The sequence below is a fragment of the Cyphomyrmex costatus genome, unplaced genomic scaffold (genome assembly GCF_001594065.2).
Source record: "Cyphomyrmex costatus isolate MS0001 unplaced genomic scaffold, Ccosl1.0 scaffold137, whole genome shotgun sequence".
In the NCBI taxonomy this organism is placed as follows: Eukaryota; Metazoa; Arthropoda; class Insecta; order Hymenoptera; family Formicidae; genus Cyphomyrmex; species Cyphomyrmex costatus.
The window spans coordinates 1,069,934-1,142,022 of record NW_017275358.1 but is presented as its reverse complement, the minus strand read 5'-3'; the positions used below and the strand labels follow the sequence as shown (position 1 = coordinate 1,142,022).

Sequence of the window (72,089 nt, the reverse complement as noted above, 5' to 3'; positions counted from 1 at the left end):
TTCAAGCAGCTGTAACTTCGTTACGGATGAACGAAATATAAATTAAAAAAGGGTTTTAAAGTTTAAAATTTCTACTCTCGAAAAATTACTGTGCCTTTCGGTTTTTGTGAGTTTAATAATTTTCACATACACAGAAAACTACGAGCTAGACAAAAAAAATTTTCTCCTCACATTATGTGGCTTGTCACGTGCTTAAAATAAACTTAAGAAAATTTTCGACTTCTTAACGTGAAAGCTTAAAGTTTTCTCTACAAAATCGTCTTTTAAAAACGTTCCTGTACGATTTTCCGTTACTGATTTATCATGGATTAAATAAAAGGAGCATTTTGACTTTGATTGTTTATATTTCCGTTAAAAATCATTGCGCACATATTCCGCAATTAAAAAAACAGATTTTGGAAGCTGAAACTTTGCCTTATCAGAATGATACAGTTGCTAAATTTTTTTAAAAACATATTGACATGATACAAATGAATTTACGAACTTTTGTTCTGACCCAAATAAAATACAAAATCGTTAAGCTTTTTGAAAGGAAAATCGATCTCAGTTGATTAGCGAATATCGTTTTACGGTGCACTAGTTACGTCGATTGTGAAAGTAATACAATTATAATGAACGGTAAATGAAGCTATACGCGCGTGGGTTCTTTAAAGTGGAATCGTTAATTAACGTCAAAACAAATTCATTAATTTTCTTTATAAATGCCAATAAACGTTGTGCGCGAAAGACGGAGACTCGGCGGCACGGCTCTTTATTATCTTCGTGGTATTCTCATCTCTATAATTTCCCTGGATCGGAATGCTTTCTCGGAAAGAAGCGCCCGCCGCTGCGAATGTCGACCGATCGATACTCATTAAAGGCGAATCCCGATAAGCCCGTTCATTCGTTATATTTAGCGGACTCACTTGACCGTTTCTACCACCGCCCGCACGTACTTTTGGAAGCATTCACACATTATTGGAAACAACGTCGCTAATTAGAATTGTCGAGTTTGATAGTGGCGATTGCAATTAAGTGAAAATCTGCCGGAGACAGATTAACTTGTCTGTTTTTTCATCGAGAAATATTCACAATCGTATTCCTCTCTCGATAGAACTTAATACATTTGCACAGAGAAACTGGGATAGAGAAAAAAACTTATTAACTTTTTATTGTAAAGTAGAAGAATTACACAGCAAAAAATTAGTTAAATTAACTTAAAATGATTATATGATAATCAGATCGTTCGATAAAATATGAACGATCCCTAATTTTGGTTACAATAATCAGAGAGAATTGCATATATTCTGATTAAGACAATTAGGTACGTTTGATAAAATCTAGAAAAATAATAAAACTTTTATAGTTTAAATAATTTTAGTTTTTTAAATAATAAAAATAATATTATTTAATTATAATAATTAGACGTTCTGTTTATTTCCATCAAAATTTGCTTGACTAAATACATCTTGTTAATTTAACTATAATCATTTTTTTCGGATGATATTAACTAAAAATTTATTACGCGCTGAAACAAATTTTTGGTTGAAAATGGACGAATAAGAATTTTCTGGTTTTTATTAGAATTCTAGTTGTGAGAAAAATGGAATTTTAGTTGATATAATATTTCTGGTAAAATCTACTAGAATTCTTATTTTTATCAGACTAATTATATCAGAATTATATAGAATTCTATTACAGTTATCTCAACTAGAATTCTGATAAATTTAACCGGTAAATTCTGATTCGTCCATTTTCCACCAGAATTACTATTTAATCCAACCATTCTTCGCAGTGCACGTGTAATTTTTCTTGCCTATTATAAACGCACTTAATTTACTTAAATATATTTTGTACAGATTATTGCATTATATACACATATGGTATGTACTTGAAACAGTTTGTATTTAATTGCCTGTCACGATAATCACAGTTAGACGGTGGTATTAACTGTTCGTATTGGCTATCAGGTAAACGGAATGCAATAGTCCTATCACGGAATCGATACGATATGCGATATCCTGACGCTCGTTTAGTAATAAGTTATCGTTACCATATATAAACCAGATGATGCCTCCTGATATTCTCGTGTTTGCCTATATATAATTTACTTCATATAGCCATTCATAATGAAATGTTATCTTAATTCAATTTGACCTAATTTTTATAAAATAAATTTATGCATCACGTATTCTCAATGCAACATTTTAATATTGCGTTCAACTGGACCATAAAATTGTGTTGACCCATATTTCTTTGTGTTTACATTTTCTACCAAAAACTTAGATTTTTACTTCGCCATAAATATTAGTTTAATAAATGGCAGAAGGTGTAAGAGATGGATTTAAGAGCCTAGCCTGTGCACGTTTTATATTTCATAAATCCTATCAAAATGACAAACCGATTATTGGTCGCTCCTTATTTCTTCGGTGCGGTGCGATTGAAATTTATTTATCGTTTCTCGACGCGAGCGTGTGCCTTTTCCCTCGTATAAATCTTCGGACCTCGGACTCCATTGGACGAGACGCCGCGCCGGTGTGTACCGAGGTTTAAAGTCCGATATCGGCGGGAACGAGGGTGCGCACACCGAAGAGAGAAACGCCGAAATAAGAGACACCCTCGAACCGCTGTGTAAACGTCGACCTGAATTCGTGCCACCTGGCTTGTATAAGTTATAACACGAGATTTGTCGGCGGCCGTAAATGACTGCCGAAAGATGTATATCGTCGAAGAAAGCCGTATCTACGTGCGTTTCTGTTTGATATAAATCGGATCCTACCACTATCCTCCGACGATCCTATTTAAAACTCTTGTTACTCTGCCCTGGCTTTATTCGCTTGTTATTTCTGCTATATAACCTTCAATGTTCGATCGATATTGCTATGCAAACACAATGAAACCGACGGTTGTGCAATTTTTACGCAAAAATCGACGATTTCTATAACGGGCAGAAAAAAATGCCAAAGCAGCGACGGAAATTAACCATTAATAGCTGTTTCATATTTAATATGAACGTCAGAAAAGGATATATCATGTTTTTTTCTTTATACCGTGCAACTTTTCTCTTTGTCTGAAAGTATTTAATGCAAAAATAAAAAATTATATACACTATTTCACGCAGTAACGAGCGTAATATCAAATAAATCTTTGTAATAGTAATTAATATCTCTCTCGAATGGTAATATCCAATACCTAAATCTTTTAGTAACAATAAAAATTACACATGTTTTATTACGTCGTTGAAACGTAAGAAATATTAATGAAAATCATTAATAGATCTTTAAAGAGGGACGATTTTTAAATATAAGTACTAAAAAAACGTCTCAACTTCAAAGAAGAACTGAATCTTTACAACCTATAATTTGTCTTGTGCTTATAATCATATTTTTTTTACATACATATTTTTTCTTTACTGTTGCAAATTTAATAAAAATAATAATATCTTAGCCGCGAATCTTTATTGTTTTCTGTTACTGATGAAATTAATTAGCATCTTAAAAAACCGTTTATATACCGTTTCACTTTGTTGAAAAATTCCGATATATACGTAGATAAGAACACTTTTGCGATATGTTTCGAATTACGCACCCAATAACAGTACATAAATTATTTTATATGCATTACTCAAACACACGCATATATCATATATGATATATAACTATAGATACAAGTGTTGTATCAGCTTGGTATACGGAAAAACCAGCTATTATCAGTAAAAAATCTATTGTAACCACAACATCCAAAACCGATCCATTTACGATTGAATTAGTTTCCGCTATGAATCGCGGTTATTATATTGGTGGTATTCGGTACCAGGATCTAAAAGCTTTAAAAATCTCATATTAACTCCCTCTCTCTCTCGTTGATCGTATCGCGTGATACGCGCGGAATGATCTCGCATGAATTTCCGTCCGTAATAAAGGATCGCCGAATTTTCGCGTGTAAGGATCGTCGGTGTTCTTCTGGCTAGCCTTAATTTCTCTCCACGCTATCCTCCTCCCATTTTTCCCTCCCTTCTTCGACATGCACGAATCTATTTCCTGTTCAGTCGCGTGCAGGAAATCGAATATGCATCGCGATCGGTACGAACACTCGGCGTCTCGTCGCGCGATCTCTTTGTTAGATAATTTCCCTTCTCTCGCCGTTCTTTTTTTTCTTCTCTCACCCAGCCATTCGATTCCTGACGAAGTGCGCTGATAGGGCCGATCACTCTTATCGCACGTTTAACCCTCGCAACCGAGATTACCCGGCATTCTGATTGCGGGCTTTTCTGCTCGTCAGCTTTTTTGTTTTTCCACGAGAAGAATTTTCTATTTTCATTCTCTCCACTTCTTTCTTTCGATAAGAATATGGACAAACTGTTAAAAGAGACAAAAACTTATTCAGCGCGTAAAAAAGTTCTAATTAATATATTATATTATATGTATATAATATCGTTCTCTCTATATTATTATATAGGTAAAATTAAAAGACTAGGGGAAACGTAAAATGCAAGTATTATAAGTAAAAGAATGACAGATAAAATAAAAAATTATATCAAAGATATAGGCAATCAAATATGTATTCCTTCATATTTAAATTACAATTTAGTAGAACAAATGTAGAAAATTAATAAAGAGTTAACTTAATTCGTAAAAATTCAAGTGTAGGTATTCCTCGTTTATACATTAAAATTATCTCTTATATTTTATCACATGATATAATAATTTGTAAAAAGTGAAACGGTTTCCTTTTGCGTTTCTCGTTTCTCCATTAAAATTATATACCTTTTATATTTTATCATACGATATACTAATTATCTATAATAATATAGCTAAACGTTCTGCAATTATCGTATTCGATCTCGTTGAAATTGCGTCCGCATCAAAGGGCGATCGTTAGCCATAGATACCCGCCAAGGAGGGAGCGCGAGAAACAGAGCGAGTGAATCAGAGAGAGAGAGAGAGAGAGAGAGAGAGAATGGGGTACTCGGGGAGCAAGGGCTTAAACAGCGGAACTTCAATTAGACGTTGTTGTCGATGCTATAATCGGATTCCCTGACGTCAATTTTGGCCATGATGACGATCTATAGGCCTCGCGGAAAGCCCACGCGAGTTTCCGCTCGGCGATCAAAGCCATCCGCGAACGAATCTTCGTCGCATTTCGTACGGTCAACTAAACATCTTCGGACACGCATCGGGGTGCGTAACGAGCCGCGGAGGGGTTCGCTCGCGATCGTTTCTTGCAGAAATACGAGGGCGATCGTTCGTTGGTGTTATACGGGCAAGCGCGAGAATAAATCGTGCCGTATTTTCGCGGGTAATTTGATCTCGAAATATCAAAATTCCGGAAATCCGAATCTTCTCTTCCGGACGTTTCACTTACCTTTCGTGACGTTGAACATGCGCCTCGCGTCGTTTCCAGATCGCACGGAGCTATGAGGCCTCGCAGATCCCCAACAAATCCTTTTTCCATATACGAAATACCAGATTTTCCAACGGTACAACCATATTTCGCGGAATATGCGCCGGGCCGTCGGATTTTCTCCGACTTTTTTCTCCCTTAAATCCCTCGTTCTCGTTGTTCCTTTTTTATCAAAAAGACAAAAGAAATCTCGGCTTAGAAGGATTGTCCGGGGGAATTGAATTAATTACAAGATTACGTCGAATTAATGTTCCTCTTGTAAAGATGAAAATCCATTTGACGGTTTTACGTCGCCTTGTCTTGTGTTATACCTTGTTGAAAATTGTCAATATACACATTAAATAATTTTATGGCTTTCGTATATAAAAAGGAAGTTTTTGCCAAGGAAAACGCTTGCTCTCGCTTTCCACAACTTTTTTCCCTGTTCTCATGAAATTTCACCGCGATAAGAAGCCATGCGCGAATTTTCCTCGAGTTCACAATTCCTTAGCCGGTGTTAGAGGGCGTGTCGGAGAATGAAAAGTTTGGGAATGCTTGATGCGGCGTACGACAGACACGCGCGCGTGAAGTGTCGCGTAAAAACGTGTGCGCGCGAGGAAATATTTTTCCGGCGATCTCGCCACGCTGGAGATTTCTGACCCGCTTCTGAATAGTTTGTTCCTACTTTTGATATGCAAATGGGCGTCGTTGTTCACGACGTCGCCGTACTGCTTTACCGCTGAATTTTAAGCTCGCCCACCCGATGTCACGCAGCCTCCGGCGCGCTACCTTCTTACCGGAAGTTCAGCGTCCTGCCGTTCCATTTAGAAAAGAAGCAGCGAGCTTACGTGGTTCTCACCTCGACCTCTGATGCAGATTTACGTAGTTTACATTACGCGGTGTACTGCTGATTTAATTTGGAGTTTTATAACTGGTCGTGATTTAATCCTTTCATCGGAGTTCATTTAAATTAAACTGATGCGCTTTATTTAATCTTCCATAAATAAGAATTTTACACCTCCGCAAAGTTTTAACTCAATTAATTTTTATTAACCAAAATAAAATACGTTGTTTGTACCGAAGGATATTCGCGAACTGAGAGCTAATAACGATTTTAATCTGCCTGAGAGAACCATAAGTTATGAAATTAAGCAGATAGAGAACTTTGTATTATTTTGAGATGCAAAATATTGTAATACAAATGTTTCCTATCTTTTATAAAATAAATCTGTCCATTTTGTCTTTTCTTTTCTTGCTGTTTTGCTCTCATCTCTCTTCGATGTCTACATTTTTACACGTCTACGTTTGTTCGAGAGAAAAAGTGACGGATAAAAATATCCCCTTGAAAATCGCCGAGGTGGATACCTACCGAAATTATATAATCCACGTTATGGATATTCTGTCGTCTCTACGGAAAGAAGAGGGGACGAAAGTGACTTTGTTCGTGGTGTCGAAGAATCAATTTCTCTGCGGAGAATCCTGGTGCGAAGGTGGTGTCAGTGGTAACAGAACGAGTCGGGTCAGACAAGACAGGTCTCGCTCTAACGAAGCGAATTTCTGTCGTTTTATCGAGGATTTTACTCAGTTCATTTGATTCGTTTGATTTCGTCGGTTGGCATTTGCCGGAGTCGAAAGTGGAGCGTACGTGTAAACGACTAGAAGCTCAGAGAGAGAAAGAGTGGTGGAGGGGGGGGGGGACGGGGGTGTTTGAAGCGCCCAGCGTCCTTTGCGCATCGCTCAAAGAGACTCCTGCGTTTGCCCCGTTGGTATGCGGTATCGCGCGCGCACTTTCCCGGATAGTTTCGGCAAGGCAAACAACAAAGGGCGAATGTCAAAAGGAACGTCGAAAATCGTCGCTTTATTTCCGGTCACGGCTGTCGCGATTAATCCTTCGTTAATAGAGGGCCGAATTCGTACGGCTCGCTTTTGATGATCGACGAGAACGGGATTATAGAATTTTGCCTCTTTGCATTGAACAATTCTCTCTGCCAAAGCAAATAGAGCGAGAAATATAGAGCTCGGTTTTTCACGTATCTTTTTCTTCAATTTTGTATGTGCCCCTTACTGTGACTATTAGAAGATAAGATATAAGATTAGAAAATATGTGAAATAACTTACGGATTCTTTTTAACTATATTTATTTTTTCAATATAATTTTAATTATTTATTTCTAATTTATAATTTTTTAGACCTCTTCTGATCAGATATACAATTGCCTTTAAGGAGGTCAATTTTAGTCCTGAAAAAGACTAGTAATGATTTATTACGACTGTTTTTGTGTAAGCGCTTGTATCTCTGCTCGTATAAACTAAGAGAATGTGTCGGTATATTCTATTATAATATTAAAAAAGAGCAGTCAATGTTTTATACTGTTGTATACATAAAGTTGAATGGGAGCGAGAGAGAAGGAAGGGGAAGGAAACTAAGGAAATAAAGTAGGTTACATATTTTTCAGATTTCCTCGATTAATTATCACTGTGTCAGAGTCACAATAAAGATTTTTATCAAGACGAAAAAGATATCAAAATTCGATAAAAACCCTATTCTGAATAATTACCGGTAAAATATAATTTTATTAGTAAGAAAGCAAATTAAATATGAGGGAGTATATAAAGTTTCGCGATGTAATGGAGTTGTGCTGATGTACCACATTCTACTAACATCTGCTCATTTCAATTTGTAATTCAAATTTATTTGCAATCAGATTATTCATATCTGCGAATACACGTCGAGTTGCTTTATATATATATACCAAAAGCTTTCTAAACTTTATAAATAAACATACTTGAAGTATGAATTGGAACTCGTGCAGTTCAGTAAGCTTAATTATTATTTTCTTGCGCTTATAGTAAAACTTACCTTTGCGATGAGTGAAAAATATTAAGAAATAATAAGTAAAGAATTAAGACTCTGTAATCGTGCTTAACTCTTTAGTGCTATTACTACAACTTTCATAAAAATGGAACATTGTAAAAATGAAAACGCCACATTAAGAAATATAACAGTAAGCAGAACATATCCAAGTAAATATATATATCTGTATTAATAAAAAAGTTATAAGCAATGGAAAAGCATTAGAATAAGAAGAAAATCAATCCAAGTGACACTGAAGAGTTAAAAATCGGGATTTTCGCGCTGCTGGTTATAGAATTACAATCTCATTATTGGTTAATTAATGGACCGACTCTGATTTTACATGCATGATAAATTCATGTAAACCTAAACCGCGCACATGCATAGCGATATTGTATAGCTATACTACACGCTACAGGGGAGAATGAATTATTCTAAGGATGAACTTCCGCCGGTATTATGTGATAAATATAGAAATTATCTGTGCGAAACGCGCCCGACTGAGTGTCATCATCAGACCGTGCTACATATCTAGGTTGAGAACGTTACTAGTTGCCGTTACAGCAGTTAGTTTAATCCCCTAATCTGCGCGCATTAATTATGATGCGTACACACGGCTGCGACATGTAAGCGCAATTTCGCATTCTAGCGTAGCGAATACGCGTTAATACTCTCGTTTCACGTACTTTACCGCTGAGCGCGTAATAGCTTTTCGTGCATGCCGTAACCTGTACGGCTAGTTTTTCTAAACTCTCCTCTTTTGTCAAAGAGAGCATTTACTGCACCTTTCTGTAGCGTTAGAAGTACAAATTGGGCGAAATATACTTCATTATTGAAGGATTTTTATGATGAATACTCTGATTTACGTATATATGTGCTTGGAATTAATTCTGTTTCTTTTTCTTTACACAAAGTTAAATAAATATTTTATTATTTGCAAGTTATTTCGTATTACGCACAAAAATCTGATTCATTTTAAAAATGATTGAAATGAATATTTTTAATACTTGATAACTTATTTTTACAATATCTTTTCATCCAACAAAGTTTTATTATGCGGCATTAGCTTCTTAATTTACTTAAAGAATTAACAAATGTGTGATTGATATTTAAAGATACACTGAAAGAAAGGATTTGCTGCTGCAGCAAATTAGATGGCATAGCATTTTTAATTGGTTGCAGCAGCTAATTTGGTATCGCGCTATTTTTCTACATGATGTTTTTCAAATGTATAGAATTTATAATGCAAACTTCTGAATTTATATAACTTTGGTTTCGGCAGAAGTATTGGATATCCTCCACCATTTCGTATTTTCATAGTACCAGATTTACTCGCACTGTTTCAAGTAGTCACGCTCGCTCCTAATTAAAGTTTTGCACATAGTTAGTAGTTGGTTCTTTAGTATGCGAGAGACCGGAAACATCAACGGTTAACTATATGTTCATGTATATATATTTACACGTGGTATTTTGTTAGGGAAAAGTCAAACGTATGTGTGCGCGATTGAGCAATTCTAATTAAGTCCAACAGCAAAATACAATTTAATTAAAGCACAAAATGGCAAAAGCTCGCCTTTTATCAGAAAAAGGAACATTTTGAGATTTTGAGAAGTCACGTGTCGTGATACGCAGAATCAGAATGTATATGAATTGACACAAGAGAAATATGTATTTAAACATTAAGATTCGCTTCGACTGAACATAGGTGTCTTCTTATTTAGAATTTGATTTGTATTCTGTTTGAATAGAGCACATCATAAAATTATACAAGTTTTACAAATACAACTACGTGCACTTTCGTAACAGATAAAAAAGCAGACTGTATATAAAACATCATTGAGAGTACTTCAATATCGAGGAATTTCGTTTCATATTATAAATGATTGAAAGCTATTAGCAAGTAAAGTTAGTAAGCTAATTCAATAGCGGCAATAGAATATCTCGGTTATTTTTTACGGAGAATGTTACATCGGTTCAGTATTGGAAATAGCGGCTTGAATACCAGATACACTTTTTTTCCCTTCAGCAGAATATACTCGCTTTTCATCCAAATGCGCCTTTAATTTTCCTTCCTTTTGCATCCGTGTGTAATATATGTTCCATTTGCGCTTTCGTGAATACAACGACAGTCGTATATATTCGGATGACGTGTAGCGCGAGAGACACGACATCTCTTAAAAAATTCACAGTATATCATCGACGGATTGTCGGTGGCTTTGCAAGGCGTACGATGGATGTGCATAAATATTCATTAGATCCCTCTGTCTGATTGTCGCCTAGCCCGCTGTCGATTTCTGCATGCCGATTCTATGAGCTGCACCTGATCTTACGATATATGTATGCTTCGTTCAACGAAGAAACTTCAAACTTACGGAATAAGTTTGGTGCTATTACAGAAGTTTTGTTTTTAACGACGTTAGAATCATCCTACTTTGGATATCTATACGTGGATAATCGGTGCAGATATCGCGGAAATAAATTAAAAATTTATGGAGTCATCTCCCATTAGAATTAAAACGCAAGTATTCGGTTTTATAATTCGAGGAATACAAAGTCAAGAGATTGACATGTTGACATTATTTTATTTTGACGTCGTGAAAGTCAAAATGACGATTTTTTTTGTTGACTTTTATGGATTTCTTATAAAAAGTTTCTAGTTTTTTCACTATTATTAAAACTGTAATCAATATGATTACAGTTTTAATTATTTATATATATATATATATATCCTTAAAATTATGAAATAAAAATCACTTACCTTTTATTCTCAGAATAAACGACTGGAGTAATGGGGTCAAATGGAGCTCGTCGCTCGATGTCGTTTTGGAAATATTGAGCAGCTAAAGGAAATTAATCGGGCGCCATCGTTATTTTGTAAGGATGGTCTGCAAGTGAGAGACTTCATGAGCCGAAGCCGGGGATTCTTAAATATCCCAGACGGGAAAAGTTCGGGAGCGCCATCGGGGTCATGGCTATCGATCTTCGCGGGCCATCTTCTCGCAGCCGTTGCCATTAGCTCCGAATTGCCAACCATCTCAGAGATAGACAAAGACTTAGATCGTCCATTTAGTCTAAATTTCCGTATTTACTGTTATACACCATGATAATAAAACAATGAGAAGGAATAAAATCAGTCTTCTATTTGTGTGAAAATATATTAAGCTTGCTGGATCTGTTCGTCCCCCAAAATGTAACTTATTTTTTTTACCAACATTTTATTTAAAAACTTTATCTTTGATATTTGATGAAAAAAGATATTATATGTTAACACACTTTTATATCTTTTAGAACTTTTTAAGCATATTGACCCAAACGTACAGTAAATTAGGATGGACGAGCAAGATTAATTTTCTTTCTTTCTTCTTCTTTCTTTTCCTTCCTTTCTCATTAAGATAGGACGTTTCTTAATATACCTGATTAGTGAGGAAACCGCTGTTCGGACAGGCGATGCGAGAATGAATCGACGAGCGTTGTGTGGGTAATTTATTTACAAGAGTAAAACATTATGTACAAGAATGCGCTTTCTCGCAAGAGAACCGTGTGAAAACAAGGCAGTGAGAAGGGTGTGAGCGGGTGGGAAACACAGTTTTTTTTTTTTTCTTTCATTTCGGACTAGTCGTGGGTGTAAATCATACGAGCCGTAAAGTCGCGTGGTTTACATACATTTCTCTACTATTATCTGTACGTGTGTGTATGTGTGTGTACGTGTGTCTTTCCTTTAAATTTTCATTTAACACTTATGCCATAAGTAGAAAGTACTTCGCTGCCGGTGGGGGTCGGTCCACCCGCTTTATTACATCGCTCTCCGGTTAAACTTGCTCGTGACACATTTATTTTACACTTAACACTTTCCTCACTATGGTCGGGAAAGGGCGCGGGACGTAGTCCTGTTTTATTTGCTCGCTATCCCTCTTCTTTCTAGCGGCACTCGCGCTCAATTACGCCTCTCTGCGTCAACACTCACTGCGCGTTATCATTAATTCTCTTACGTTTGCATCGCGTTAGACGTCACGGCGCAATTATCCTGAAAAATTTCAGCAGCGACTTTTAATTCTTCCCGTACGAAGCGTTCTTAATTAGGAAATTAAGAACTCTCTGGATCTCCCATATGTCTCGCTGCTAAAATTCTTTAATATTGATAAAGTCTTCGCGTCATTCGTGGATATGATAAGAATTCTCGACTGCTCTGTCGTGATCGTACAAATTGTTGCTCAACGCGTGCCATATTATTTCAACAATAAACTGTACTGATACTAAGTTACGAAGCACAAACTAATTTCTGAGCTAAATCAAACGAATATCTGGCTAATCAAGTAAGTATTCACGAATAGGGAATTTTTATCAATATTGATCGCTTTTATTTCGCTTACCTATGGATATAGAGTGCAAAAAAGAAGCTTATTATGCGAAAATAACTATGTTGGATTACGTCAATGGGTTTGCCTTCCTTTAGGTGTTTACGATATTGTTAGAAACAAATCGGAATTAATTCTAATAATATTGTGTAGTGATTGTAATTATTTCATCTGATGGATGTGTTATGCCCATACAGCACAGAACATTCATTGGAGGCATCCAGACTTGAAAATTTGTTTAATATATTAATTTATTTCAGTTTCAGTCCATTACATCCTAAAATGGACGTTTTTAAAAAATCTAAAATGGTCTGGATGTTTTTAAAATGTTTTTATAATATCCATGGATCTAATCTGGATGTTTTTAATATGTCCAAACGTCCGACATGTTTTAAATACATTTTTTAAACATTACTGTGCTGTCTGGATAGATCGTAAAAAATAATTAAAAATATTAAATAAAAAAATATCGAAGAAATGATGTCGTTAAAACATGGTATTTGTCGAAACGCGTAATATATCGTCAGTTAAAACAAGTGTAATATCTGCTTGTTATTTAAAAGAATAATTGGTACACACGATGCTGTAATAATTAATTTTGGGCGCAAGTTGATGGTAAAAATATTTATGCAACATTGCCAATTATTGGAGACTGTTTTCGAGATGGAGATAGGTAACCTCGATTCGCTGGTTATCATTACGCAGCTATTTAACATTTTATACGTGTACAGCTCACTTATAAATACTGTCGCTGCATTATAACAAATGTATGAAAAGTCCATTTTTTTTTTTTGGATTCGTCCTTCCGCGGTTGGGAAAAGTCGACTCAGAAATTCGTCGTGGAATTCATGCTTCTAAGACACCGTGTAATACGACTGCCTCACACTCCGCTTAACCCTTAGGCACAAAGCTTCGCTTTTATTACGTAAGAGCTGTCTCTTAGAGATTATCTTTGTATTTCTCACCCCAGCGGCCAAACCCACAGTTAAGTTTAAGATAAACGGGATGGGGATTTTCGCATTAGATTAAGAGAAGCGAGATAACCGCTACAACGAGAGTATTTAAATTACGACATGCAATTAAAATAACATAACGACGCATATATTTTTAGATTAAAATTTCCGCCTCGAGATAAATTGAAATTGGAGTTGGAGTTGAAAAAAATTATGATTTACAATCGCTGCATTTCTATCATTTCGTACGTGATTTCAACGAATTCAAAAAGCTAATTCCGATAAAATAAAATGATAAAGACACGATAGAAAACAATCGTTTCGACAACAGTGAATAATATTACATTATAATGATTGTGGAATATTATTATTCAAAACTCAATTAATCCTAAAGCCATAAAAATCGAGCATCTAGTATTAATCAAAAACTTTTTAACTAATAAATTCTCGTTTTATGACTGTACCTTTATGACTATTACATAATTTCCCAAATCATTTAATCTTACGGCCGCTACGATGAAACTAATTAAGATCTAATTCAGAACGATCTGTGCGGAAGGGTTAACGTTTAGAATGTGTGGGCGACCATGTTGCGATACGTTCATCAATTTTACGAGTCTCGGGCGACCTTCGTGCACACGCACATTATCTCAGCTGGCCCAGAAGGAAGGCGAGCATCACCAGGACTGTTTTGGAATTGGGCGAGCCGGCTGCCGTGTTTCCATGCTGCATCGCGGCTGGATGTTCACCTGAAACAGAAATAACCGCTTGTAAAATACTTGTCCTTTATTTTCAGCGATCTGACGATCTCAGTGGAACTCGGTGGAATGTACGGAGGAACAGTGAACAGGAAAGATGTAATGCACAGACGTGCTCGAGTTGTATAGGAATTTAATTTTTCGCGGTTGTTATTACAACCGCGAATAGCGTGAGTCATATCCTAAAAATAAACCGTCAGTCATAAAGGAATTTAAAGTGGAAATTGTTATGAATGTGAAGTTGTGCATAGTACATTATTATAGACTCGATTACTTTTTCGTATATTTATTTTACGGTTCTTTATATAATTCGTCCGAGCTTTCGACAAGTATATATTTTAAAGTTTTAACATTTTACGAATCTTTTTAGATTTTAAATTCCGCTGTCGGATTATAATTCTTTGTTCATAATACATTTCAAAATGTTAACTTTTACGTACTCTGCAGAATATTGGAAATTTCCCAGCGCAATAGTAAGTAAATTACTGCACTACAAACGCGATTTTAATTTTACAATTTCCTGGTATTTGTGTGTATCTCACCTGTCAAAAATATATAAAATGCATCTATTTGTCCCGATGTATATTAATTCACAATTCCATCTACTTATGACACACTAAAAATGTTTCTATCTCTACGTGAAATGTTGTAAAATCGTAAATTTCACCGTGCGGTAGTAAATGGTATCATAATGCGTTTCTAGGTCATTTGTATGGGAAGATACGAAATCTCCAGACATAAATTGTTAAAGAACCCTTATACCGCGTGGAATGGGATATTTCGAGGTGAAATAGTCTCAAGTTTGACGTAATTCTGTGTTAGAACGTCGGGGCCTCAGCGGATTTGTAGAATTGGGGTCAGTGTAATACAGCAACGGTACAGAGGAAATGGCAACGTGTTTCTCGTGCGTCGAGGCATTCGCACCCTCTCGATTGATTTCTTGGCGAACAGTACTGGAATTGGAACGAGCGTCGCGAGAGCGGTTTGCACCTTTCTTCTTTTTCTTGGACTGACGAACAGGAAACGTGAGTACTTTTTATTATCCCTCCAGTAACGCCACTTTTCGAACAAAGAACTCAATCTTAAGTCTGGTATACTCCGAGAGTAATCAAATAAATGAATAAAAGTAAAAAATTATAAAAGTTTGAGAAAAAATTGATTTTCAATATATATTCACAATATCCATCTGTCGTCCAAGCAATTTTTTATGTGTCACGCAACTTTAAATCTTTATTTCGCACGTTTTTTGTTGTTTAAGTTCAAAGTTGGAGTTCTCGAAACTCACTTAGTCTAAAGTTAATTTGACAAATCGCGCAAACAGTTTGCGGTCGTTCGCAACGCTACATAAATTTAAAGTGCACAAGAGTAATGCATTACTCGAAAAATCAAATCAAGCGATATTATAGCCCTCCTCATTTCCCCGTCACCCCACGATTACTATCGATTAATATGCATCGTGCGAATTCACGAGCTGTTACGTGAATTTTTGATACAATCGTCCCTATACGTTTCTATTAACCACGTTCATTTGTCTCTCGTTGCACGATCGGATTCGTTATTTGGTTTTACGGACGTTTCAAATGGTGATCGTATTTGCATATGTCCCACTCATAATGCACATCCTGTCGGAGATGGTTTGATATTGATAATCGAGCAATTATCTCGAGAACTAGTTTATCACAATCTTATCGAATTAAAATTTTTTACACTATTTTAGATCTGTTATTTAATACAAAATTGTAATAAAACATGCGAATTCTTTATGATGTAAAATTAAAAATTTTAAAAAGAATTAATTCTTTTGTTAATACATAAATAAAAAATTCAAATCATTAATTAATCAAACTATGTAAAAATTTTTGGAAAGATTCTGTTTCTATAAAATTCTATGAAAAAAATTCTGTAATTTCTTTAAACTGATCTTTTATAATGACATTCTAAAAGGCTGTAAAACATATTTAAAGAGATAAAAATGCTATAATTCGTTAAGAGGATTTCAGGCTTTGTTGATAGTAATAATGAAATGTGAAATTTTCAGCTTTGTGTAATAATTTTCACATTTTTAGTCTCTTTGTGCGTCAGATCAAGTGAGAATGCGTTGTGTCGACTCGCAACAAGTTCCGCGGCGAGAGTGGCGAGGGACTCATTCGAAATGTTTCGCGGGCGGCATGGGACTGCGTAATTAACTGTGTAATTAATCGAGAATTTTGAAATTCAACGGAATTCGTCAGCGATTTCGCGCCGTGATGGAACAATGGTGAGTTATTAATACACCCGCGTGAAGCGGATCGCAAAGGCGAATTCGGCTCGCGAATCTCGTGGCATGGCGGCGGTAGAGAATAGGCGAAGTATAATTAGTCGAATGTGCGAACTAAATGAATTCTGCATCACCGTTTAACGTGCACTCACAAAAGAGGGGAAAGCGAGTCGTGATTACCACAGACAGACAGACAGACACATAGCATAGATGGGTATATAAGATTGGCGAATCCAATGAATAATTCAGAATAAATTCCGATAAAAGGGCTCGACTAAATCGAGCAAATTTTTTTAAGCTCTGTGCATCGCAGAGGATCGTTCTATCGCGAAAATTGAAATTTTCCCGTTTAACGAGATGCAACGTTTAAGGAGGAGAACATTATTTAATAAATAGCTGCTGTCGTATTAAATTTTCTGCTTGACGTGCGTTCAGCGTTAGACTCTTTGAAGAACAGACCGCTGTTACTGTTCTCTCTCTTGACGCATGCTCGTATAATTACATCCCTGTAAATGCGACCTGGTGCATTTGGCACAGGGGGACGGGTGACTCCGCGAAATTAATGTTCTTCTAACAGGCAATGGGCGCTGAGTCTCAGACGAAAGAAATAAGTCGGCGGGTCGTGCGAATCGCGGCTGCGGCGCACATTCGCCTTGCCTTCTTCCTGTTATGCATATCTGAATATTTATCTTTCCGGAGTAGCCGGCGCGCACATTCATCGAGCATGGAGAAGAGATGAATTCATGCACTTCGCCCGAGATAATTGCACTTCGGCTGAGGTCCGCAGCTCATTTGCACTGCCGGAAGAAATGCGCTTTTTTTTTTTTGACGTTGAAAGACGGTACTTCATTCGTTATTTGTTTCAGTTTCCGCTCACCATCCGCTATTTCCGCCTGCCGAAAGCCTCGGACAGCAAGCTGTCCGAATTTCCCTATAAATCGTCACGCCGTTGTTGCATTTAATGGAAAAAGCGAATACAATACATAATGAAATTAAAAGTAAAATTTTAATTAAATACTACGCGTAAAATTATGAAAGAAATAATAGAAATCTCTATTTTAGTATTTGATTTTAAGTAGGAGAAACATATTTTCTTCCATATTCGATATTTTATTCAAATATCCCATTGCAATTTGACGTCGTAAAAATATATTAAAATTTTGCATAAAATGCAAATTAATAAAGAATTAGTTCGCAATTCAAAATTAAAAAAGTTTTCTAATAAATTGAAAAAAATTGTGCAATTTTAGATATTGTATTATGACTCAAGATTTTGCAAGGATATCTTCAGGACTTCTAAATAGATTAGATAAATAGATAAGTTTGCGTTCCCGACATCATAAAGATCTGTTCATAAAGATTAGAATTGTCTGTGATACCACGAATATGTTTCTGAAAGCGATCTTATTCTTGGTGAAATTACCACATGGATTCACGAGAAGAAAGGCAATCTTCTTTTTGTCCCGTATTATAGTTTCCAACGAAAAATTCAAAAATTAAATCGCATAGTTCTCTTCTCTTTGTTCTTATAATAGAATAAAGAAAAGTATTTTTATGTTGTCGATTAAACAGACAGAATCATGTATTTTGTACGTTTTTTTAATAATTTTTAATAAAATATGTAAAATCATAAAACGTTTTGAAACGTGTTTTGAAATATATTTTTAATAAATTTAATATAAACTAAAACAATATATATTTCAAATAAGCTACGAGCTATAAATAAACAAATAATGTTATAGTATCTAAACAATAAAGTGATCTAATATGAAATGTATAGTAATTTAACCCGCGATCATAGAGGACCTGTAGTTTAACGCCTAACGGCGCTGGTGATCATAGGTCTTTTAATCATCAGATCTCGGATCTACAGATCGCGATGAACCATATTAGATCACTTTATTTAGACACTGTAACATTACTTGTTTATTTATGACTCGTAGTCCTTAGTTGAAATATATAATATATTGTTTTATTTTAATATATATTTTTGAGCCACTTATTAATATTGTTTTTAATATAAACATTTGCTCTCTAATAAAAAAAATACAATTATAATATCTCATTGAAGTGATCATATTATGAAATAAACAAATTAAAAATATTTTATTTATACTTCAAATAATTTAATTGTAGAACGTAAATATAAGTCTTTGAATACAATTCTTTTTAATATACACGTCGTTGAATAAAGCATTTGGTCGACAATGGTAGAAACTACTTCAACTCGCGCTTAATGCCGTATTCTGATTGTCCAAAGACGGTACATTACGCTTTGCATTCCGGAAACGACGTTGCAACTTAATGATGACAGTTAGCTTCCGTAAGAATCTTAATAATAACAATATTTCTCGTTAGAACTGCTTTAAAATACTGGTAGAAATTATATTTTTTCTTTGTTATTATAAAAATAATAAAATAAAACTGTGCTCATATATCTATATAGTATATTTTCGCCGAAAATCTTTGGTACGTCGAATAGCTAAATTCTTATAGCATTTTTCACTAAGAAAATTAGTGCAGCACTGATGCACACTGAGAGTGCAATTAAATGCAAATAAATTTTTTTCAATGTTAATAAATAACTTAACTTTTCTAGTTACCTAACATTTGTTATCACGATAAAATCTCATATTTGACAGAAACAGTAAGGTCTGTACAGAAATGATTAAAAATAACTCAAACTGGGTCTAATTTTTCACATTATGAATTTAACAATATATGAATTTAATAGTGCAGAATTCAACAAATTGCATCGTTTTTGTTAATAAATGATATTATTATTTTTGCCAATATTAACGCTTTGTATAATAAAAAGAATCGTCTGTGCTGCTAAATGTAAAAGCAAATTTGTTAGAATATAATTAACGAATAACTTGTTAAAATATAATTAAATTGTAGGTTCGCGTATATAGAGAGTGGTCCACGTAAAGTGTTACAAGCTAATAACTTTAAAAATATTTGTCCTATCAAAAAGTTGTTCATGAGAAGGTTCATATATTTGAGAGGCCTTTCTAACTACATAAACAAAAATCCACCCCCATCTCCCCTTAAAGAAAGGCGGGTGGTAACTTTAAAGTTTCAAATGGGACCGCCAAATATGTAAAATGTTACATATTTGGGTTCTACGGGGAAAAACAAGTAAATTTTGTCCGAAACATTTCTTTGGAAAATGCTCCTATCAAAAGTTATGAACATTTAAACTTTAATTGTAGAGTGCATTGAAATTAATGATAAATTAAGTAAGACTCGTAGTTTTCTGTTTTTTTTTAAATTTTATTAAATGTTCGAATTGTTGACCATTAACATCTAAACACTTATTAATTCTTTTTACAAAACTTTGCCTAACTCTAAACAACATTTCTGGAGTCACCTTAGTGCAAGCAGTATGTATTCTTCGTTTTGAGTCTTCGTTTTAAGTCTTCTTTCGTCGTAAATGGTTGAGATGACTTCTTCTTTAATATACCCCCACAAAGAATAGTTCAAAGATATAATATCAGGTGAACGAGGGGGCCATTGAACGGGACCTCTCCGACCCACCCATCTGTTACGAAATATCTCATTTAAAAGAGTACTATATTCACAACTAACTAAATACATAGCAGATCTGTATTTTCCCGATAAATGTGCATGTATTTATGTTTCTTTTGGTTAACATCAAGGTCGTTTTCGTTTTCATTATATCGTGAATACAACTTTGTGTCAATGGAGTTCTATCGTGAATAAAATGGCTAAAAGTTTAAATGTTCATAACTTTTGATAGAAGCATTTCTCAAAGAAATGTTGCAGATAAAATTTACTTGTTTATAATCTCTGTAAAATCCAAATATGTAACATTTTACAGGGAATCCCATTTGAAACTTTGATGTTACCTTCCGCTTCCGTTCAAGAGAGGACGGGGGTGGATTTTTGTTTACGTAGTTAGAAAATCCTTCGAATATATAAAACTTTCTCATAAACAACTTTTTGATAGGACAAATATTTTTAGAGTTATTAGTTTGTAATACTTTACGTGGACCACCTTGTATAAAGAAGGATTAATAATTTTCATAATTGTGAATTGCAATATTTGAAATTTTAATTAATTCCTCTTTCTATTTATATTCTCCCGATGTATTGTCAATTTTTTGTTTATACTTTTAGACTTCCTTTGTTGCACCGAGAAGATTTAAAATTCCAAAAAACCTATCGTAAAATTCTAATATCTCGAAAATTATAAAGTTATACCTAATTTTTTGAAATTTTTGCCTCTTTTTGCCAATTATCTCATCTTTGCGAAATAATTGAATGACGGTTTCGCGGCCGGTCATCAAATTGGATGAATCGACCGGCGCGGGGCTTCAAAATCTCTAAAGCTGCCGATTTCTGATTCGTCCGGGGGTCGTTGCAAACAGCGAGATAACCGCGGAAGGGTAATGCGGTGTCGAAATTGGTTGCACCGAGGCGGTCGGCTGCGCCACGGAAAATTACGGTAGTAACGGCACCCGAGCGGTTGCTGTTGAAACAACCGGAAAGATCCCGGGCTGTCGAAACACCACGAAATTTCCACAGTTCGGTCCTCGCTGCTCGAAAACCCCTGTAATCTTTCGCGCACGGAGCACTGTGTAATTAACGCGCGCGGCTCGATCGACCGAAAAATTTCCGGGGTTGTGTCGGATACTGGCACGATTGCGATTCAGGACGCGTAGGGAGCACCGCCATTGCGAGCATCGACCGTGCCCCTTTTAGTTACATTATTCACACGTGTCTTTTTTCCTCTTTTTCTTTTAAAAAAACAAGGATATTGATGAGGAGGAGACGTGTTGAGGAAACAAGATTTCCTAGAAGAACATTTCAAGCTTTTATATGTGTAATATAAATAATTATTAGACACCGTGCATATAGTTCTTTAATACGTGCATGAATATTTCTGCAATTTTTCATAAATACTTTTAATCCTAGATTAATCTGAAAAGATTTTAAAATCGTTGTGTAGCTTCGTAGTCACGCTTATGTTAATGTGTTTTCACCGAAAATTGAAGAAATATATTTAAAATGTATCAAAATATGAAAAAGAGACAGATTAAAATGTATAAACGTTTAAAAAACATATGTGTATCAAAATAAAATACTTGGATTTCCACAAAGCTATGCAACATTTTAAAGAAAACTTGGAAAGAGATAACTGAACATAGAATAAAATAAAAAAAAAGTTTTCTTTGTGATCTTATTTCTTTTATCTTCTTAGCGGTGCTTCTTTTCTTTTTAGTTTTCTAATGAAATTAGATTTTTAATTCTGAGAAATATTGTAAAGGAAAACGGAATGCTTCGTGCGCGAACAGAAACGGAAAACCGAGAGGAACTTTACGATTCTAGCAATTTCTTTTGCGCGCTCCAAAGAAACGAAAGCCCGTTCGCATTTTTTACACGCATTTCCAGAGGGAGAGCGGCTTAATTCTTCACGGCACGCGTTATTACCTTGCTCGAAAGAATACCGGGCGCGCTCGTAAAAGATGCACGCTCGCGAGAATATATAAGAGCTAGAAGGAATAAGTTAGGAATAAACATGGCTCGCGGTAACAAAGGGTTTAAAGGAATCTCGTCTCGAAGGAAATCATCCTGCGTTGTCGCGACTGTCGGATTCGTATTTGAATGTACGCTTCTACATTTTTCATGATTCGCTGGACGAAGATACCTTGCGATGAATAGGACATGATTTCAAGAATGTTGGAAATTATGCGCACGGAACATAATAGAACGTATCTATCTGTGCATCAGTAGAAGCCTGAAAAAACTCTTTTTCCACACTGAGGAAATATACAGCAGAGATATTGACTAACACAAATAGCAAATGATAACAAAATGGCACAAAAATATAATATACACGGAATGGATAGTTTTACCGAGAGAGATATCTAAAAATTTAGCTTTAAATCTAAAAATAATTTTGTTAGATTATTTTGATGATCTAAGTAATTATTTGTCAAAATAATTACGTAGGGCAATCAAACTGATTATTAAAATATCAAAACTTTTGTAACATTGCTCATCATTTATTGACATTTCTTATTATTAACTCTTCGTAGGCACACTGCGAGTCTTTTCTTCCTCAGGTGAAATTTCATTCTTAAATTTTTTGTTATAAATTTCAATTTTCATTAAATAAAGATTTTAATATATGAGTTATATAACTATTTGGCAATGTAGTAGAAAGATTAAAAAGTAATCTTAAATTTTTCTAGATCTTTTTAAAGCCTAAAGCAGCAAAAAAATTTGGATTAAATAAAAATGGTCTACAGAATCTGTAAAAATAAATGTATTTATAAAGGGTTTTGATTATTTTAATAATCAATAAAATTATTTTTACAGCTGCATCTATTTAAATATTTTGAAATATCTCAGCAAAATTGTTTTTGTCTGTGCATAGGCACTATTTATCTCGCACATTCCATGTCTTTTCATAGAAATTTCGTTTAAGTAAAAATTTATTAGAAATAATTCCTTTTTGTATGTATAAACGTTAATAAATATATTGCTGTAAACTAGGACAACATGGGATAAGCTGATGACGATGTTTGAACACTTGGATATCCTTTTGCGAAAGTTACGACCGCATGGCCAAAATGGCAACTAGACACTTAAGCAACTCAGCGTAGCGCCTGAAACTGGGTTACATGACTTACATCCGTCATAGGAGTTGAGTTTGCGTAACATTTCGAGTATGTTGCAGCGGCCACTCTCTGCAGACTCTGACAGACAGTTAGTGCCCGTCTTTAAATGCATCAGTCTGCCGGTATTTTCAACCGCTCATCCTATTCCCTTTCTTCCACCGTCTACTTGAACGTAATCGGACAATATTTGTAACGGCGCAATCAAACATTGTGCGACGATACGCAAAATATATTTTCGCGTTTGATCGCGGCATTGTGCGCGATGCACTTCTCGCAAATATTGGCCGAACGTGCGCGTCGTATTCGCGCGGTACTCTCGATGCCCCGCGAGAGCAAATAGTTGCGCTTTATGAAAATCAGTTAATTTGAAAAAATAAATAAACTCGATTGGAGGCGAAGAGGGAGCGCTTGTATGCTTGTATGTGCGAGCCTCTTGCAATTCGTGAGGGAATGACAATATTCGACCTAGTTCGCAGCTCGTGGAAACGTATAGAATTTTTCTCGTCTGCATGACATTTTATTAAAACTGCTTGTTTGTAGAAATTCGGCGTTTCATTTTGCAAGGAAATATTTTTTTAGTTTTAAATCTTAACAGTTTTGTGTGTTTTGACAAAATTATTATTAATTCAGTAGGACACGAATCTCAACAGCAAAACGATATCAGAAAATGTCTGAAAGATGAAATTTTTTTGACACAATGTCTATCGCCAAGTAATCAGTACATTGTTCACACAAACAAAGAAGTAATGATAATACAATTTTTCGAGTTAAATAACATTTCGTTATTTTTAATCTCTATGTGTATCAAAATGTAAATCAATCCATTTCTATGGTTGAATTATGTTTACAATTAATTTTAAAATAAACAACGTCCACATGTACTTATACAAACACATGCACTTACATTTTTAAGTCAAATTTAATATATTTTTTAAATTGTTTAATCTCATCGTTTTAATTAAATTAATGACATATTAAAAATAGTGGCGATCTATAAAAAATGGTAAAAGAACAGTTCAAATTAAATATTATTTGACATTATAATTTTAACAGTATATAACAATAATTACGTTGGAAACGATATTATTTGTCATAATCGACGTTCTTGGAGAGGATTGCAACAATATTTCACGATGACACGTAATAAATCATTTCGACGATTATATTTTGTTTCGTCGAATATAACACGGAGTGGGATTTTATTTCCAGTCGATGATCGATTTGCACGCCGCTCGACGCGGCCGCGCGATTTATCGACGACAATAATTACACCGCGGAATTACGGCGCATTACGCCTGAGTGTAGTAAACGAAACGACGCGGGTGTCGAAAACGCATTTCAGGTTCATCTGCGGAAAACTCGTGCGCCAGCGCGTGATAAGGAAAACGAGAATTAAATGCGCGATACGACAATCGCGGCTTAACCGGGGCTTGGCACAATTACTTTAGATAATTGTATATCTCGACGGTGTAACGAGTCGTTTAGATACCGGGATATCGTCGTTCCTGGACGAAGAGAAGAATGATAAATTTGTGATAATGTCCGTGCGAGTAAAAGTTTGCGACAGTGTAAAGAGCGAGTCACGTAAAGGTACGATATAGGATATTTTATACGCTCTTTCTCGCAAAAAGAACGTGTTAAAAAATTGTCAAGAATTATTGAAACAATAGAATATTTAAATTTAATTTCCATAATGTAAAATAATGATATTTGAATTCTAATTTTAAATTACGCAAACCAAAGTTTGAGTATGCAAAAGTTAATATTATTATAATATTAAAGATAATTATATATATATAGAATTTAAATAACAATATAAAATCGAAATGAATAATTTCGCTTCGACATTCCGTATGTATGTTCAATTTCATTTGAAACCTGTTCATTATTGAGTCTGAAAATGTTTGGTTAACACTGATTTTGAGCTTGATCGGAAAACAGCTCTGTTAATTCCGCTTTTAATTTTGGGGTAAACCGCGTGACTCCGCAACATGTTACATCAATGTTGTCGTTAATTTAATTTTATGTTACAGGCAGCATGTAAAGTGGTTTTAAACGCTCAATTGGTCACAGGATGCTCTAGTTGCAACAATTCAACGCGTGAAACTGTTTTCGAAACATCACAAGCTATTCAAACTAGACCCTCGTGTGTTTTTTCTGCGCTGAAAGCGAAATTCTTATGAGAGAATCCGACGTTTTACGAATCGATGACGACTACATCGGGTTCCTTTTACCACGTTTACACACGCGCGGAGGATCTTTATCTATGATTAATGGAAACTGCTGAAATAAATATCGGAAAAGCAATCAGGTGCCTCGTTCCCTTCTCTCCTTCATCTCGAAAATGGAATAAATAGAAGACGATTTCCCTTTGCCGAATCGTTCGAATGGGATATATCAGTTCCTGCTCGAATTATGGTTTTAGTACCGAGTGCAGTCGAGAGCAATGCCTATTTGAAAGAAAAAGAGTGGGAGAAGAAGAACGGACGATAATAGACTATGCTAATGATCAACTAGACGAGTGCTCCTCCGATTCATCTTCAGCCGCGAACGTGATCGCGGTTTGGCAGTTTGCCGCTGTGCAAGTGCACTTGACCCGATTCAAGAACCGGGAAAAAAAAGGGGGCCCGACAGGAAATCGATCGGCGAGGGCTTCTTCGGTCGCTCGGCTTTTAATAGATTCGCCCGAATGGAGAGAATATCGACAGAAATTAGCCTCTCCATCTCACCGTCATGGTGAATGCTTGATATTGTGGAATTAACTCACTTGAAGCTATCGCTTTTCGGAGATGAGAGACCCGAGATTGAATCTTAGACTCCCATCCTGGAAAATAATAATTGAAGTTGTCGCGGAGTGCAAAACAATAATGATGTAATTCAATGCAGTAATTGAAACATGAGATCTTGCAACATCAAATTGCAGTCTTAATTTTCAATTGAGACGCGAGAGAGGAAGTTTTAATTATCCTATTTCTCAACTATAAATATTAATGAACACACATATATACATATGTAACTGTATATGATATGGTATAGGTACATACAAAATTTAGTATAATGTATTATTTACTAAATATAATTTAATATAACACCGTATTATTATATTACTAGAATCAATATTAATATAATCCATTTTTTTAGTGATATAGCATCTTTAATGCATTTAAAGATAAGGATAAGTTTTTTTTATCTATTAAAGTCTTTGCTAAATAAACTTTTTAGTACATTAAATCTTGGTCTTGCGACTTCTGGAGTTAATAGAGTCTAAGATTTTATCTTGCTGAAGAATTAATAGAAAATAGCATATTGTGGGGAATATAATATAAGAGAATGTAATTATGCAATATTGAAGTTGAAAAGGAATAAATATTTACAATTATTTTAATGTGAATTCAACCGAATGAATTAAATGTAACAAATTAGTTACGTCATAAAGAAAATTGTAAAAAGAAAATATTATTATGTACACAAGATATAATATACAGATATTTGTGTTAATTCCACGAAAATTCAGAGAGAATTAATTATTCATGTATTTGCATGAATTATGAGTATCATGTACACACACATACATATATAGATAGATATGATAATTGGTAAACACTGTAATGAAGGAAATTTTGTGCACAACAGTGATTTAATGGTTTGGACATTTAAATCACTTTGGATTTAGATTTGCAGAACCGGAGTTTTGTATCGCTTTAATTCTGATTGAAGTAATAATTCTAACTTTCAGACTCCTAGTTGCACTCGACATTACCACGTGAATTTTCACAGCTATACGACGAAGCTAAAAACGCTAACGAAGGTATGAAAGTGCACGAGAGCACGCATTACTTTAGATTTCTGCCGTAATATACATTCGCGGGGAAGTGAGATGAACGTTATACAATAACGCTCGTGGCGTTGTAAGATCCCATTAAAGATCGTGACTTCTATTTTCCCCATTTATCCATTGTAACGATATCTCGTTCGTTTCATGACGGGCCACGTCCTCATGTCGCCTCTATATCGTGGTTAGCACGGGTAAAACATAATTCGATCTATCGCAACGCCCCAGTTACGGCGCATGTAGCATCCAGCGTCTCGCTTTTCTGCAGCAATTTTCCCTTTATGTCTGACTGATGAGTTCACAAGGGATACGGGATAGAAATGTCAATATCATTTGTCTGTTTCGTTGCAGATTTTTTCACGATGCTCCGGGCATAATTTAAACTCTTAGTCCGTTTTTTATTCGCACTAAATAAATTTTGATTGAACAAAGGCAAGTTATAAAGGCAAGTTATCTATCTAATGTTATCTAATGTTTTATTAGTTATTTAAATTTTAATAAAGGAAACTTTTTTTTCAATTGCTTTCTCCTTCAAAGTTATTTGCGGATCAATTTTAAAATAATTATTACATTTCTAAGTTTGGATTTCGGTCTTAATTAAAAAATATATACGAAATTGCACAGCGAGGATAATAAAACTCGAATACGCTGCATTAACAAGTAACGTTATAATAAAATAATAAAACAAAATTTTCATTTATTTTTCATCTTCATATATGATAAAATGATGCGGTATGTCTGTTATTCGTGCGTAAATTAAAATGTGCCAGCGCAACGCGATTACGTTGTGCATTTTATTAAAATTAAAAAACGCAATCTCTTGTTTCTGTCACGTACACCTTCATAAATCTGAATACGATTGAATATAAATCATTATTTCACTGACATGCGACACTATATTGCGCCAAAAAAAGTTATAAATTTTGGTATTAAAATGCCATGGAATGCGTTGACTAGCAGAAAAAAAAAATCAAACGTTAAAATTAAGAACGTCTTTCGAATCTGTGAGAAAAATCACGGAGTGCACTTTTGTGTTTCTTAAAGAAAGATATTAATATTATATAGACGAGTGCATTTTGACAATGGTAATATTAATAACGATAAAAAGTACGGTATCGGTTATTTTGTCAGTTGATATTCTCGCTCGCACAATTTAGATCGGTTCAGCATTTTTATAAGTGCTATAAATGAAAAGTCCATAAATTGCCAACGACCGATCTCAGAGCGATTTTATATAAACGTAACCCGTTCGCCCGTATTTATGAGGCCACATTTATGCCGTCGCACTTGGTATTTCCGTGGGTTAATTCGGTCATAAATATACGTAGACGCTTCTACAACGATAATCGGTATCCCTTACGTGTACATATGTGTTAGGTATATGTAGCACATGTGCCGACGCATGTGCGCGGGATATTCCAATGCCAATGAATGTGAATGGCAAACTAAAATTGTACCCTATAGAATGTACAGAATAAATGTAAAAATTTTTATTTCCTGGGAGTGAGGATCTGCGTTTTTTTCTTTCTGTAATTATGCTGTTATAGCGAAATTTTCAAGAAAAATAAAATGGTAAAAGTATATCAAAAAATATAATATGAGGACACATGAATATTTTGCTTAAATAATAAATAGAATAAAAAATAATTTCAATGAATTTTTAGATTAAGTATAATATATTATAGAAATTCTAAAAATATTATTCTCTTAAAATGTTCCAGGAGAAGAAAAAAAATGTAATTAAAGGCACACTGAGAACATAAAGAAAATAAAAATACTGTAATATTTTTAAAACTACTTATATAATTAAAATAAACGACAGATATTAAATATGTATAATCATTATAAGAATCACTGTAGATCATCAAAGCTACGCGTGTAATGCTCGTAATGGTGCGTTACTGAGCTTACACGGCAAACATAAATGGTAAGCATGGGATTACGATATGTAGGTCTGTATTTACGCTGATATTAACACTATAGCGCTCATTCATCCCAATAAGCGCCGTTAATGCACTTTGAGACTTGCGAAAATCTGTGCTGCATAATGGATGGATACGTCGACTCGCACATTATATAACGTTTGTACGTCAAATAACCCGCTTTAATCGTAAATTTACATTCGCTTGCTTAATAGACGTTTTGCAATTGTTGATTTATGATAACAACAACGGATGCCAGTAACACAATTTGCACAAGTAATTTAAATCTGAAATAAGCGTCGAATTCATTAAAGAAACGGTATCTCTTGAGATTTCATGAAATCAAAATAATTGGACATTTCAAAATTATATTTTTGTGTAAATAAATAAGAATGTTATTATAGAAATAAAAAATTCTGATAAAATTATTTTTTTTTAATTCAAATAATATAATATATTAAACGAAGAATTCCTTAGAACATAAATAATATAAAAATTGCATATATGTTTCTATAATATTCTAAATCATTTGAAGATGACATTTTATTAAAATATCTCTCTCTCTCTCTCTCTCTCTCTCTCTCTCTCTCTCTTTCTCTCTCTATCCAGAGAACTTTTGATTATTATATTGCAGCGAAATAGGATCGATAATTGCATAGCTCTCTAATCCCGCAATAATTTCGAGAACGATAATCTTTGTGAGGAATCTCACGGTAGTGGCGAGAGGATTTCGTTTCGCGGTAAAGTAAGATCGCGGAAATTAAGTCGTTCAGAAAATTATGCAAATTGCGGATCATCGGAAAGGTATGCCGATGTGATATTATCATTTCACGTTCGAACAAGCTAGCTACCGTTGGTTGATCCGTGATATTTGAAATTGAAATAGAACGTTCCGCCTTTAATCGATGCGTTTGGAATGGCCCAGCCTTTCTTGCTAGCGCTCGTTTGTTAATGTTGGATGATTGAAAACGAATCAATCAGCATTTGGGAATTTATTGGCGTCTTGAAAATCTCTCTTTGTGTCATTTATCGTCATGATGATCGATGATCAGACAATAAACGTACCTGAAATGTGTAGCAAACATGAATAAAAAATATATGAGGATCTTCTTTCATTACTTTCGTAATTAACGGTTAGTCTTCATTTTCATTCTTGTTTATATTATTTCTTCCCTATGTGAAAAGTTACTTAAAGGAGGTATCTATTTCTCTTGAAATACTTTTCTCGAGGCGTAAACTTCACAAAGGTTTAGTATGCTGCTCTCCTTTTTGAATCTGTATTATATATGTTACAAACTACTGAAATCAAGCTAAACTTTATTTATATTTACTCTTGACTGTTGTAAACAGTCGATGGTTAGTGATAAACCAACGGAAATGTGTTCCTTGTAAAGGTACTCCTAAGTAATTATTAAAACATAACATGTGTGCTAACCGCAGTTGTTATATGGTTGGCTTTGTTCGGTGCAAACAAACACAATTGTGGTCTTGCGCTCCTGGATATATTTTTGTAATATTTAAACTTTGACACGATTTTTTAATAATTTTCGTGCAAGAAACATTTATAACTATTGTATAATTATTTGTATATTAAAAAGCATATGAAAAAATATTTGTTAGGATGTTAACACGATAGATATAATTAAATTCTGTTACATTTTTGTAATATTTAAACTATTCACGCAGTTTTGTAATATTTTACTTAGGCAAAATATTATTTATTAGTAATTATCATATAATTATTAAAAAGCACGGAAAAATTTGTTAAAGAATTATGACGCAATAGATATTCTACTATCTAGACACTCTACTATCTTACGCTACAACGGAAACTTTTCAGGGTCTTTGCATTTTAGAATAAAACAAAGAATTTTCATTTTATAGATACAAAAGAGATGTTAAAAACTTTTATTATAACAGACGATATCATAAATTTATTTAATAATATTTATCTTTTATTCTAGATGCCTGGAAAAATGAAATCCTCCTGTTCTTCTAAGGATTCAATTTACGACGTCATTCACCTTTTTCACTGCGTTCAAAGATGACTTTCGAATGCTTCGTATTCGATCAACAGAGGAATAACAACATCGATTTTATTCGCGTTTTGCGAAACTCGTTTTCACGATCGAGAGTCCGAGATGTGTTTTATTACTCGATAACCGAGTTCGAGTTCGAATGTGTAAACGTTGACAGTGTACGTGCGGTGTACGTGCGGTCGCTGTTGATATGTTCCATAAATCAAGACGAATCTTGACTAGCTGCAAGTATTCCATAAATCAAAAGAATCTTGGCTTAGTCAAGTAACAGCAAGCGCAGTGGCGGTATGTATTATTCTTGTTACGTATCAGTGCTCGCGTTCTATTTTGTTTAGGAGCTGTGTCTCGTGCCAGCAAAATTCTATGAGAAATCGATAATCCGATTTCTTTGGCGCCGAAGTAGCGCTAGACATCCTTCGAATGAATACTTGATCGAAGATGCTCATTGATATAGATGGACGAGCTATGGAAGATCAAGGTAAAATCGATACATTAAGAATAATTAATCAGTATTGTTGATATATCTTTTCTTATGAATTATTAATCAAGATGTGTCTGTGAAATATATAACATTTATTATTTTTTGCATTTGAGTTTATTGACGTGTATAAGTTAAAAATATTTTTAAGCATTATTTTCTTGCATTTCCTTATAAAATATTTAATTCTGGAAAGTAATGGAGAAACAATAACTAAATGCAGATCTGTAATTATATTAGATGTTTGGAAAGAGAAATAAGAAGGAAAATAAAATAATACATTTAAATATTAATTATTTTTTCTTAATTAAAACGTGATCTACATAATCATATGTAATTATAAATAATTAATTTATTAGTATTTGACACATAAATATATCTTATTCCGATGAAATCATTCTCCATGAAATATAATAAGAAGACAATAAAGAAAAAAATTATGCGGCAAATTGGGCCTTATAATCAGTGAAATAAATTAGTTTTCACATAATATAGTAATATAATAAAAACAAAAGATGTTATAAACACAAGGCAAAACTTAAAAAGTATCTGATACTATGCCTTGTGTCTATGACATCTTTTGTTCTGCACATTATAAAAGCTACATTATACATGAAGACCTACTCGCTTCATTGGGATTCAATTTATAATTAGTATGGAATCCTTTAGAAAAAGATAAATGTTTTCTAATATTTATCTAAGTAACAGATTCGGAAATTTAATCAATTGTTAAATACTTAATACTAAAATTGTGCAAATATGTGAGTGTATGTGTGTAGGTATATTAATAACTTTATTTTATATATATAATAAAGTTATTAATATATTATATCCTCTTGGTATTCTAAATTTCTTAAAAATTTTATCTATTATATATATATAGAAAATCATGCTTGATGGAAAATATAAAAGATAATAATATCTTTACCAGATTTGGAGACGTAATATTTCTTTCGGAAAAATCACTCTATCATCGTTTATCACTTTTTACCAAGCTCACGCGAAAATAAGTAATCGCTGTGGCTATGATATATTTTCTATCATTTTTATTATTCATACTTGCGAGATTGTCCTATAAATTTCAAGCGAGTGATATATCTTGCAATCAGTAAGTATTCCATCGTATAACAAGATTTTAATAAACCATGCGATGCCAATAAACAATGCATCAACATAATGAATGTTATTTCACAACACTATATGTACTTCCTTGTACGTATAATAAACAATTGTGCTCAAAATTAAATATTAACACTAACCTCTCTTAGTCCATCCATTTTAGATAATAGATCTAATATATATCTAAAATAGATCTCTATTATCCTTTAAACCAAAATAATAATTTAATTCACTGTGCCAATACGAAACGCAACATGGCAGAGTTCAAATACAAATTACATAGATCTAATATAACATATTCAAATTGTAATATGCAAATTGTAATTCGTGCAAAATTAAACATAATTAATATTTTAGTAAATAATATTGGGCATACAAAATAATTGTTAACTATTATTTAATTTTTATATAATAAATAAAATAATAAATTATACTTATTTTGTGGTTATTTTTCTTGCATTAATCAATGTTTCCATCTTTTTTTTGTAGCAAACAATATTCATTAGTAAAATTTTTTCTAAATTTGTGCGTGCATTAATCAGCCGAAGATGACAATCGCGCGACACCTTAAACAGCACTCTCCATGTTAACACAGCACGCGATTATTTATCATTAATGAACGGTTGATATATCGCACCGCTTTTGATCATTTAAATTTTATTAATGATACATAATTTGAATATATTATTTTACATATTTTCAACTTATAAATGGCAAATAGATAAATAAATCGCGTAAAATATCTACCTATTTTAAGATACATACTTCGCTAAAGTCACCGACTCGACGTGCTTACGAGTCATTAATCGCATAGAGTTAGCTAATCGCGAAGGTTAATAATAGCACTTGAAATCTTACAGTGCTTGTCGTGCATCGTGTTTCGAGAGATAATGCAAAGGCACACGGAACCATCCGTCCGTTCGAGTCACAGCGCACGAATGATAGCTCGGTGACCTAGTGCGTGTAACAGTCACAGTGTACTGAAGAAACACAAATACTAACAGTCACATAATATAGCAACGATTTATTGTTGACTATAGGAAACACACGATTTAGTACGCGGCAAAATAAATGCGGAATATTCCGTTCTTTGCGTTTCAAATTGATTGTAGTAATTTGGCTATCAGTGCGTATATTGAAATCGAACATTTATTTGAATAACTTTGTTGTAGTAATTTGGCTATCAGTGCGTATATTGAAATCGAACATTTATTTGAATAACTTTGAAAGAAAAAAAGAGAGAGAGAGAGAGAGAGAGAGAGAAAGAGGAGAATATCCATGTAAATTAATTTATTATCATTACTTTCTGCGAAAATTTTACATTTTGAGAGAAATGAAATTATGCGATTTTAATAAATCAAGAATTTTTTCCTTGTGATTTTAATAAATCAAGAAAATGGGATTAAAACGCCGCGAAAAATGAGGGGACTCATTCAGTTCCCTTGATCTATTAAAATCACAATTTCATTCCTCTCGAGATGTAAAAATTTGAAAGAGAAAATGATAATAACGAATATTATATAATTTTCACATTCTAATTACAAGATAAATATCTAAAACTTAAATTTAGCATTAATTTAATGACTTCTTATAACTAAAGCATAAGTAATTATCCTAATTTTCATATACATAAAATTAAATTTAAACTTTACAATGTAACATGCAGTTAAAATGGCTACAATAGTTTTACAATTAATTTGTTAATATCAAAACTCATTGTTACAGTATTTGACATACGAATATACCAAAAGACCAAATCAACTGTGAAATTAAATATCACTTTAAATGAAAATCATTAAAAGATGATGCGCATAAAATTAAACACGTTGAATAATTTTATTTAAAACGATACATTTTCGAAATTAAACTTTTCAAAATAAGTATCCATCATTTAAGCATTATATATTTTTAATAGCGACAGATTCACTCAGTAATCAGCTTAACTAGGAGTTTTCAATACCGTCTGCATATAAGAGTGGATCTGTGATTCGTTGGAAAGGTCCCGATCCGTTCTTTTCACGCACGATGGTCTTTCGAGAGCGATCGCACGAGTGAGCGCGCGGAAGTGCCAACAACGGGTGCTCCTGGGAAATCGGTAGGATATCGAAAGCAAGATCGAGTAAACAAGCAACTATACTGAACGACAGCCGGGAGAAATTAGCGAAGTTGCACGAAGATTTAAATAAAGCGTCTGCGAAGAAAATGAACGGACACGAACTTTCTTCCCCACTATCCCCGTCGATTTCTTTGCGTCGGAAAGATCCTTCTTTTCTTTTTTTTTTTTTTAGGAAAGCGAAGAAATAAATCTTAGAACTTTCTTAATGGAAAAGTGAAAAAAAAATTAGAAGGGTCGTGATAACGTTAAAGAGATCCAAGTACGCACATCCAAGTGCGGTCTAAGAAGCTTATCCTCTGTGTAGTTTATAAAACTTTTTTTAAACTTTGGGAGGTGCGAAATGATCGTTTGTTTCTATTTTTTTTCTTGGTAGAAAAATGCATAATAGCAGTAGAATGTAAATAACTTTTATATTTTTTCCATGTTACTGTAAATAATGAATTAACGCTATGCTTTTTTGTATAAAAAATATAAATAAAGAATGTAGAGAGATCTCTTTTTACATAGCCATTTTTACCTAATATTAACAATATTACAAAGACTGCAGCGATTTATAATAATTAATTCAAAGTAAAGAAAGACAGATAAGTGATATTTATGGCAACCGTTCTATCTTTGCGGTTCACTTAATTTCTTTTTTAACATTTCATGAGATAAAAGCCAAAAATAAGATAATAATTATTTTAGAAACAATCAATAACAATAGATAAGAAAAGCTCAATTGTGTTGAACCATTAATAAAGGCCTAATGCACTTTAAAGGTGGAGGTATTACGATCGAACTTTCACAAAATAAAGATATTAGATTGTATATCGCAGGGTTGGCGTAATTTTGTTTCTAATTTACGGGACGGGACACAAAGAGTGGCAGCGATTTCGCCGTCGTTTCTTTTCTTTTCGTAAGGAACGAACACTTGGAAACGACTGCACACGGGTGAATCCCCGCGGGGATGAACAGCGGGATATCGAAATCAAATCAGCGCCAAGTAGACAAGACACGAATCAAGGCGAGCACGTAGAGAGCGACGGCGTTGGGAAGAGAGCACAGAGAAGATCCACACGATGGTCCTGCGAGTCACACACATCCGCGGGGGTAATTTCGTGACGAGGTGGACTTGCGCCGTCTCGAATCGTATTATGAGAACCCGCTTGTTCCCATCCTCCACTTGCTCGCTCGCCCTTCTAATGGCAGCTACCCCGCGTGGAATTTCGCCCTTTACTTCCTTCCCTTCGTTCCTCCACCTCGTCCCGTCTGTTCCGCATCTGGACCAATTATGCGGATGGCGGTGTACGTGGGGATTTCGATTCACCACGATCGCTCGCGCGCCCCGATATGAGCGATTTTACCTGGGGAATCCGGGAATTGGAGAAATTAACGCGACCCGATGTTGTTGAATGCCAGCTCTTCAGGCGGGAACTTCGGCTGCCGTTCGTAATTGAAATTTCCGATAGCTCGCAATTTCTTCTGTGTTTGTAATCTTATATATTCAAATGAATGCTTATGCGATTATGAATTTTTCGAGGGGCGTTTATCTATTCATAATTTCTATTTCTTCCTCAAAATTGCAACATCACGCGTTATATAATTCAACATGCTTTCCGATCTCGATAATACGTCTCCCAGGTCAAAAATTGTCGCATTTCTTTCGATTCGATTAATGGAAGCCACAAAATTGTCCTTTTAGTGAAAAAAGTTTCCGCATCGAGTTCAGCTTCAGCGGGATCATCGGTGAAATTAGCGGAGATTGAAGTTTTCGAAGCGAATCTTCTTTGCCGTACCATAACCGCCGTTCGCAATTTTTCGCTAAATTTGTCTCGACTATTCCGGTGAGACATCGAATCCTTTCTTCCTATAGCCACCGTAATTTCGAAGACAAATCTCGAAATTACCCTGACACGAATCAACGTCTTTTGTTAAACGAACGATCTTTCTACTCAAACTCGACTGAATGAACGTATTCACAAGTGCGACAATAAAATTATAATCCTCTGAGCTGCTCTTTAAGACTTCAGTCTCTATACAGTTCATGTAATTTTTGTGTTGTTTACACACAAAGAATGATTTTACTGATATATCTAAAAGTTCAGCTAGAAACAGATCTGAAAATAATTTTGTTGGACTATCAAAATAATTACGTAGGAAATTCAAGCATGATGAGCAATGCTGCAAAAAGTTATGACATTTTACACTGAGAGAAATGTTTGGTATATTTATCTTGTTGATATGTGACTAACTTTACTATTTTTTTTATTAAAAAATTATGTTTTAATCAAAATTTGATTAAAATAACCAAAATTATATTACTCAAAATTTGGTTAGAACAATAAAGGTTAGAATAATTGATATAAAGTTTTATGTATATAATAATAAATATCAATAAATAAGAATAATAAATCTTGATGGAAAACACAATTTTTTAAATAAAAGGTAGTAAAATTAGTCACATATCAACAAGATAAATGGTTATATACCAAACATTTATCTCAGTATTGCAGTCAGTTTAAGCACCCTACATAATTGTTTTAATTAAGTTCAACAAAATTGTTCTCAGATCTGTATTTAGCAAAATTTTTAGACACTTGGGCAAAATCAATTTTTCCAAATAACAGAAAGATTTATTTAACATTCTATAATAAATTACCGTGTATTATATTATATATATATACTTTAGACGAAAGAAGCTTTTTATATCCATTAAATTATCGTGCACACAAATAGCAGAGAGATTTACTTTCATCCTAAATTATCACATATAACTTTAGATAAAAGTAACTTTTTAACTGATTCTCAAATAAAGCAAAAAATACCGTCACTGAAGCGAGATTTCTCAATATCGAGAAAAATTAATCTCACAACGAGAGCGCCGAATTTTTAGAGCGATCCACTATCCACATTGCAAAGGGGCCACCAGTTTCGATCGGTAACTTTGTAAAGGTAATCTACCGGGTTTTAGTGCCATGTAATAAAATCGTCGCGGACCGTTCCGTTTCGTACGCGGCGGGGCAATTTCGCGCGTCGAATGAATCCCTCGGAGGAGAGAGATGCTGCGGCAAGCTCTCCGTTCGGTAGTATAGCTCGCGTTGCATCGCAACTGAACGAAAAGCCCGTCCGGAATACTATCGTCTGTCCATGGCGATTGCGAAACCATCGAGCGTCAAATATGTTTGCAAGCGATTACGCACGAGCTTTTTCCTTTTTTTTTTTTACGGATCACGTTCGAACGCAGCCGTATGGCACACGTAAACGATACAGACTGACAGAGTTAAAAAAAAAAATCTGTGAGATTGTCTTCAACCTGGACATTTATAGGTTTTATTCAACTGACCTTTCGAATACGTATTTTGCGGCTAAATGATGTACACTGTACTCTTTGTCGCGTTGCGAATTTGACGTAATTCAATTCGATCTGATCCGTAATAATATTCTGTATCGAAGCGATGATTATCAATATTTTACAACAATGACAAAAATTGTTCGCGACATTCTTATTATGTAATATTCTTTGTAATAATAAAAAGTTCAGTAATAAGCCGTTCATTATAAATTGTTATTATTTTGTATGTTATTATGTAATGTGTGTTTTTAAGAGTATTTTTTAAATACCAGCATTTGATTTGACATAGATAATAATGTATAGGTATATTTAACATATATTCGTTATTTTATTTTGTCATTTGTAATAAATTTTTTGTTTTGTATAATAATAAGTCGCGTACTCTCATTTTGTATTATTTATGTAATATGTATTTATTATTTATTTTTTTAATATTTTGTATTATTTATGTATAAAAGATGTAATTACAATAAAATGTATCATGCAATAACATACATTTTCTTAATTTGTTAATATTTAAATTCTATACAAAAGCCAGAATAAATAACAATTTATAAGCAATTGTGAGCTAATATTTAAAGATAGAAACATAATTACTGTTAAATATCAAAAGAGTGTAAAACAATCCCTTGAAATAAACATTTAAACTTAATATTTTGTTACTTTTAACTTTCATTGTATATGTTAAAATGTAAATCAATCCATTTCTGTGGTTTTAGTTTCAAAGTAAACATCCATATTAATGTATGTATACTTAGTAAATAAATAATAAACTTAATTTGTGTATGTGTGTGTCAAATTTAATATAATTTTCTCGAGTTAAATTACTTAATTCCATTGTTATACTTAAATTAATAACATGGAGTAAAATCAGTAATAATCTAAAAAAAATGGCTAATTCGAATTGGTTATAATTTGACTTTATAAATTTAACAGTACAATCTCAAATCTCAATAATGTATTCCTAAAATTACTTTAATAAGATTTATATATAAATAAATAAATAATTAAGTTTTATACTTCAATGTGCTGTAAAGAATAAATGTACTAATTGTAAGGATCAATTTGAATGAAAGTAATGTGTGCTTGAGATAACACGCTGATTATTCATCTCAATGTTAAGTTAGCGTCACATACAAACAATTAAATAGTATCATTGAATCCGGGTTAAATGTTTTTCTCATGAAAAAAGGAAGCTAAGTAGATACCAAAGAATTCCATGCTGCAATCTAGTCGCATTATACGTTGGGAGCATAATTAATTTCACGTGAGAATTATTTTACGAGATCTCTGAAAAATGTTATTATGCCGGCCTGACCGTGGTAGTTTCTTGGCTTTCGTACGAAAACATCTCGTTTCTAGCGGAATATGTAGAGCACGGTGTACCCCGGGGCGACGTTATACTTTAGCCGTGGATAAGACTTTAATTAAACGAAAGGTAATTTGCTTAAGTGAGTGCTGCTTTTTAAGGCGCGCATACATCTCGGGACAAATACTGTCGCGCGGTTTCTTTACAGTTTGCGATGGCGCGTGCAAAACTCGACCCCCAGTAATAAAATGAAAATTTTATTCCATTTACACGTTCTACCTCACCCCGCCGCTTTTTGCCCATTGTTCCATTTCTGCGTAAGAATATTCATGAAGGTCTTCACTTCGCGGCTTCACATTTCTGCGATTAAGGGATAACGTTTAACGTACTAGAATGCTTATCTAATTCGATCTAGTAAAGCTAATTATTTAAATTACTTATACATTTTCTCTACAGTGTGTGAAACATTTCCAACCTTTAAGTGTCGTTGATTTTACTATTATATGTTATATCTAAAGATGATTAATTATATAGTTATTATAGTGTAAATAGGACTTACACATACGATTTACGTGTAATTAACAAATCATTATCTATCTCATGCACATATATGGTATACATACATTTTTCGTACAATAACGTTTTAATTATTGTTATTCATTACACAATAGATGTCTAAGTCCAATCTTCGTTACAGATTTCACAGCTTTTACATGAAGCAAGTGTTATTACGATGTGACAGCTCTAAAGCGTCATATTGAATTAAGAAAAAGGATTTATTGAAAAAGGATTTTCGAATCTGTAAAAGTAATTGTTATATAAAAATTACATAGTTTAGTCGATAATACAGACGGATTTTTAGGAAAAGTCGATTAAAATTAACTTTAAATTGCATCTTTAATTTCTGAGTACACCAAATGCTTGACAAATGCGAAGAAGTATGAGGTAATATCTTTATCGAATTTAAAATGGGTCTTCCTCTATTATCATCGTAAATCTTTTCTACTACTGCCACTGAAATGTTGGACTTTCCAGCCCCGTCAGCAATGGCGGGAGAGAAAGTAAGCAATATTTTGCATGTAACAGGCAGGCGGCGGAAAGTAAGCAATATATCCCGCATGAATATATTTTGTTGACTGACCGCAACGATACGTCAGGCCGGAGTTTCAACCGATGCGAAAGCCCCGAGGCGTTTCTGATATCGGAAGTATTTCAAGTACTTGGAGGATATTGGATACCCAAAAGGTAGATGTATACAACGCCTCGAATTACAAGTAGCTTCGGGATTTCGAGATGCATCCCGATATTCTCCGTGTATGCATTACTATTGAAATACCACAGCAAGTGTGCGTCTTTCGTATAAGCGTATGTGTGCTAGTTCACCTTTAAATTGGTTTTTCTCTATCGCATAACTAATCCGTGTAAAGTTACGCGATAATTAACCAGTTCATTAGCAGGTTGAATGCGATCATGAATCGCGCGCTAGAATTTTTCGTATATTAGCGAAAAATATCAGATAACACGACTGAAATATATATAGCTATCATTTACAATTAGTGTAAAATTACACGGATAAAAATGTTTTTTTTTTTGAAATATCTAAAAATTTAGCTAAAAGTATACAGATCTAAAAATAAACTTCGTTGGACTATCAAAATAATTATGTACGACGCTCTAATTATAATTACTATAATACGTATCAAAGGATTTTATAACATTGCTCATCATACTCTTTCCTACACAATTATTTTTATTTTTTTTATCAAAATCATTCTTTTCGTGTAAAAATAATTGTTTACAAGTAGTTAATATGTACGTGCTTCTTTTTTTTCTTGCACAAGTCCTCATTTTTAATATCTCTTTGTTCTTACGACAATCTTGTGAAAAAAAATGAAGTAAGAGGTCCCCTCCCATATTTATCGTAAGTCAAACGAGGTGAGAATTGTTGAAAGAGATAACTCGGGCGTAACGCCCTTGTAATACTTAGAGGGTTGAACGTTGCTCGGTGATCGAGATGCGTAGTGCATCGACAAGATGTAGCATACGCGATCAGCAGGAAGTGCTCGGCGAAGTGCTTCGTGAATATAAGTGAAGGAGAGCGAGGGAGAGGAGAGAGACGGGAGGAGGAGGAGGAGGAGAAAGTGAGGAATATCGGAGATGGCATCGGTGACGATAATGACGGTTGTGGTGACGATTGAGATGCTGCGGTAACAGCTACAATCTGTTGTTGGATGCATGTTTGACTGGATCGAATGTGTCGAGTTGAAGATGAGAAGAATGAGGAAACGCTTTCTCTCATCAGAAATCAATATTCGATTCTGTAAAAGAGATGGAGTAACTGTATTTAAGAGTATATACTCTCATCAATTAATTATTAAATATTGCAGCTTTAATGTTAAAGTCAATATCGGTTTTCAACACAGGTTTTTTCTTATAATATTTTAATTAATCTAAAAAAAATATTAATATTTTATGATGTTTTTGATAAAAATAAAGAAAATGTTTTTGTTAGCGTGATCCTTCAAAGGGTAGTGATGACCCAATTTGTGTGTCTTTCTGCATTTGACTCATTTTAATATATAATTACTAAAACAGATGTAATAGACATGAGCTAATTGTTTAAATTAATATTGAACGCAAAAATCATTACTTTTATTATATTTACAATTTCAACGTATACATTCGTAACCACGCTATCGGCTCCAATACAGATCATAGAGGGCAAACATAAAATTTTGCGGTATTATTCGATCCGCATAAATTTATCTAAATTGTGATATCTTTCGGAAAATGTTTATACTTTAATAGTTCAAAAATATAATATTATTTTTGATATTATATACAATTAATAATTTATAACTTAATTAAAAACAGCTTTCCTTGTTTATTTGTGCTACTTTTTTTATGGTCTATTTAAATATAAAGGCACGAAAACATGAAAACGGTAATAAAGCCAGATACCCCACGTAGATTAGAAGAAAATACATACATTCACAAGTTATCTCGAGCAACTTTTCTTCAAAATTGAACGTTCGTTTATGCTCGAGTGTGTGTCATTGCCGTTATCCGATCTTTCCGACGAAAGATCTCAAAGAGAACCACGGATCTTTGGAAATGTCCACCGACACACGCGATCCGTTTAGGCTATTGAAAAACTTTGATACTGACAGTGAGTCCTTTTCCACGACGCATAACCATGAAAGTGCAACGACAAAGGCAATGGGAGTTGGATAAAATCGGAACTTGGCAAACTGGATCGACGTCTACGTCATTTGGTTGTCTCCATAGGTATTCGTGTTTCGCGAAATACGTTCTCTTAAGAGAAAGCGACGGAAAAGAGGGTGGAAGTTTAAATATAAAGGATACGTTTGGCTATGCCAAACGCTATCCAACTTTTATCTATTTTCATTTCATTACGCGCGTAATGTCTTTTATATACCTTTAGAGATCTCGTTCTAAAATTCGTTAACGCTTTACCCCGTTTCGTGGTCGATATACCTAACACACGCTATCCTTATCCCGCGATTATCCTACGCGATCTCGCACACGCTTCTACGGTTAATCCTTGCGGGAGCGACGTGAGCGTCGCCGTGCTTTTTATATCCTACGGTAAGCCGACTCGTCTACGCAGTATACGATTAATCTGCTTTAAAGTAGAAAGATAAATCAAGAAGGCGAGATTAATGGGTGTCGCTAGCTGAGAGAGGGTAATAAAAATTACGCGGGAGAGGCGGCCCGCGGCGTGAAGGAAAGGCTGAATGCGGATTCGCGGGTGACTTTGGTGAATTCTCGATTAAAACTTTTTCCGCGCTGAATAAATACCACTTCTGGCATATATTTACTTCGGCGGTATAGTCGCCGGATGTATGCGCTCGGTACAGTCCAAAATAATTAAAATAATTCGTTTTTTTTAGAGTTGAAAGTGATTTTTCTCTCGTTTCAATTCTCACTTCCGCTGTCAGCGACTTCCTTCCTCCCGTTGTCCTTTCATTAAATGCGTCATTATAATAATAACTGCAATTTCCGTTCGTAATGGATGAGAATCTCGTGTTCCTTGGAAATAGAAATTTCATGGATTGGCATACGGGCTGTCAGAATGAAGCTATCGGACCTTGAATGAGTTCACGTAGATTGAAAATGGGTATGCGGGAAGGGATATAATACTATTGAATAGAGTGGGAAATAATTACTGCGCTTAAGGCACGGCTATTACCTCGTTGTATCGCATAATAACTGCATTTTCAATTTCGAAATTTAATTTCCTTGTTAGAACATATTCGTCTTTGCTTCGATTTTGCCGAATAGGGAAAAGATTTCAAATGTGCTTTTTGAAGAATTCCCAAAAGATACAAAAGAATACACTGTAACAGATATAAATAATAATAATTATTATTATTATAATTATTAAATTTTTTGTTTTTGGACGTTGATTTACCAATACAGATTTTCATAAATTAACTGTCTGTTGACAATGCTTTTCGTATGTGTATGTACAAAAATAAACATAAAATTAATGGAACATGGATAAAATATGGTAAAGAGACTACAAATATTTTGTATTGTTAATTATATTCGCTTTCGAGAGCCGCAGCAAATGTTTATTATGCTAATTATTGTAGCCTGGTTACGATCTCGTTAACAAAAGTGGGCAAATGTTAAACAACCGGGCAAAGAAAGGTGGAAAAGTAATATTTGCCGGAAGATCACTATGAATCATCAACCACAACAGCTTTCTCACGTAACACAAAATCTCGTTAGCCGTGTGGTCTGATCTCCGAGCGTTCTGTGGTGTTAACTCTTGCATTTACATATGCGGTGCAGGAAGCGTGGCGGAAGAAAGACGTCCAGCGAAACGGACGTGCAGTAAATTACGACGAAATCTAAAGCGAGGAGGCCATGATAAATTAATTAACCAAAGAAATTAGTGAGCGTTTTCTCGTACTCTCTAAATCTGAATCTGTGGATAATCACTAATTGAATGGCGTATATACTTACTTAGTAATGGATAATCAGTGAAATTCAACTGAAAAAGAAAGGAAGTTTGAGTGTTGTATAATTAAAATACTGATGTTTACACGCGTCAGTTCTAATATAAGACATATTAAATTTATACATTAAATATTAGCTAGGTTCAGGATTCCGTGTTTCATTGATTTCAGTTAAATTTTATGTCTTCATTAATTACTGACATACTTGAGAGTAATGTAAGTATTCGCTGATTCAGATTTAGAGATTATTACCAAGCTGTTTGACGAATTTCTTATTTGATTGTAAGATTTTTAAAAGATTATTAAGATAATTATATATATATAGCTTATGAGAAAAATATCCGGATTATAAACGTAATAATTACTTAATTAAATGCAGCAATATTATTAAGTTTTGAAATTGATGTTTCTTAAAAAATTATTAAGAAATAATCCTTAAGTATTCATTAGACTACTAGTAGAGCAACGAGGTGAGTTATGGCTATACTTAACTCAAACTAAACAATTCAATTACTCATAATTTTAATAAAAATAAACGTATTGTAATTAATTTCTTTTTAATTAAGACTTTTATAGATATTGAGAAATCTAACGATACCAAGCAAATGTATAAACACTTTTATTAATAAAAAGTCATAAACAATTTACAAAGCATTAAAATATATTGTAGTATTGAAAAAAGAAAAAGTAATATATACACACGCTATTTCGTAAAGGTGTTTAAAGAATAACTTTTTCAGCGCAGTACGACAACTGTAGATCGAATATAATAATTATTTTATTTAATTTGAAAAGAGCTGCACGCATGTTAAGGTAGTATCTAAAATTATTAATTAAAAAATTTTTTAATGTAATGAACATCGTTGTATAAGATTTTGAACGGAAAAAGCATCTTTTTATTTCTATATTAATAGTCACGTCGAGAATTTTACTAATCCTCGCAACAATTATCTTGAAATTTTACACACACGGTAATCGCGGGAACATTGCGAGAATGTGCTTCATGCATTAATATAGCCTAATTGTCCGAACGTGCGAAGAGCTGGAAACGATTGTGCCAATGACTTCGTACAATAGTGTTAATACATGTATGAACACCGCAATTCGCACATATTGCAGCTATCTGGCGTCACCGCACAACTTTGACAATCGTTTGTGGCCTGGACTTCAGTTTATCGAGTATATAATACGCGACAGATTGTACTGTCGCTCGGACATCACAGCAGATCCAAATGCAAATCCGCAACGCGTCAGCACGTAAAGCTGATTCACTAAACCGCACATTAGCAGGCTCCACGTGCACGAAATTATCGTATTCCTTTTAATCTGTAGAATATTCCGCCAAAGCTCCTTAAATTAAAGCTAAATGATCAATTTAATTAATTATTAATTCGTGGAATATATAATCTTTTTAAATTAAAGCTAAATAAGCAATTCTTTTTACTGTTAATGAAAACATGAGTGAATATTATGCGACATAGCTGTATTTCTATATTCTAACTTTTTATCGATATAAATGAATTTGATTTTATGAAGAAAAGTCAACAAACAAAGTTAAAATATTGTAGTCTTAAATTTAAATTATGTTTCTAAACTTTCTTTCGATATTTTTTTAAAAACTTTGTCGTGAAACTCGTAAAAGGAAAAAGATCGATCATCTTGCACATTTTTTTGTGATCGTAATTGTTGTATAAAAAATATGTTTTCGATTAGAGTCAAAGTTTATTTCTCTGCATTTCGATAAAACTCATGAATGGCATCAACTGAGTAATTGAATTTATCTGTTCGGTAATATAAGAATTAAAGTTCCAATTACAAACGACATTACTATTCAAGATGCGGCTGTGCTCTGTGGGATTGTATTATGGTGAGATGGGACTCGTAGTGGCATTTGTTACACGAAGCGCAGGCGAATTGTGGAAAACCTATTATGGCCTCGATCCGATGGTGTACATACTTGGTGGTTGCGAACCAAGAGTTCTCAAACTGCAGCAGATAGTGCAATAGCACTTACAATTACAAATACAATGGAGTCATTTACGTATTATGTGATTTTAATAGACTATAATGCTCCCCCATTCTCTCTCACGTTACGTAAATTATTCCAATTGGAGCATCTACAGAGGAAAATAAACTGTCTTCTTAGTAAGGTATACAAATTACGTACAACTTTACACTCTTAATTGACAAGGAAATATAAATATAAACAAGATACAGACAAGGAATGCAGAAAGGGTACAAATATTTTTCTATTAGCATGTATTCGCCTCATTTCTTCTCTTAATCTAATATATTTTTCAATTTTCTAAATTTACCAGAAACTTAAAATTAAATAAATAAATTTTTTTTCTTTTTCAGTAGCACTTTTCTTCTTTCGATAGCACCTCCGTGTTGTATATTTTCAATTAATGTTAATGAACGCAATTAGCCGGCTGTTCTCTAACTTCAAAGCAATCAATCGTTACACGATACAATAAGTTCGTCGACCAGAGAACAACCAAGAGTAACCGAGAGCGCGCGAGTCTATATAATCCGAATTAATCCAAATTTACGGGAGTTAATGTGGCGGTTACGGTTTACCCAATGCTACGCCCGAAACTCGATTTAATTATATTCATGTATCCCATAAGAAATTGCGCGTGCATTGCAATCGTTTTACTGAAGACTCAGATTGTGAGCTTTATTATTTATTCGCTGCTTGTCACGAATAATACCATAATTAAATACGTACATAGGAATTATTTTACTGCCAACGAGCGAAAGAACTCGACTTAGTGTTAAACGCATAAGTATTTATTTCTTTAGAACATATATTATAATATAATCAGGATGGGTTTTCGTTCTTGTTAATGAACTACTATATACAGGATGGATCCCCTAAAAAGCCTTATAAACCATATAGCGCTAATCCTGATTAAAAACTGAGTCTAAAACTTAACTGAATCATTTTGCAATACCTATAATAGCTTAATAATAATAATAAACAATATTTAAATATTAAATTTTATAAGATCGTACATGTGAGAAACTCAACCAATAAGAAATTGTCTTTAACGGTCGAGCTGAATTGTAGGTCGTGCTATTATAATTCCGTGTGAATTTATGTACTACGTATGCAGTCTTTTAAATATTTTTTCGGTCTTGAAACGTAATTCTATAAAACTACCGTAATAATATCACGAATTAAATTGTCTAGCAATTTAACCATTTTTGATGCTCTTTACGCATCTTAAATCGGTCTTAATAACGTTGAATGATAAATTAAAATCTGTAAATAATAATAAAAATAATAATAACTTTTTTAATAGAGTCGCGTTGCATCGCCTCTGTGAATTATTAAGACTCGGCTACATTGATGAGAGCACAAATTGGACCGATCATACATTAATCCTTCATCCTCCTGTGAATCAAATTTATTTGCATTTTCTATCTGCGCACGTATCGTGAAAATTCTATGCATTTGGCGCAGCCAAAGCGATCAATATTGAAATCATACGAAACGGAACGAGCAATGCATTAGAAATCCGTTCGATGGCTTGGCGTTCAAATATGCCCGTCGATAAATCAATAGTGATCCTCGATTGACGATCGTGTTTGCCAGAGTAAAACTTTTTTGCGCAAGTAGGTACACAGTAAAAATCTGCCGATTCACTGATATATCGACATATCAGGTAATGAAAGAATTTTGTGCTACAAAACGTGAGCCGCTTTAATCGGTTCTGCGTAAAATAATTAACTTTTTGTATTGATAAAAATTAACTATAATCAACTATATATCAAAAATTGATCGAATGATGCGATTCTACTGGGACATTGTTATCATTTATCATGCGTCAAAAAATTTAATTTTCTGCGCGTACATGAAAAGTGTAGATTATATAATATAGATTAATAAAGTAATAATATCAACTTGCAGTTTTAATAATATTTAATAATTATGTAAGATAATAATATATAAATAATTTTCCAAAACTGATTTTAATATAAGTATAATACTATATGTTTTTATATAAATATTATATGTATATTAATAAGTTTCGTGTGAAGATAAATTTTTGTCCCTTTCCTGAACGAAATTCTGTGGGTACAGCCTATTATTTCTCATAAATTGGCATATCGCAGCGATAAAAATAAAATTAGAATTTAAACGCGACGACAATGACCGCGACATCGTCAAGAGTCAATCATGTTGGATGAAGGAAAAATCGTTGCTGCGATAATAATAACCGCGCGCGATTTTCCGCTCATTCCGCACGTCTGCCGCATCTAATTACTTGACGTGTGCGAACTGTCAGCGAACTCCGCGCGTTTGCATTCAGAGCGCACCTTATAACCGTTCGAACAAATTCACGAATTATTCAGCACAGCATAGCTCTCTCATTCGTCAATTTCCATGTAATTGACAAATGAGAGCATTTCATGCTGATTCCCTTAAACAACAGTTGGAGCTTTTATGCAAAATCATTAAATGCGCACACATTTTGCGCAAATCTGCGCGGTGTAATGAATAATGGAGAAAGGAAAGTAATTTTCGGTAACAGAACGATACAAAACTTTGTATTTTGCAAATTGTAATCGCAAACATTCTAAATAAAAAGAAGAGTGATTATGTTTTATCTTTTCCGTGACAACGACAGCCTTTAACAGCAAATTGAAGATTTCCATTAACATTTAACATAGATATTAGTTGATCGAAAGTTTGTTTCAAATTTATAGCTCAAAATTGTACATACACGGAGAAAATTTTATATTAAGTTTTAATACAATTTTAAATTACATTTTACTATGTCTTGTATTTTCGGATGGATCCACACAACAATATTCCGCGACATAACTTTTATTGTGGTAATACTATTTTATTACGTAATTTTTATTAAACCAGTGCTTAAGCCATGGAAAAAATTAATTTTTACTATGGTACGCAAATAATATTTGCTAGATATATATTTTTTATTATCTTTACAATACTAACTTTTATTCAACAAGGTGTGATTTTGTAATAAAAAATTTTACTATAAAAAAGTGTAAAAATTACTTTATATTATTGTTTTTAATAAAATGGTTATATTTAAACTTATAATTACACGATGGTCCGCAGTTTCTACCACATTATAGTAATTTTAAATATAAAATTTTCTCCGTGTACATTTTCGTAAAAAAATGAACGAAATTTAAATTTAAAAAAGGATTTTAAAGCTTGACGTTTCTACTTTCGAAAGATTAAAATATATATCTAATCTCTCTAATTCTGAATCAGTAAAGTTGAATTAAAAAAGAAAGAAAATTTGATAATATAGTATATCTAAAATATACTGATATGTAGGTTAATTTCAATCTTTTATTGAATTAGTAAATTTCTAAAAAAAAGTTAAGATCACATGATAAAGATTGGTTAGATGAGGACTTCACATTTCATTCACTGATTATCAGTAGAATACTTGGTACTAATATCCGTGATTATCTACTAATTCAGATTTAGAGATTGTAAAAGTTTCATTTGCATGTAAAACGATAAAAATCGTGCAATAAAAATTATTACCCTGTGAGTCAAGATGCAAATACGAGAGTTTTAATAAATTCATTTAATTCTCACATCAAACTGTAGGTAAGTCAAATGTAAAACAAGTTATTATTTTGTTTTTAAGGATGCTGGAGTGATCAAATTATTGACATTACAGTCGTATAAAAATTTCGGAATTGATTCTGAATGGAAAAAAATTTTTTTATAGGATTAAAGGTAAAATAGGGAGATGGTGCAGACTTTATATTAAAATCGAAACAAGTTAAAAACTTACTTAACTCTTTTTTCGATTTTAATATAAAATCTGCACCACCTTTCAATTTTGCGTCTATTTTACTTTAATCTTGTAAAAAGATTTTTTATTTCGTTCGGTCAATTCGGAGATCTACTAAAAAAAATTTCATAAACGTGTGTGTGTTTTAATTTATCTAACAAAATTAAGCATAAATATCGTATTTTTTAACAGTTTTAAAGTTTGTCTGATGGTCTCAACACAAAATATTATTTTTTAAGACAAGACTGAGTGTAAACTATTGAAATGAAGAAGTATTATTGATACTTGGATTACACAAATTACAAACAGGTTTAATCAAATACGCTCAGGCAGTAAAATGGTTTATTATTATACCTCCGATTCGCACACAACAAAGACGTTGGCATATTAATTACGCTCGTATTAATGTAAAATACGCACGTTGCATTGTTTTGTTCATTCCGGAATGCGCCCGTTGAAATACGCTCGTTAAACGATTTGGTGATGCCATAAATTGCCGATTGCTATGCATAGTCATGCAATATATTCGAGAAACAGAAAGTATCAAAAATTATAGAGTAATATCTTTACGATCGGGTTACATTATTAGATTGCTCCAAATTCTAATCTGTAAAGGACTTTTGTAAAAGGGAAATTAATTTCTAAAATATATATTCCGCAATTATTATATATCCATTTTTTACAGCATATCATTCAATCAATGTTTAAAAAATAATTTTTTAAAAATATATTTTAATATATATTATATTTTTATTTTTCTAACATTCATTTATTATTCTCGTTGCCACATTATAATTACAAATATTTTTTATTGATCTATATGTACATTTTATGCTGTTCTTCATGATGTAAACGTGTAACGCGCAGTTTCTTTTATTTTTGAGTTTTCTCATAAATACACATAATTACTTTCAACTCCGCAATAGGACTGTTTAATACCATAAAGATTAAGCCAACTTAATCTTTATGGTCTGTTTTATAGACAGATGTGCCAGTTTACGCTGCATCCCGATTTCAACATTTTAAACCGTATTATGAAAAAAATAAGAGAGAAAAAACGTAAATAAAACTGATTTAGAAAACTATAAACATGTAAAACAACGTAATACAATATTATCAATAATATAAACACTATTATTTAAACAATGCAATTTGCAAAAGAAGATTATATAAACATTTTTTTGCATTTATAGAATTCGTATTTAGCTGATTTCGTTTAGAAATACACCACAATATTGTATATAAATTATGAGTTTTTATTCTTTCAATTATTTAAACAGTTTTTATCCTAATTAATAAAATGTAATAGTTAGTTTCCGACAAATAAGAGGAATGTCTCTTAGGAGACCTGTCTATGTCTATCGACAACTTTGCTCTACTATAGTTAGCAAGATTGTCTTTGCGAGTTATTTAACATCATCCGCTTTAAATGCTGGCGAAGCAGTATTTCACGTAGCATAGAAATTTCGCCACGGCAGGGAATCGCATTTTCTTTCGGATTTACAATAAGAGGCATAAAATAATCAGGTCGGGGTGGCTTGTTACAGAAAAATATCTGTTACGCATACTGTACGTGCTTCGGATACAATTCGGGAACGGTATCCTTCGGGAATTTGGTTGGATGAAAAGACCACTGCTGAAAAGGCGGGTGGACGCCGAATGGGTCGAACCTCGGCGAGGAATTGAATTACGTTTCGTTAGAGCCGGCATAATAAAAGGAAGATAATAGCCGGCGGTAAAATGGGTACATCAAGCGTAGCTGATACCAGGCATGGTCTGCCTGCAAATTACAGGCCTATCACATCAATTTCTCATTCATCTATTTCTACTTTATATTTCATGTTGATCAACTCGACAAGAATATTCTAATTTTTCCTTTTTATTTTTAAGTTTTATCTTATCTTTTTCTTTCCCCTAACAACAAAATTAATTAAAGCTTCAACATACATTAATAAAAAATATGAAAAAAAAAAATAAAATAGAGTAAAACTAATAAATAAAATATGAAAGTTTATCATTTAATTTTACACGAAAATAATATATTTAGAAACGATTAATCGTAATAATATTTTAAATTGAAATAGCATTGTTTAATTACGTAATTTGTACAAATCTTGAAATAATTATACAAATGAATTAATCATAAAAGTGAAGTTATTAAAAAATATAATTGCATAATAAAAATATTTTTCTATTTGTAACTTAATTGATTGCAATTTTTGCTACCCAAGAGGCAGTTAACGAGGGTCTCAAGGATGGTTGAGGTTTTCTCACAATCGACTGTAATTCGAGTTCGATCGCCTATAAGGCCACCAGAGAACCCGCCTTTTAAACGGCCTGCACGTTCTGCCTTTCATCTTCTCGAGTCTTCCCACGCTAGATATTACGCTTTTTTGTAGACCCAGCTAGAAAACGCGATGCTACCGGCGATATCAGGCTATTTTTACGTCGCCAAATGATCATAAGGCGAACGGAAAAACGCTTGCGAAAAACAATAGTTATGCGAACAATAAGTCGACAATGTGTCTTGTGTGTGTGATTTACACACAGTTCATTAAATTGCTCGTTTTGTTCAGGGAAAGCAAATAAAAATTTCGATTTATCGACATATTTATAATTAAAAAATTATCCCACATGTGCAATAAATATTTGTTACAATAATTAAAACTCATATTACATATTGCAATTAAAACAGAGAGCAGAGTAAACATTATATTTTATAAACTTTTTAGTTCTCTATTTCCTTTCTAATTTATTTCTCTACTTCTATTCAATGTGAAGATATGAAAACAGAACAGAAATAAAATAAAATAAAATTTGCTTTTGTGTGTGTGTCTGTGTATAAAAGTTCATAAAATAGAACACAATCAATTACTGACATCAAACTTGATCGATGAGGGCAAACAACGGCAACTTAAATTTAATTTATACTTAAGCGATCGAGAATTGAAAACTTACTTTGGACGATTCGGCTAGAAGTAGTATCGCTTTAATTTTAATTTCCTGTACGCACGCGTGCGAGGAGATTAAATCGTCAGTAAAGGATATACCATGCGTGAAAGGGTTAATGCACTGGGATGAACAAAGGTCGGGTGTATCGCAGCAACCCTAGGATGGCGGGATAAGTGATCGACGCATGTACACGGATTATCTTGTCGTGTGGATCAGTTATGGTATTTCTGACGGACTTACCATTGATCACGTGCACGGTGACACTTGCTCCCTCCGCCACGGTAGGAACGCAACTGTAGTTTCCGGAGTCACTGAGCTTCGCATGCGTGATCCTCAATCTGCCGCACAAAAGGTAATATAGTTTATCGCTACGTTGTACGTGGAACGTGTAAATTACAATGCATATCTGATTTATATAACTGTCATTAAATCGGATACGGTAAATGCAATATAAATGTAAAATTTTGGAAAATATCTAGATAATAATAAAGATTGAGCGGTTTTTACAATACAAAAATGCCGCTTTGAAGAAAACAACAATTGTAGTGTCATGAGAGAAATACTACGAAGCCTCATCGTTTTTACACACGCTGTATATGAATGAATTTGCATTTTATTGTATTAATAATGAATGCTGAGCATTTAGGTAAAGGCTCATTTTTTATTTCGTTTCTCTTGTACTAAACAGTTTATCTGCGCATGATCGGTTTCATTAAAAATGTGACTTAAAATAAAATTAGGGAGTATTAATCTTAATCTCAAAAAGGAAAAGATACAACGAAAGGAGTGACGTATACGGAACCAGAAAATTACTACTTGGTCGTTAAGGATGCCATATATGGACCTAGCTCTTTGAACCTTACTCTGTGAAGGATTTTCTTTCGTCTCGCTTCGTATGCTATCAAAGAAAAGTCATTTTCCAAGAGATAAAAATATAAAATTTTCTAGAAAATAGTAAATATAAAATACAAACATAAAATTAATTACAAATACAAACATTTCCATGTATAAATTTGATAAAAAGTATATCATTCTACTATTTTTAATAGAATTAAATGTACTTCTATAGAGAAATTAATGTGTACATATATAATTATATTATAAAACTATATCATACTTTTCATAATTTGCTGTATCATGAAATCGCGTTGTATGTATGTTCTACAAAATTGTTTTGATATCGTGTTAGCGGCATATATATAGTTTTAGAGTAGTATGAAATACAGAATCATATAAAATAACTAATAACACAACTAACAATAAACTATCATTAATTTTGTAATAATTATCCATGACGTTAATAGCGGTAGCGATCCAATTACCTGTTCTCATCTCTGCACAGTGCATCATACATATTTTTGCTGAAGGTATCTCTGATACGTATGACGTAAATTCCATAATTTTCACGATTTCTAAATGCGATTTAGAGATATTTATATATTATTAATAAACTCTGTGCAATATAAAATAAAAACAACACAAGACATTTTTAATAAGTAATAAATGTTAAAAAATTAAAAATAACTGATAAATAAAATAATAAAAAGATAAGGATTGTAATTACTTTACTGAAATTTATAACTTTGTAAAAACCAAAATACTGTAACTGTAAAGATTAATATAAATAATAATTATTAAATGGTGATATATTATTTAATTTCTTTTAAACGTCACACTTACGAAAGTAACAAACTGTAGTATATTTACTCAATTCGATTATAATTTTCATAAAAAGAACCACATCATAAAATATTTTCTTCCAATCAAAATGTTAAATATTAAGGAGTGTAGCTATGTTTAATAGCAAATGTATATATAATGTATCTTTATCAATAAAAATAATATAAGCAATGAAAAAAGCATTGGAAAAGTATTGGAAATAGAAGCTGAATATACCATATCGAAAAGGCACTTATTAAACACCGTAGAATCATAATAATTTCTATCATCTTATCGGAAAATTTTGTAATTATAAATTTTATATTTAACTACTTCGTCGTGTTTTCAGATATAAATTTTGTGGCTGTGTATCGTAACAGTCGTCACTTGGAGTTTACATTGCGTTCCACCAAACTTCAATCAACTCGTTCAGCGGTAATAATCGAGCAGACTAGAGAGAACAGAGAATTTTTTTATTCTTTTTTCATTTTGTTTGTTAGATACTCGTTACTGTTATGTAACAAATTAGATTGACCAATAGAAATTGGAACGAGCTCGAATTCTCGTGGTGTATCGCATGGTGGAAGGCTTTTGCGAGTGCGATGCGAGAACGCAATTCCTCAAATATGAATATGAAATATCGATCTGAACGCTCGATACATAACACATTAAAAAAAGCCTGTAACGGCTACCAAATGTTAATTAAATATTTGATAAATATATAATAAAAGTTATTTTACTTTTCCAAATATTTGACAAGTGACATCAAATGATGATTATATTATTATTATGTTTGGTAACATCTATTAAATATTTGAAAAAATAAAATTATTTTTGATTATATTAACTAAACGTTTAGAGCTACAATTATTTCATTCAACATTTCATAACTATTATTAGACTTTTTTCAGTGTGTAAAGAAAAAATTGCAGCCAAACTCGACGCAGAGACATTAATAAATTGTACGGTTGCTTTGCACTAATCGCGAGAGGGAGAAATACGTAATTACACGCGCGAGCGATAAAGTCGCGGATACGCAAAAGTTAATCGACAGTCAGCTAATTTAACGGCCAACTAGCTGGAAAACCGAATATGGTTCCAAATGATTCTATCGCATTAAGAGGGAATTCTCTCGCGATTGTTTGTTAATCGAATGAAAAACTACTCAAAAGTTTTTACATTTTTATCGTTTCTAGTTCAATAATTATCTTTGTTAAACTTTCAATTTGAACATACCGAGGAAGAAAGAATTGCAGAGATTTAACTTAACGCGTCTTTCTCAATAAACGCGAAAGAGGAGGTAAAAGTTTGAGAAAAGTTTTAATTAATATCGTCAGTATACAAATTTTCGATTACAGATATTAATATCAATAATTACCACCACTCACTAATTATTCTCATTAGTGTATTTCTAATATGCACGTGCTGTTTACAGTTATTGTATTTAGAGAAGCGACACATAGTTTTGCTGGGTAAGTAAGATATACGAAGACAACAGGGATATCCTTTACACGATATATAACGTCACGTGAAGAAGTTGCGCCGCTCCCAACAGCTTATCGATTACTCATTTACTTCCCGTATTTCAGTAGTTCGCTTCATCGCGCAATGTAATGCATCGCACTCGTGGGACCAATAACCGCCGCTTAAGGCTACGGTAACGCTATTCCACGTGCGGTTACCGCAATTCCGTGAACTGAAAGTACCACGAAATAATTATTACTATGTCAGTACAACGACGAGCTGTAACGGTGGACTCGATGTAGTCCGAGGGTAATGGAAATGTATAGCAACGCTGGATTAAGCTCTTCGCCACCATCTTCATGGTAGAAGGAAAGGTAATCTCGATACGACGGAATAAAACGTTATCCGGTTACACGTTAATATTATCGAGAGCACGAACGATTTATGCGCGTGCATGAAAATTCAGGATTGAAACCAGCGCCGGGATTGAAAATCAGGTTCGTAGATTAACTCCTCGCGTTAATGTGGAATTTGAATATCTCTTTATGGCTGTGAATAATGTATTTATTCTGGAAATATATGTGGGAATATTATTGCCGGATAATATAATGTTCATAAACTCCTCACGCATTTCATACTATTCCTAAATTTAAACTTGACATGAATTAAAAAAGAACGCAAATAGAGAAATTTTATTCATTTAAAAGAATTTTAAAAAAAGGCTGCTAAACATTTCTTTTTAAGTTTAACTTTGCGGAATGCCGATGATAGTAAACTCGGATATTTTCTTAACTATGTTGTGAAAAATTGTTTATAATAATAAATTGTTTATAATATAATTATAATATTTTCCACAACTTTGTATATAATTTTAAATTAAATAATTTTATTGCTTGTACTTTGATTTTTAAAAGAAAAAAAATCGTTTAGTTAAGTTAACTTTAAGTTAAAGCAATACATATATATATATTAATTTAAAGTAGGTATACACACCAAACCTGCGATTACCAGTTAAGGAAATTTGGAAGTAAATACCAATTAGAATTCAATGTAACAATCTAATGTTAACAAACATGTCGCGTATGAAGATGTAAGCACCACCAATCATGTCACATCAACGACATTATCATTATGAGAACGTATCGTCCGCTGTACTTTCAGACAGTCCCATCGAATTTACTGAAAGCGGACGTTTGCATGACGGAAGTCGCGGGCCGACAGCTGCGCGACAATTAATTCGCTTCTTGGGCTGCGGCCCCGTAAATTTGCCGCGATGTGTAACGGCATCGTTGTGATGTGAAACGTAATCGTCAATCACGTCCAAAAACGGACGCGCGGCGGACACAACGGCGACGATGGCGACGGCGGCGCAATATTCGGACCGACACAAGCGACCTGGCTGAACAGCCAGGTCGCCCGAAATGCGGGGCATGTCCGATGCGTCTTCACGGTGCGCGAGCCACGTGACAAAGGACTCTGTTGTCTCGGATCTGCCCGGGACAATTAGAATAATCAGATGTCATGTGACGCCACAGCGCCGTCGCGATGTCTACCCTCTCCTGGTTTCTATCAAGCAATTTCAATAGATAATTTTTTAATAAATTGAATTCTTGATTCTTGAATTCTGAGTGGAAACAATGAACATAAACAACAATTGTAAAACACTGATCGCTGTTTTTTTTTTGTATTTTCAAATTTTTTTAATATATGTAATTCATGTTTGTATTTCAAAGTGCATTTTTTTTGTATGTCCATGTATGTACGAAAAGAATGGCTTTGCTGAAATATGTACCTAAAAATTTCGTTACAGATACACATCTGAAAATAATTTTGTTGAACTATTAAAACTGTTTAACATATCAAAACTTTGCAGCATTGCTCATCATGCATGAGTTCTCTTTATAATTAATACTTAAGTATTTTCCAACAAAATTATTTCTAGATTTGTAACTGCGTAAATTTTTAGGTCAGTTTTAGATGATCGTAATTAATCTTTTCGTATAAATTTAAAATCCTTGAAATACTTTTTTACGCTTTAAAAGTAGAAAAAAAATGTGCGCGGTTTGAAGATGGCTCTTTATGTAGAATTGTACAATATTTATGTCTTATTTTAAATATTAAATATTAAATTGAAAATATTAAAATTTTAAATAAGCGCGAGCGTGACACACATGCCATGGTAGACAGTGCGCTGGTCTATCACGTTAGAGGATCCGGGTTCGAGCCTGGTAGAAACCAAAATATTTACACTCGTGTCTTCTCTCGGAAAAGACTGGCAATCTTCCGAGAGTATCCTTACCCCACAGAAACATCTCTCGAAAAATCCGCCGTTCAGAACCGACATTAAAATTGTAGATCCCATATGCTTGTGACAATAATCAGAATGCGCACCACAAGCATATGAGAGAGGTGAACAATAGAGACCTAACGTAAGGGGAAGAAGAAATTTTAAATATTAAATTTTATCACACATTTACATTGCTGTTTCATGCTAAATAATTATTTGACATTATACAGTAATGCCTCTAAATGTCCAAAAAATTACATGAATTTACAGCAGTATTGAATTAACATTCATGTTACATTCAGCGCGTAAACGAGTTGTAAATTTTAATGGATAGAATAAATTCTCTGTCATGATTGTTACCAGCGAATGCTTTGACGACATATCGCATATTTTTAAGGTAGTTGCAGTCCCGCGAAGCCAGGCGTATCTCGAAATAAATTAATTTGAGCGTGGGATCAGTTTTTCAAAGAGCCACGACGACGTGTAGGACCGGCGGGACAACCACCCAGCACGCCATTATTTCTCATTATTTCCCTTGGGCGCGGGAGGGGATAAGCGGAGGACCATTTATTTATTTCGCCGGCAGCTCGAAAAAGATATGGTTACAGCGTGTGCGATGAAATATTATACACGCGACGGATGGTTCGATGTGAAAGGGCTGTAGAGAGAGAAAAAAAAAATGCTTTGACGACGAACGACTGAAACCAATCGCGTTTGACGAATATTTACCACGCTTGATGAAGTAACAAGGAAAAAAAAGTATGTACTAGCTAAACGTGATTGATATTACATTTTAATATTTCATGACGTTTTTCAGCTGTTCGTCGGTCGAGCTTATTTTAACGCGGAGTAAGCGTGTTATTGCGTTGCGAGCCCTTCACTGAACAATTTTACAAAATTGCGGCGTGCATATCGTTCGGGGCATAACGCGCCTGGTCGCGTTGTAGAATCCAGCTTTTAAAACGCGCCGCTGATGCTGTGACAAAAATTGAAATATTTAAACTACGTTAAAATGTGACTGCCGCAAATATATGGCGCGCGTGATCTTTATTTTTTATTTATTCGATGTATCCGCTTGACTGGAGCCGGTGTAAAAAATTAAATAGCACTTCGTACAACAATATCACACGGGTGCGCACATTTATGAGAGTTTCCTCCGGCGGTATAGCGATGACACCGAAATGTGCGACAAGCATGACGAGCTTTTTTTTATTTCGTTTATAGCGTGCAAACAAGTTTCGCGTTAACTAAGTTTTTGATGTTAATATAAATCATAGTATACGCTGTCGCGAGAGGGATGCACAGCCGTGAGTACACGACGAGGCTTACATACGAAATGATTGCTCATATTGACAAATTTGTCCGTTTCTTCTCTATAATACAAAATATCTTTCTCTATGCGCAAAGCGAAATTTTATTATAATTATTGTTGAAAATAATCGTTTTAAATCAAGTGTAATAAATAATTATTTAGAAAGCAAATGGCTTAATCATTCATATTCGTACTTCGACGTGAGGGCGTCACTCCATTCCGTCTCGACGGTTATGCGAGGCTCCGTTTCGATGTCATTTTCTGATCGCGGTGATGTCACCACCGCATCACTTCCTCGATACCAAGCTACCGTTCCCAGATCGTGGGGACCTTGCGACATGAGACACGTCAATGTCAAAAGACTTCCGGTCTTCACGTAGATATCAGCTTGGCCGACTATTCTGGCTCTCGCTTCTGTAACAGAAAGCAATTTTGAGTTAAATAATGGCATTAGTTCTAACGAGTATCAGACTTAACTTAAATATCGATTAAAGATTTGCTCAAGAAGACTCACGAAGTTTAAAAACATCTTTGCACGTATCTGTGTATACGTCTGATAAAACATCGCTGCACTTGCTTCTCTTTAGGAAAAATATGCGATTGTCTATCACGTGAGATTTTGTGATCACGAAGTGCAAATGTAATTTTACAGGATATGGCGAGACACAAACACATAAAACAGCAGCGTGTAGGAAAAATAAATCGGCGAGAGACAGTTTTAATCATCGGACGCGTTCGTTTACGCGAGTTTACACGTGTTGCGTCGAACTGCTCGATAAAGCTATATCACGATGTAATAAAAGGTGCGTGATTAAGTTGAAAAAAATTGATGGCGAACCACAGATACGGCGTTATTGCTGGTGCAGCGGTGTCCGATTAAAAGTACCGATAATTGATAAAACACGACCAATTATCTACCAGCGGTTTTATAATAGTTGCATTGACAAAAGAATATTTGTATATTTAAGAATATTCATAAGAATACGATGTATATTTGTATATTTACTATAATCACAGAATAAATAGCAGTTATTCTTTCTGTGAGCGAACTTTAATAACTCGGCAATATCTTAAGTATACCTTTATACAATAGTTTCCTGAGATATTTTAACGTCGTATAATTGCACACTATTTAATTTTTTACATAATTGGAAAATTTGTTTTAAATTTAATATATTTCACTTGTTTGAAGCGGTCCACTCAAATTTTTGTGTTATTTTTTAGTACAAGATAAATATGTTACAAAATAACATAAATATCATGTAAAAAAATTAATACATCAAAAAATATGATACTGACACAATTTATAGCAAACTGTAGAAACATATTTTTTCAGTAAAATTAATATTTATGGTATGTTAAATTGATATGTGTTTTATTCATTTATCTTATTGTTAGAATTTACGTTTCAAGATATATTATTTTTATGTCGTATGGTCACTTAGCTAAATTATACTATTTCGACACTAAGAAATATTGAATATTAATTTAACAAAATTTTAACAAGAACCTGAGTGGATTTTATCACAAATATAAAATATTTTCCGTGTATCTTTATATTTCTTATAAATTATAAATTTTTTTTATTCATAATAAATTATCTTTAATAGTATGAATATCGATTTGCAGTCGCACACCGATGCATCATCTGCATAAAGAGACTCTTTAAAAAACGTCGACAGTGCACCCCGATGATGTTCGATCGATAAGTCACACAGCACGACTGTCCACCTTTCATCCAGAGAATTCTCCTCGTCACGGCTGGCCGTTCGGATTTTATATCACATTGCGATGACCGGGCGCATTCTTGCGGAGCTGTCATCCCGAGTCATAGAACCATGTCTCGATTCTATCACAAGAGGTAAAATGGATGTGTCGAATTTGAAAAAGATGCGTAGCTTAGCTTTGCGAAGCGATAAAAAGGGCATTGAAAGGCAAACCATCTACATGACCAACTTTCGTACTAACGTCACAATACTATCTTTGAAACGCTGATATCAAGTTAAGCGATCGACACAAATAATTTTGTACTGTTAATCAATCATAAATATAGCCAGTATGGCACGATTAATTAAAACGCAATATAATACAATTGGTTTACCAATAATTCAATATAAATTTTGATTTATGTCCGTTATATTTATCTAAAAAAATGAATTTTTACTGCGTATTTTTACATGAAATATTTTACTCTCTAAAGTAGAAATTTTATTAAACTTTCATTAAAAATTTTGTTAGAATTAAAGAAACAATTATGTAATCGTTAATTTGACGTATGTAAGAAAGATTTGTCAACATAAAAAATTTCTTCAAATTCTCATCAAGGAAGTTCTCGCAATATTGAACTATATTCCTATTGCTAGATATTATTGGTGTCATATCACGCGGGTTGACGGTTTCGAATATGCTGTCAAGATTAGAAGAGATAGGAGATCGTCACAACTTCTTTTTGATATTGGCATCACTAAAAAAATTGCGCTTTTTTTTATCTTTTTAATATATTATAATCCAATTTTATATTTTCAAAGTATCTTGATCTGTACAAATGCAGATAAAGATAAATATTTTATCGTATATATTATCCCTGCATTTAATTTAGATTAATGTATTTTGAACTTGGTTAGCATTTTTTAAAATTAAAAAATACTTATTTGGAGAGCACGTTAAATAATGACCAAAAAAAGATCTTCTTTGTGAATAAAGCTTATACCTTAATAAGAACTTACATTTCATATTCTACGGATCGTATGAGTCGTGCTTAAAAGCGATAGCTTTTCCATGTCGTCCACGTCTTACCGAAAAGTCTTTTACGAGGTTTCGATGAGGTCCGACCAAGTTTTACTGAAAGATCGCCGTTTGTGATGCAAAAGATGCGCTGACCGTATTCTGACAGGTCGTTTTTTTCCGCCTCGAAAGGCCATTACCTTTACATTACGCTGTATTGGAGATTAGTTTCTTTGTGACCCGACGGCGCATCTATCTCTCGTTTCCTACTGTCTCCTACATGGTGTTTACGCTGTTCTAGATCGATAGTCTACGATGGTATTTTGTACGAAGCAAGGAGGAAACAATACTGCTTCTTCGAAGTTTTTGTACGCAACACGCAAACTTAAACTTATCGTTAATTCATCGTCGTATATATTTCACGAGTAATATAAATCGGTTTTCAATTTTCTCATTCTTATGAAAGAAGCTTACGTGCAATAGCAAAAAAAAACTTAATCTAAAATTATTTTTATATTAGTTATTCATATATTTCATATATAAATTAATGGCTAATTAATTAATACAATTTTTATATTAAATTTAAGTGTTCTCGTTAAAATTGTCTAAAAATATATACATTTTGCTTTCAGGATTCTAATAGTTTGGAACAAAAGTCACATAAGCAATAAGTCACAAAAAACGATGATATCTGTTGAGGATTTATTTCTAATGTTATTTTGTTTTTTGACCGACTTTCATCCGCAGCGTAATAAGATAATTTTAACGAAACAGAAGGTTACGGTTGCTTCACTATGTATCTAATTGCACCCGCGTTACAACTGTCAGATACATAAACACAGCTGGCTGGCGCTAATGGAAGTTCAACGTGGCAAATAATCGATTCCAGTTTGCGCAACATTACGATGATGTAGATTACGCGAATAATTCTCAGTTCAGTTACGTATCATCGTCGGCCGGCGTACTTGCCAGGATAATTACTTCGCGCAACTTGTGCTCACGTTCGCGATAATAATAATACTAAATTAACGCATTTGAATAAAAGAGAGGTAATAATTATATTGTACGTGCTATCATTTCATTTGTATTATATATAAATTTATAAAAAAATTGCAAAAGAAAAAGTAAATATCTTAATTCATAAATATATATACATACGTATAAAATTTCGATTTTGTATATTTTAATAAAAATTAAAGATTTGTAAATATCTGATGCATTTAGATTTTTGAAATTTTTTTCTAATTGAATTCAACTTGATTATTCGAGAATTTAAAGATTATAAAATATATTACAAAATTCGGCTGTGTTAAGTTGTATGTTCTTAAATTTTTTTGAGTAATAAAAAATTGATTATTCAATATACACGTGACAAAATATTCTCAAAGTTTACGAAGTAACCGGATTCCATGCACAACTGCTAAGAAAACACCGACTATAAGAAAGCATCTCTATATTCCCAATAAGAGCTGGTTACTAACGCATTTGATGCCACTTTTACACCATTGTTGCCAAATTTCATTAGCCGCACTTTCGTTATAACTAATATTATTGCACAGAGATATGCAATACTGTGCCTCTTCATTCAAGATTACGCATTTCACGATCCCCGTTGTATGCTTTGTCTCCAGGTTGTTCATGCGCGTGCTTGCTATTCACTAGTATAAGGAGAAATTGTGTCGGGTCTGAGTGGTAGTATAGCAGTAGAGAACAGATTCCAATTTACAGCGCGTAGGAACAAGGAGCCCTTAGATGCAGCTAATCCGATGTACGGAACGGCGTACACGGATGTATCAGCCGTTTAAGCTGCTTAACGTCAAAGTGACTTGAGATGCCTGCAAGTAGTAAGTTCAAGTGGGTGTAACTTGTTTTATTGTATGACACGTGTTATTTAGACGGTTGCAAATGATACGCTCACTTGATGAATGGCGAAGTATCGGTGTCATGTCGACGTAGCAATATTGCAGTAATAACTAGCAGTATTTTCTCAATGTTTCCATTGTTTCAGGTTCGTTATAAAACATTGACGGCGCTAAATTTCAAGTTCTTTTTTTTACAGACTATAGGAAATTGACGCAATTTTTTAGAAATAACAAAATTAATATACATATTTAATTTGATATCGATTTTCAAAACATATTGAGACAATAAACAAATGTGACGGTCATATATTGTATTTCTTTATTCTAAGAGATATACGCGCTAAAAGAGATCGACATTCACATATCGAAAGAGGTTGGTAAATGTTGATCTAGTCGGATACGCAACGCCCCTCGCCGGAAGTATATCTGGCGAATCGACTTATCACTTCGTGACGGCAGTTCTTGGTACATTTATTTTATCCTCCACGAAATCCTCGTACGGTGAACCAATAAACCGGTAAAGTTCCGTTCAGGCGAGCCGAATCGTGCGAGGCACAGATTGAGTTCTCAGTATATCTGTCGCACTGCAGCTCGAAATTCGTCTCGAACTCGGTTAAAGTCGCGCACAACCGATAGACAAGTTTTCTTGGACATTGTTAAAGTTAGAAACACAATAAATCCGGCCGATTTCTGATATAAAACGCTTTTTCAGTTGTCAGGAATACACAGTGGCCGAAATCAACGGTATTTCCTTACCGACTCGACAAAGGTGAGACAATAAAAACAATCTTATTTGCATAATTATGTAGATATTACAATCTATTAACTATTATTAATGTCGTTTATTATTATTGATAAAAATTGTAGACGTTGATGGTTTGTAATAAAATTATTTACGTCATAAATAAATTTAATAGAAATTTTAGGATATAACTATCAATTATTCCTATTAATCACTTCAATAAGATGTTTAATGAATAATAATAATTGTTATTTCATTTATTTAAAACTTGTTGACTAATATCTTTTTGTATTGATCTCTCAATATAAAAAGAACTTATGTTACTTTATAAATATCAGATACTTTATAGATATCAGAAAGTAACGCATAAATAAGAATAAAAACGTCTCAAAAAAATGATATGCAAGTATTTTTTACAAATTCTTATTATTTTTATATTATTTATTATTATATTTCTTACCATTTCTTTAATAACAAATATTAAAGATGCTTTTATTCTTACGTGTTAATTTCTCATATCTATAAAGTAATTCAACTTCCATTCAAATAGCAATAAAAAAAACTAATATAGAAAAAGTATTATTAGTCATACATGTATGTATCAGATTTAATTTCTATTTTATAATTATTCTTTTATTCCGTATAAGAACGTCGAAGATATTTTTGTGAGCAACAAATATCTGCTTTTGCGTTCTAAAAAAAATAATAAAAAACGAAACTATTCACTTAAAATGATTTGCATATATATATGTATGCAAAAACTATAGAAATTCCATTTGCTTGCTTCAGTAGCTATCACCTGCACGTATTGCTTATGGAATACCAATACGAATCTATTATAGCTTTTACATACGGTTTTATTTAATTTTCGTATCGACAAATTCGAATTACGAGTCCGTTTGCCGTTCAGCATTTCATCGCGCAGTGCAGTGGTTATTGTTGATAAAAATACACAAACGCGATTTCGTCAAATACATTTTCGATGCGTTCAGCAAATGCGATTTATCGTCGCAAATCGTGTGATCGCTTTACTTACCGTTCATAAACGACATGTTTACGTCAGCGGAATTAGAAATTTTGCTGTTAAATTTTTAAAAGCGACGTTAATCTCATTTTTATTTTTCATTCGCGTTATTACTGATTTCGAGAGGGGTGCGCAGAATACTATTTCGGGAGACTTTACGCGATTGCGGGCGAAATCTTCTTATTTTTCTCCTGATGAAAGATGTAAGAGAATCACAGAAGTATTTTGACTTCGGTCAGCGGTTACGATTTATTGCCGTATCGGAGGCAATAAATATCTATCGATTCGCGCTGCGATTGCTCCGTTATGGCGGTACGTCGAGGGTCAGAGACCGGGAAGTCATGTATATACCCCGAGTACATTTCCACATCGTAAAATTTGGAATGCTGCCCGGATATCTGAGTTAAAGCTTAAGTCCACTTTCAGTGGACTTCGTGGCGGAAGCGCGAGAAAGATACGCGGCATCATTTACTCGGCGACAAGATCGCATTCCGGGTCTGACACGAGACTGCTGCGCTTTAATCGATTTCGTTCCTTTTCGCCGAAGCGCGTCGCATACCTTCGGACAATAGAATGTACACACTTGACAGAAGCGAAAGAGGTATGACCTCCAGATTGCGTTTGGATGACCGAGGAGGAGACGAAACTTTATCCGATACACCGTCAATAATCCTTTTTGTTCGAAGAATTTTCATTGTTATACTGTTGAATTCAAAATGTAAAATTATACTCAATTTGAGTCATTTTTAATCATTTCTATAAATCCCCACTTAATACATGTCGTTAATTAAAATAATAAAAAACAATTTATAACTCCAGAAAATGTATTAAATTTGATTCTAATTTAGTTTATTATTATTTATTATTTTATTATAGATGCATATATTATAATAGTATAGATATATAGTTTACTTTAAAAGTAACTACAGAAATATGGATTGATTTACATTTTGACATGGAAGTTAAAAATATTATACCTCTATTTTACATAAATAGGCTGTCCTCATATGGACTTGTCAATTCTATGAAAAAAACTAAAATTCTAGCACATATTTATATTTTTTTTCTCTGTGGGGATTTTTATTAGAAGCTCTATAAGAATTATATAGATAAATCGACACTTCTAATCATTCTTATAGAAGTTAATAAAACGTCATTTAACGAGGTAATTCCTTCCTTAAAATTTATATCTTCAGCATTCGCGCGGTCTCTTTTTAGTCTTGGCAAGTCTTCGTTTCACAGAACGATGCGGCGCGGGAGTCTGCGATCTCGCCGCGTCGATTTATTGGCCGCGCGTTTGTCTTCTCGAGATAATAAGCCGCGTGGCCGTGTTTCTAAGTTCGCGCGGCCACGATTTAGCGGAATTTATGCGGAAGTCCGGGGTGGGCGTAGTGCCGGAACCGCGGGAAGTGAATTATTCGACTTCGGGGAAAGCGAACGGGCAGCCAGCAACTTCCCGACGAAGGAATACGAACAATTGTCGTTGATGAAAATCACTCCGGGTCGATTCGGTTCCGTCCGGTGCGACAATGACGCGAGGGAACCACCTAGTGAGAAAATCTCGCGGGGAAAGGCGACGAAAAACTCGCGACTGACGTTTCTCGCAGTTAAAGCTAACGCCTTGAGGCAGTTTGCTAACCAGGGCGCAAAACGTCATGAGTGCGACTGGGAAAAACTTTCGGGAATTTCCGACGATGATGACGCGACCGGGACGCGCAAAGCAAAAACAGCCCCAAGTGCGCTTTTAATGCTTTCGACACCAAAAGCTTACTTGCCACTCGAAGTTACTAGCTTAGCTCATCCTCGTCCGCTTTCAGGATAAGGGATTATTACATTGAAAACGGAAGATCCTTCAAACGGGCTATATTGGGTACGAGTGCTTTGTGGGAGATTCATAGCTTCGTAGATTCACAGATTCCGCCAGATCCGTAGATACGTAGATTTATAGTGTCAGAAGTTACCAAGTTATAGATGCATGAATTCATACAGACTATATTGACATTTCAGAGCCCTGGTTTTACCGACCGTTAGATTTGTAGATATATATACACACATACCCTATCCAGGGTTTTTATCTTTCTTTTATACATCACTTATAAGAAATGTACATTCTCGCGCCGCGCGATAAAAATTTATTCACCGATTCTTCATCTGACATTAGAAAAAACTTCACGTAATTTTGGCGAGTAAGCCAAGACTTTAGGGCCACAAGTTATCTTTTATGGATTAATCGATATTACTGACACAAACTGCAGATTGAGAAAGAGAAACTTTTACTTCCTCTTAGAAGGCACACACATACCTAACAGAGAGATAGAGTTCTTATCTTTTATTTGCACATCAGACAACTGGTAATAGTTCTTCTTAAACTTCACTTCTCAGCGATTCTTCTTCCCCAGTGTTAATTTATCCATGTCCACGGACTCACGAACCGTGATCGCGCCATCGAATGTCCGGACGATCGGGAATCGTTCCTCATCCGGCATGCAACGCGTGGAACAAAAGAGATGTCGACCGACCCTCACGGACAATATACGGGGTGGCGAATAGCGGCCATTAGAAGCAACGAAACAGTAGGTAAATGCATTCTGGCGCGGATACGCGTTGTCCAGTACAGAAAGGGTGGTGACATATACACTCATACACGCACGCATCATTGCTCTCTTCCTCTTTCTCTCTCCCTCTCTCTCTCTCTTCCCCCTCATCAACGTTTCATCCCACTCTCCACCCCTCTCGCCTGAACAGTCGTCCGTGTATTAATTATCTCGTTATGTCGCGCGTTCCACGGCTGGCCCGTAATTTATGCGATCTATTCCGGCCGCGTTCACACTCTCCGCGTTGCTACACAGCCATAATCTACCCCTGCCGTTCGCATCGCCGCGTATTTTTTTTCAAAGCTTTTTCGAATTTCCTGGCCAACGATCGTATTAAATCATCGCTTATCGCTAATTACAATGAAACTAATTATCTATATCAACTAGCTATATAAGGATAAAAAAGTATTGAATGTATCATGAGACCCCGTATTCGCTTTCAAATTTAGTAGAGAATAGTTATCTGGGTTATTTTTATATCCTTGCGGCGAAAAAATTTGAATTGTGAGACAATATTGTTTTGTTTGGGAAAATGTTTTGTTTGTTGTATGGATATTGTTTGATATGTGTTTCTTCTTTTTTAAAATAAAAAACCATTTTGTACAAACTTTTTATTTAATTTAGTCGAAAATCTATGATAAAAAAGTCTTATATTAATTAAAATTAATTCTTTTAGAAATTCGATAAATTATTTTTGTATATATGTTTATTCCGTTTAATATTTATTTGATTTTTGTTTACTTTTTCAGAAAATTGTAATTAAATCTATATCCACAATGTTCTCAAATACTAACAATGGAAAATAATCAATAATGTGTAATATATTATTAATTATAGGCATCAGATTTCCGAGAAGGATTGCCGAATATCTGATATCTAGCAATATTTATTATTAACTTTTAACATTGATATATTTTTTAGGAATATATCAATAAAAAAAATATCTAGAATTCATTATACACGTTATTTCAATATAAAGTTTTGGTCGAATATATTGTCAGAAATTAGATATGTGGCAATCTTTCTCGGACATCCGATACATCCATGTTATCAATAACAATAATTGTTATTGAAGTAAAAATATCCTAAGTAATCATTTAACAATATGATAAAAAGTAAATTTTATTTCCTCCACAAAATCTGTTTTTATGTCTTTTTTTTTAATATGCGAGGATTACATGAATCGTCAAATTAACATGATTATCTTAATTGATAATCCGCGAGGTATCGCTTTTACCGTTAAACCTTCATATATCCTATTCAATCTAATTAGCAAACATTCTCGTCGCTGCTGTAAACTAAGCTGTAAAAGCTTTAAAAGCGATGCTAAATATTCTTTTCGTGCGCACTTAAATCGGCAATTAAACTCGACGTTAAGCACGCACGCTTCGCTCGTTTCCAACTTTCGCAGGACGGTGTCTCACTTTTTTCCGTTCGCGCGCGCTACCAACTTCCGACTTTCAACTCCGTAAAAGTGTCGAGACGCGGATTCGCTTCTCGCGCAATCAAGGAGAGACGGGAGCGATTCGTCGGATCGCGGCCGTTCTCGCTGGCGGTGATACGCCATTTAACATCCCAATTAGGCGAGTTTACATTTTTAATTGATCGCTTAAGTTCACTCTCGTTACTCCTGTCCTCGCTCTGCTACTGAGGCAATCAGCTGCGCAAACAAACTCCGCTGAATAAAACTGTACGATAGCGCATGGATGAAATTCATCGTTTGGACTTCTTTCCTCCCTCTATCACGTCTATTTTCATCGCCGTTTTCATGATCCTCCTCGTGGCCACTCGTAAAAAGGTTCTTTCAAAGCGCTTTACCGTTTCACGTGGATTTACTTTTTCCGCGCTGCGACGTCTTTCGATTGCATGTTATATTTATCGACGAAACGTACTGATTACAGTTGGTTGGGAAAAAAAACCAAATAGTGTAAATTACAACGCACTTTAGTTATATATTAAGAAGTTTGACCTAAGAAATTGAATTTAAAAAGTAATTCACGTGTGTATTTAATAGAGTTAGAGATATTTCAACTATTATTATTGTATTAACTTCCATAATTGTATAATCTTTTCTTTTATTAAGTATTCTCTTAGTAGCAAGCTATGCGCTTGTAAAAGGAACCTTTTAAGAGGCATTTGTCTTTCCCTTTGGACAGATCTGTCGTCAAAGTACCACTGCACGTTCCTGCCATTAGCGGCGATTATACAATAGCTAAACTTATTACGTTGTCCATTAGTTCTAAGCTTTCGACTTTATACCCCGCGGAAAATCGTGTAGTAAAGGGGAGAATAGAAGATGGCGGCAGGGAGTAGAAGAATGGGAAGCTCGATGAAATTACGCTTGGTCACGTTGCCCCACGGAATTACGTGCCGTTCATCGACAAAAATGATGAAAAATTGAGTAAAGCGATTGTTCGATACTGCCTGGCAGTCAAAATTTCACTTCGATTTTTAGCCCTACCGCTTGTCAGATAAACCCTTCAAGCGAGATTAAGGTCAAGAAGTTGCCACGAACACAGAAAATGTTTCCAGATATTTATTCTCGTTTCTTTGTAAAAATTTAAAATATACCCGTACTGTCTTTTGATAAATAGCGATGCTTCGTTAACATAGAATATTACTTTTTAAACGAGCTGTGTTGTCGTAAATGTCAGGACAAGAGGATAAATTCTATAGCAGCAGTCGTTACGGCATGATGTCGTACGGCTATTTTATATGAAAAACGATTTTAACGATAACGAAACAGAATATTTAGCATCCGTCGCCGGTGAAAGCATCGTTATACCAACGTTAAATGACTTTGCAGCAGTCGATTTACGATTATTTGTCTCTCGCTTAAATTGACAGTCTTTCGTCATCACAGAGTTATTTACTTACGTACTAGGTAATATATCTCTCCTATATTTGGTGCATGGAAGGTATCGGCATCGAACAAATCGGTCTCGCCGGTATGCCAAGTTAAATAAAAAATAAAAGAGAAAAGAAAAAATGAACAAAGAGAGAGAGAGAGAGAGAGAGAGAGAGAAAAGATGAAAAAGTATAGAGTGCATTCACATCGGGTTCTCTTATTTGAAAAATATTTGTTTACATGTAGTGTAATATTTCTCGTCCGCTTCCGTATTGATCGCAACGTTAAATATGTGTATACCAATCGTGACATCGTCACTTATACAATGAAAAAAATTTCCAGGTAGCAAAAAAAGATTTGATATAACTTCAAGAAAGGTAATAAGGATTCTTATAGAAAAACAAGAAAAGGGAAATACAAGAGAAAGCGTAATATTTAAATCAAGGTAGGAAAGAAGAGAGACACATAGAAAAATGGGAAAACGCAAAAAGAGGGGCAGGAA

General features: G+C 33.8%; 1 protein-coding gene across 1 annotated transcript; it reads right to left on the bottom strand.

Moving 5' to 3' along the window:
• Positions 1-14,033: 14,033 nt before the first annotated feature.
• Positions 14,034-60,148, bottom strand: LOC108782906 (uncharacterized). The gene is made up of 3 exons (XM_018551303.1): positions 59,988-60,148; positions 53,312-53,409; positions 14,034-14,271 (listed from the first exon to the last, which is right to left on the bottom strand). Exons 1-3 carry the CDS (start codon positions 60,131-60,133, stop codon positions 14,168-14,170), a joined length of 348 nt encoding a protein of 115 aa, XP_018406805.1. The 5' UTR covers positions 60,134-60,148; the 3' UTR covers positions 14,034-14,167.
• Between the last annotated feature and the right edge of the window lie 11,941 nt (positions 60,149-72,089).

Excerpts from the sequence above, each read along its gene's own strand:
- LOC108782906 (XM_018551303.1), bottom strand. The coding sequence starts at position 60,133 with ATGTCGCAAGGTCCCCACGATCTGGGAACGGTAGCTTGGTATCGAGGA. Across the intron at positions 53,410-59,987 it reads AGTGACGCCCTCACGTCGAA|ATTGAGGATCACGCATGCGA; the intron begins GTACGAATATGA and ends TTTGTGCGGCAG. Across the intron at positions 14,272-53,311 it reads CACCGTGCACGTGATCAATG|GTGAACATCCAGCCGCGATG; the intron begins GTAAGTCCGTCA and ends TTTCTGTTTCAG.